Raw genomic sequence first — 67,900 nt, 5'->3', positions numbered from 1 at the left:
AAATTAACCAGCCGTTAAGGTGACATGAAAGAGTCAGCCTATGTATATCTGAGAGGTCAAATTATTGGGGAAAGTATTCTCCGAATTGGGGGTACCGATTTGTTTCAAATTTTACGGGGATATGGAGGCCCCGAAGTAGGTTCTGAAACTCATCAGATTTTATTTTTCATCAAAAATTGATTTATTTATCATGGATTAGAAACAGCATAACATGGTCCGGGCGCGTTTTCGATGTTTCACGCTTCTTGGAGGCTTAGAATAAAAAATGAAAAGTTTCAGGACCTAGCTTGAACAATTTAGAATACCGTAGAAATGGAATATTACAGAATCAGATAGGAAAATATGGAAAATACTTCCATCAACGATTGCATGAGAATTCTGACTTGTCTCGGGACTAACGCGAGCTTTTAGAACAAAAATTTAGTTCCACCTAAACGTCACAGATGGCGACATTGGCCCTAAACAGTCGTTAGAATAATGAATTTACTGGATTTCGAGTTTTACGTCGATCTCTTCATCATTACTTTACCGAAATGACATATGGAACGCTTCATTTCGTATAATTTTCAACGTAGAGTGTAAAAGACTGATATAAATATAAATGTAGATAACGTGACGCGCCAGGAAATATTACCACTTGAGTATTCAAAATGACGTCACCACCAAAAGGGGTATAGATGAATTCCAATTTATGGACGTCGATTAAATTTCTGAGCGTCTTTCATATCGTCTAAAAATGTGGTGAAACGTCCAACTAGTTGTAACCGAGGATTAGCTTTTTGATTATGGTTGGTGAAAACGAGTATAATCCACAAAGAAGGCGGCAGTCACTAATCCCTTGTTCAATCAATTTCAGGCAAATTCAAAGATAATCACCACGTCCTAGGCTCTGACCGATAGGGTCAATAGAATTCTAACAAGGAAGGTATCCCGGGTCGATCTCTCCGATTTGATTTCTTTTATAATATGTAATAGTAGACTAAAAACTAAGCGACACACATTTTTTTTATCTGCCATTAAACACTTTAAGGGGGTAAAACCACCATCCAAAGTAAGGCATGTCAAGGGGCGATTTGGAAGTCTCACCCACAAGAACATGATATTTTTTAACCACTCCACCTGGAAAAGCTTTCTCATAACGAGAAATGTTAAATATAATTTTCTCAATTAAAAAAAAAACATTAAGGGGTGGGCCACCCCGCACGGACCTTATTCAAGCAATTTCAGGCAAATTCAAAGATAATCACCACGTCCTAGGCTCTGACTGATAAGGTCGATAGGATTCTAACAAGGAAGGTATCCCGGGTCGATATCTCCGATTTGATTTCTTTTATAATATGTAATAGTAGACTAAAAACTAAGCGACACGCATTTTTTTTATCTGCCATTAAACACTTTAAGGGGGTAAAACCACCATCCAAAGTAAGTCATGTCAAGGGGCGATTTGGAAGTTTCGCCCACAAGAACATAATATTTTTTAACCACTCTACCTGGAAAAGCTTTCTTATAACGAGAAATGTTAAATATAATTTTCTCAATTAAAAAAAAAAAGAAGGGGTGAGCCACTCCTCACAGGCCTTACTTTGAATGGTGGTTTCACCCCCTTAAAGTGTTTAAGGGGATGTAAAAGTGGCATCCGAAAGCTCAATCGTTCATAAAACTTTTCTACGAACTGGATATCTCAAGTCATTTCATACTTTAAAACGTGAGTATGGAGATCCTAAGGTAGGTCCTGAAACTCGCGAAATTTCATTTTTTATATACTATTTTTAAAATACCTATAAGCAAATTTGAAAAGAATTGAAATTTCATGAGTTTCAGGACCTTCCTTATAGTCTTCCTATTAACGTTGTAAAGTTTCGAACTATTCGGTAAACCGAGTAAGGGGAAAAACTTTATTAACGAAACCTCTTCGACGCCACTTTCACGTCACCTTAATGGCAGATAAAAAGAAATACGTGTCGCTTAATTTTCAATCTACAATACCATATTACAAAAGAAATGAAATCCGGGAGATCGACTTAGGATACCTTCCTTGTTAGAATCAAACAAAAACACGTGTCGCTTAATTTTTAATCTACTCCACCGTATTACAAAAGAAATGAAATCCGGGAGATCGACTTAGGATACCTTCCTCGTTAGAATCAAACAAAAACACGTGTCGCTTAATTTTTAATCTACTACACCGTATTACAAAAGAAATGAAATCCGGGAGATCGACCTGGGATACCTTCCTTGTTAGAATCGATATACTCTTATTTTCTTGGGTCGGTTTTGTCGTCACCTCCAGGTCGGATTCCTGGAGGCAGACCCACCATCACCACCACTGCGGGATTCCGCTCAGACTGCTGGACCCAAAGCGCCGAGCGTCGTCCTGGCTGGTCACCAGGAAGCCCTCGCAGGACTCGAACCTCAGCTCCTCCAGGAACGACTCCTCGGGCTCGGCTACTACGGCCAGCACCGGGACCTGGAGGGTGTCCAGGTCGAGCGCCTCCCTGGACCTCGTGAACGCGAGGTTAACTCCAAGACCTCCTCAGACGAGGCCCAAACCGAGGCTCACCAGGCAGCTCGCCGTCCAGGAACCCGAGCCCCCCGCGTCTCCTGCGAGACTCGCCGTCCGACTCCTCGCAACTATACCCTCTGCCGCGGAGATGAGCGAGCAGCAGGACGAGGAGGCCCCCTCCGAGAAGTAGCTGGAGTCTCTCGGGGTCTCTTCCGGAGGGAATCTCAGGAGATCGGGTCCGAGAATAGTCCAGGGCGTTTCCCTGATCTCGGGGAGCCCGACCTCTTCTGGGGGAGCAGCGATAGTGGTCCCTATGACTGATACAGGCGTGGTCTAGGACTTGGACTAGAATGGGATGATCTTGGCGTAAAGTCGAGCCGTGGTTTGCTCTCTTTATCTCTTCTCCCCTTCCTTCGCCTCGATAAGGATCATGGGCGTATAGAACTCGTGGTTGCCCCGACGTAGGTTCGGACGGAATGATCTTGGCGCGGAACTCGGCCGAGCTCCTCCTCGGTCTCTATACCTCATCTTTACCCTTCCTGCGTCTTCGCACAGCCTTTGGGCGAGTTAAAAAAAATAATTCATAGAGATGAAACATTTTAAAGCGAAAACTGCCTGTGCGATGTTCTGGCAACCACGTGGAAAGCTGCCTCGACGTAGATAGGACGAAATGATCTTGGCGCGGAACTCGGCCGAGCTCCTCCTCGGTCTCTATACCTCATCTTTACCCTTCCTGCATCTTCGCACAACCTTTGGGCGAGTACTCCCCTCCAGTACTGAAATGGCAATTTACCCGAGACGAGGAATACTCGGTTTTAGTGATTTGAAAAAGTTCCTGGCACCGGGTAAATTCGCCTTTAATCGAGAATTTGTTAAATTTCATCACGTACGATTTAAAAAAAATAATTCACAGAGATGAAAAATTTTAAAGCGAAAACTGCCTGTGCGACGTTTTGGCAACCACGTGGATAGCTGCCTCGACGTAGGTAGGACGAAATGATCTTGGCGCGGAACTCAGCCGAGCTCCTCCTCGGTCTCTATACCTCATCTTTACCCTTCCTGAATCTTCGCACAACCTTTGGGCGAGTACTCTCCTAGAGTACTGGAATGGCAATTTATCCGAGACAAGGAATACTCGGTTTTAGTGACTCGTACGAGTTCCTAGCACCGGGTAAATTCGCCTTTAACCACTTCGGTACGAGGCTCACCGGCTGGCGGGTTCATATCACGGCCGTCGACTAAAGTCGACGCTCGGTTGTGCGCCTTCATCTGTGGCTGTCGACTATAGTCGACGCTCGTACCGAAGTGGTTAATCGAGAATTTGTTAAATTTCATCACGTACGATTTAAAAAAAATAATTCATAGAGATGAAAAATTTTAAAGCGAAAACTGCCTGTGCGACGTTCTAGCAACCACGTGGAAAGCTGCCTCGACGTAGGTAGGACGAAATGATCTTGGCGCGGAACTCGGCCGGGCTCCTCCTCGGTCTCTATACCTCATCTTTACCCTTCCTGCGTCTTCGCACCGCCCTTGGGCGAGTTAAAAAAGATAATTCATAGAGATGAAAAATTTTAAAGCGAAAACTGCCTGTGCGATGTTCTGGCAACCACGTGGAAAGCTGCCTCGACGTAGATAGGACGAAATGATCTTGGCGCGGAACTCGGCCGAGCTCCTCCTCGGTCTCTATACCTCATCTTTACCCTTCCTGCATCTTCGCACAACCTTTGGGCGAGTACTCCCCTCCAGTATTGGAATGGCAACTTACCCGAGACGAGGAATACTCGGTTTTAGTGATTTGAAAAAGTTCCTGGCACCGGATAAATTCGCCATTAATAGAGAATTTGTTAAATTTCATCACGTACGATTTAAAAAAAATAATTCATAGAGATGAAAAATCGTAAAGCGAAAACTGCCTGTGCGACGTTCTGGCAACCACGTGGAAAGCTGCCTCGTCGTAGGTAGGACGAAATGATCTTGATGTGGAACTCGGCCGAGCTCCTCCTCGGTCTCTATACCTCATCTTTACCCTTCCTGCGTCTTCGCACCGCCCTTGGGCGAGTTAAAAAAGATAATTCATAGCGATGAAAAATTTTAAAGAGAAAACTGCCTGTGCGACGTTCTAGCAACCACGTGGAAAGCTGCCTCGACGTAGATAGGATGAAATGATCTTGACGCGGACCTCAGCCGAGCTCCTCCTCGGTCTCTATACCTCATCTTCACCCTTCCTGCGTCTTCGCACGCGTTATAATACTCGTAGGAGACCCTCGCGAGGCTCCCACTTTTTTCTAAGCGATAAATTTCTATACATTAAGGAACTAAAAACGGCGTCCGTTGTCTAGGCCGGGTTTTTAGATGTTCGAGAAAGGGGCTTCCCTCGACCACCATTCCTCTTTCCCTCTTAGAAGCCGCAAACTTGGAAGACTTGACATTATCTTACGAAACAGAAGGAAAGAGGAAGGAGGGAAACCAAAACGCTCTCCAGCGTTAAGGGGATGTGAAAGTGGCGGGAAGAGGTCTCGTTTATGAAACTTTTCTCTGAACCGAATGCACCGTATCGTTTCAAACTTGACAATGTGAATATGGAAGCTACAAAGAAGGTCCTGAAACTCACGAAATTTCAGATTTTTTAAATTTGTTATAAAAAATGGTACTTCATGAGCGTCAAAACCTCCCTTATAGCCTCCATACTCACGTTGTAAAGTCTGAAACGATTCGAAACACCCAGTTCGGAAAAAAGCTTCATGAACGATCGACCCCTCGCATGCCACTTCCACATCCCCTTAAGGGGATGAAAACGAATGAAAGTGGCGTCAAAGAGGTCTCGATTATGAAACTTTCTTCCGAACTTAATGTACCGAATCATTTCATACATGACAATGGGAATATAGAGGGTGTAAAAATGGCCCTGAGACCCATAAAATATCAATTTTTTACTAAATTTGTTTATAGTTATGTTTCAAATTTTTTTATATAAACTGAAATTTCATGAGTGTCAGAACCTTCCTTACAGCCTCCATGTTCACGTTGTAAAGTTTGAACCGATTCGGTGCACCCAGTTCGTAGAAAAGTTTCACGAACGATTGAGCTTTCGGATGTTGCTTTCACGTCCCCTTAAGGTTGCTGCACACGTACCGATAAATCGCAGCGACTTGTAATCTGCGCAGTTAAGTCAACTTCTTTTAAAAGTTTCGCCTTCCGAATTCAATTTTACGAAATAGAAGGAAAGAGGAAGGAGGGAAACAAGATCGTTTTCCAGCGTTAAGGGGATATGAAAGTGGCGGCAACGAGGTCTCGTATATGAAACTTTTCCCTTACTTAATATGAACTTAATGTACTGAATCGTATCAAGCATGTCAATGGTAATATAGTGGTTGTAAGAAAGGTCCTGAAATCCATAAAATATCAATTTTTTACAAAATTTGTTTATAGTTATTTTTCACATCTTTATATAAAATGAAATTTCATGAGTGTTAGGACCTTCCATACAGCCTCCATGACCACGTTGTAAAGTTTGAACCGATTCGGTACACCCAGTTCGTAGAAAAGTTTCACGAACGAATGAGCTTTCGGATGTTGCTTTCACATCCCCTTAAGGTTGCTGCACACGTACCGATAAATCGCAGCGACTTGTAATATGCGCAGTTAAATCAACTTCTTTTAAAAGTTTCGCCTTCCGAATTCAATTTCTTGGAAATCATGCAAATTAATCAAAACGTTGAATTTAGAGCGCGAAATCAATATATTGTTAACGCATCCGTCTGTACAGATCAGTTTGTACAAATTTATCGCAACAACTCGTCATTGCCTGTGTGGTCGACGTTAAGGTGAAGTGAAACACGTCGAGGAACTTGATCGACGTCGGTAAAATGCATTTTTATAAATACCTACATTGCCGACGTTCGCTTTGTACTAAATGGCATCCTCCACCTGTCGTTTTCGTACAATAATTATAAAGAAATCAAAGTAAAACTAGAAATCCCCTGGATCCATGCTTTCTGGGGCCCTAATCGACTGCAGAGGAACCCCCTGCGCCATCTGTGATTTCCAGGTCAATTAAAATTTCGCTACGAGACCTCGTATTTCCATCGTTTTAGCATAGAAGCGCATAAAACACTTATTTCCTCTTCATCCCGTTCAAATGCGAATGTATCAATTACCAGAGTGTTCTAAATTGTCGTAAAATTGTCCTTACCCTTTCGTTTTTCATATCGGAACCTTCGATAATTGTATATTGATCGAAATATGAGAGCTCGACGCCATTTTGGTTCTGGTCTGGGCTAACAAGGAAACATTCCCAAGTATCCGCCCCCGATCTTATTGATTTTCATATATGTCGAAGAACACAAAAATCTAAGAGACACGTGTTTTTTTATATCTGCAATGGTCCACATTTAAGGGGTGAAACAACCCCCCAAAGTTTGGCGAAAATTCGATTTTTATAACAATTTTCGTAGAAGCAATGGAGGGATTTCGACGAAACTTGGTATAAACGTATTCCGTATAAGGACGGTGAAAACAATATTGTCCAGTAATGCTACACCCCCCCCCAAGGAGGTGAACTACCCTTCAGGCGACATTTTTTTGTAATATCTATTAAACAAACACTCCTACTTAAGTCCCACTTACGCGATGTGATTTCTCACAAAAAATGAAGAAATACGTGTTTTTTGCTTTTTACCAATAAACATTTACACATCGGTTGTAAACAATGAATGTAGGTGGTATACGGGTATATTTCGACTAGCTATATTGGATTATATCGTGACCAATTCATTGTACATAAATCTTGTGAACGTGCTTATTCCTCAAAATGTCCTTGGTTTTCATAGCATGCAATTATTTATAAATAAATTTGAATAAAAGTTTAAGAGACTAAAATAGTTTCGCAACAGATCCGATGACGCAGTCATCACCCGTTTCCAACTGGTAATACAATCTCCTTGGTGAAACGGTAAAATTGGATTTTTACTGTTTTTACGATAATAGAGTTAGCGATATTCGTAAGTAAATGCATATTATGAAAACCAACGACATGTTGAGGAATTAGCACGTTCACAAGATTTATGTACAATGATGTACAATTGGTCGCGATATAACCCAATAAAGCCACTCGTAATATACCCGTATACCACCTACATTCATTGTTTGCAACCGATGTATAAATGTTTATTGGTAAAAAGGAAGAAACACGGATTCTTCATTTTTGTGAGCAAGCACATCGCGTAAGTGGAACGTAAGTAGGAGTGCTCGTTTAATAGATATTACAAAAAAATGTCGCCTGAAGGGTAGTTCACCCCCTTGGGGGGTGTAACATTGCTGGACAATATTGTTTTCACCGTCCTTATACGGAATACGTTTATGCCAAGTTTCGTCGAAATCCCTCCACTGCTTCTACGAAAATTATTATAAAAGCTGAATTTTCGCCAAACTTTGGAGGGTTGCTTCCCCCCTTAAATGTGGACCATTGCAGATATAAAAAAGCACGTGTCTCTTAGATTTTTGTGTTCTTCCACATATATGGAAATCAATAAGATCGGGGGCGGACACTTGGGAATGTTTCCTTGTAAGTTAAGAAATTTTTTCCAAAAATCCAAATTTTGAATGTATCAGGACAATTCTTAGATGATCACGAGTCCTGTGACAAAGTTTCGGACAGTTTGGTCCAACACCCTTAAAAAAAAGTGTTGTATTCGAATCGACTGATTCGAGAGGGGTTTCACTTCACCTTAACCGTTGTCGACAATGAAATCTGCAGCGATCGAAACGATTTATCGCTGCGCGTGTAGCCACTCTTAAACGGTGAATTCTAACTCGCTGCCTGTTCGCATTTATAGAAAAGCCGCAATATCGGAAAAGCGGTGGGGCATTTCCTTTTTGTATCGTCTTTTTTACCGAGGATGCCGTTCCGCTTCCCACGCCGAGTGGGACGTTGCCAATGTACATTTACGACGCGCGGTGTTGTGTATAAACTGTACGGAGATTAAGTACAAGTATTATTATTTATACAAAGCTAATATATATTATATATATTATATATATATGATTAACTATACCGAGAGGTAGCAAAGTCGAGCCCTTGTTGATTACCAAGTTCACAAAGTAGGGTACAAATCTGTCCACAACTCTCGCCAGTCTCGGTCACGGTTTTAACGCAACGTAGAAAGTTACTGTCTTACCGAGAACACTGCCGGAATAAATTTTAATGAATTTTAAAAACATAAAGCTGGACCCCTTTTACGCCATTGTCCCCATGGGCGCGGAATTTCTGCCCACTGAGGTGAAATACGTAGCGGAACTTGATCGACGTCGGTAAAGAAGATTTTTATACATACTTACGTTGCCGACGTGGGTTTTTATATTCACAGCTGGATGGAATTATACTGGATATTGTACCAAATGGCATACTCCACCTGTCGTTTTCGTACAATAATTATAAAGAAATCGAAGTAAAACTCCAAAAATCCTCTGGATTCATGTTTTCTGGGGCCCTAATTGACTGCAGAGACCCTCTGCGCCATCTGTGATTTCCGTGTCAACTAAACTTTCACTCCGAGACCTCGCATTCCCACCTTTTTAAGGTGAAGTGAAACACGTCGAGGAACTTGATCGACGTCGATGAAGAAGATTTTTCTAAATGCCTACGTTGCCGACGTTCGTTTTCATATTGACAGCTGGGTCGAATTACATTGAATATTGTACCAAATGGCATACTCCACCTGTCGTTTTCGTACAATAATTATGAAGAAATCGAAGTAAAACCTCAGAGATCCTCTGAATTCATGCTTTCTGGGGCCCTAATTGACTGCAGAGGGACCCCGTGCGCCATCTGTGATTTTCCTGTCAACTAAATTTTCACTTCGAGACCTCGTATTATCATCGTCTTAAAATAGAAACTCATAAGGGCGCTCACCACTCCAGCGATTTTGCAGGGCCTCACGGGGACAACGATTCCGAACGTATTTCTAAACCTATCGAGCTTAACGAGTGCTCATATCGAAGATGAAATGTTGACCTGTGTTTATATGGGAGCGATTTTCGATAAGTGGTCATTATCATATAAAAAAGTGCAACGACATAATTTCAATGCCCTTTTACCTAGGAAGGAGGTGCTCGATCGAAAATCGCTCCCATATAAACACACGTCAACATTTTATCTTTAAAACGAGCACTCGTTGAGCTCGATCGGTTGAGAAATACGCTCAAAATCGTTGTCCCCGTGGAGCACCTTTTTCAGGATTTTCAAGTTTCTCGCGAGGAATTTGGGCATTCCTTAGAAACCGTTGCCGACTCTAGGCGGAGCGTCCAACTTGCGTGTGCGTGCGGCCGAGGGTCACGCACGTTTCGGCGCCTAGTCCAGAGGCGTCTAGCCGTTGTGAGAGTTGTATACGTGCAAAAAACACACACATTTTTCGCCCGTTGCTAAACACTGCCCATTATGCGTCGCGTCTCCCTCATCCGAGCGAGAAAGTACGTTTTGGTTACCTCCCACCGAATTCGATGCTAATGCCATCTAGCGGTGGAAGTCATCGTCCCCACTTTGGTGGTGAACGCCGTTAAGACACTTTTTTTACCTTTCTCCCGTTCAAATGCGAGTTTATCGACTACCAAAGTGTTCTAAATTGTCGTAACATTGCCCTGTCCCTTTCGATTCTCATATTCTGATAGGCTCTGGCCTTCGATAATTGTATATTCATCGAAATATGAGAGCTCGACGCCATTTTGGTTCTGGTCTGGGCTGAGTTAAAAAATGTAAAAAAATCCAAATTTTAAAAGTGTCAGGATAATTCCTAGGTGCTCACGAGTCACGTGTCAAAATTTCAGGCACTTATATCCAGTACCCTTTAAGAAAGTACCTTATTAGAATCGATTGATTTGAGAGAGAGTTTATTTCACCTTAATTACCATTTAGTCACGGGTACACAGGTGGCAAGGAGCGAGACGACGAAAAGAATAAAAATTGAAACGAGGGAAAAAATTCAATCACGTCGTGACTAACTGTAAATAGAAGCTGTAAGAGAAATGATCGCACTTTTGCCGGCCATTCGCCAAGCTGACATTCTAGGCCTTGAAGATCTTAGGGTGAAGTGAAACCCTCTTCAAATCAGTCGATTCGAATACAACACTTTTTTTAAGGGCATTAGACCAAACTGTCCGAAACTTTGACACATCACTCCTGATCATCTAAAAATTGTCCTGACACGTTCAAAATTTGGATTTTTTAACAAAATTTTTTAACTCCGCCCAGACCAGAACCAAAATGGAGTCGAGCTCTCATATTTCGATCGATATACAATTATCGAAGGCTCTGATATGAGAATCGAAAGGGTCAGGACAATTTTACGACAATTTAGAACACTCTGGTAATCGATAAACTCGCATTTGAACGGGATAAGGGCAAAAAAGAGTTGTATGCGCTTCTATGCCAAAACGATGGGAATACGGGGTCTCGGAGTGAAAATGTAATTGATCTGGAAATCACAGATGGCGCAGGGGGTTCCTCTGCAGTCAATTGGGGCCTCAGAAAGCTTGAATCCCGAGGATTTCTGGAGTTTTATTTCGACTTCTTGATATTTATTGTACAAAAACGACAGGTGGAGTATGCCATTTGGTACAATATTCAATGTAATTCGAAACAGCTGTCAATATAAAAACGAACGTCGGCAACGTAGGCATTTAGAAAAATCTTCTTCATCGACGTCGATCACGTTCCTCGACGTGTTTCACTTCACCTTAGCAGTTCCCTATCGCGGTAACAGTACTGGTCTCTTCGAACAGTCGACGAGGCGAAAACGAAGGAAGTCCTGCAACAGTGGACGTCATCGAGCCATCGCCATTATAGCAGGTAAGTCTATTTTCTTGAAAGAGAGAGTCACCCTCGTCATGGTTTTTCAGGGTCAAAAAAATTTCCTTTTCAACAAGATCCTCTCATAATTCATCCTGAAGAGCATTTCTCGACGCTGAACTGGAGGTGTCCTCCTATACAAGTGCGTCACAAAACTCGCACTTATTAACGTGAAGTGAAACACGTCGAGGAACTTGATCGACGTCGGTAAAGAAGATTTTTCTAAATGCCTACGTTGCCGACGTTTGCTTTTATATTGACAGTTAGATCGAATTATATTGGGTATTGTACCAAATAGCATACTCCACCTGTCGTTTTCGTACAATTATTATAAAGAAATCGAAGTAAAACTCCAGAAATCCTCTGGGTTCATGCTTTCTGGGGCCCTAATTGACTGCAGAGAGACCCCCTGCGCCATCTGTGATTTCCAGGTCAATTAAATTTTCACTCCGAGACCTCGTATTCCCATCGTTTTAGCATAGAAGCGCATACAACACTTTTTTTGCCTTTATCCCGACGAAATGCGAGTTTATCGATTACCAGAGTGTTCTAAATTGTCGTAAAATTGTCCTGACCCTTTCGATTCTCATATCAGAGCCTTCGATGATTGTATATCGATCGAAATTTGTGAGCTCGACGCCATTTTGGTTCTGGTCTGGTCTGAGTTAACAAATTTTGTTAAAAAATCCAAATTTTGAACGTGTCAGGACAATTCTTAGATGATCAGGAGTGATGTGACAAAGTTTCGGACAAAGTTTGGTCCAATACCCTTAAAAAAAAATGTATTCGAATCGACTGATTTGAGGGGGGTTTCACTTCACCTTAATAAAATTACATTTTATCGTTGCATAGGGTTGGGTAAGTATAATACGTCATGTAATATACGTCGTTATCTACGCGTATATGAACGTATAATACGTCCCTAGTTTTCTACGCGAACGCAAAGTACACTGACGGAAATGAATGCCTCCCCTGCAGGATACGGCATCGCCTGTGCAGGATGGGAGGGCATTGATGTCTCCCAGTGTACAATGGCGGACATAAATGCCTCCCCTGCAGATACGGCATCGCCTGTGCAGGATGGGAGGGCATTGATGTCTCCCAGTGTACATTACGCCCCTCTCTTTCTAACTAGAAATTAACAAATCCAATTAGAAATTTGATATTAAACAGGGTTAAGTCGAAAGAATTTGAACGCAAACACCTAATTAATTATTTCTTAACAATTTTTACGTGTTTATATATGCGCCGAAAGACGTTAACCTCTCGAATACATATACCATGCATCTGTGGAATCCGCCATATTGAAAACCTTGAAGTCTAAACAATTTTGAATATACGTGCCGAATGAATTAACACTAGATTGCCGGAACGAGCCGATTTCTCATTTACAATTTTATTACTATATATATAGAAAAACTTAAATAATTTATCTTTAAAACATATCTTGGTTTTTAATAAAATTATGAAATGTATACAAATGCTGATTCCTTCCTCTCCCCTTTCCTTAGTTCCAAAAATCCATATGTGCTATACCTATTTTGACGGATGTGAGTCAAATTGACTCATTAAATATTTTTAAAGTTGGTCGTTTTAGATACAAGTAACTTATTTCTTGTCCATAGAAATTTGTTGTAAACAATCCGATTCGATAGTTTTCACGTTCAAACTTGTCAATTTACTAGCTAGATATTTATTGCAAACGTGCACATTTAATATTGTGAAATTATTTGTTGCGTCTTTTTTTTTGAAGGCTTTTACGAAAGCTCTGATAAAAAATTCATTGTGTTATTCCATTTCGATTTATGGCATCGGAGAGAATAATGCATTTTTGGTAACATAAAAGAAAATAAATTTTGTAAATTATTTTTGATGAATTTTTGCGTTCCAAGGTAATTTCAGAATTTATGTATAAGATGTATTTACGTAAATGTAAATAAATATTTTAGTTCTAGATAAGGGTTACTATTGTGAGAAAAAATGTAAGAGATCTTAAATTGCGAAAAAAAAATGACCCAAATAAGAGGAAACCAGTCAGATATCGAATCCGATGCATCCGATACCGAACTATATGAAATAGAGAATCAAGCTAATAGGATTAAATTTTCGAGCAGGGAAGATGAAGATCTTCATCGTACAGCTCCTAGAAAAAGAAGAGCTTGTTTTCTATCCGAAAGTGAAACAAGTGCTAGTGATAGTGATCGTTACATAACTGTTGGCAGAAAAAGAGTACGATATATTCCTGATTTTAAAACCGAAAGTGAATTAGACCCTGCAGATAGATCCGATAATTAAAAAATTTCAACGCAAAGGGCTGCTGATGGGACATTATGGGAAACATTGAAAGATGGTAAAAATACTGGTAGATTTCCCGGTCATACCAAATTCAAAGACGTCTCAGGGCCAACTTCCTACTCCAAAAGAAATATTATACTTCGTACTGTAAAGAGTGCTTCCAGAATATATATGTAACAATTGTTTTGAATAAAGTTTCATTAAAATAAGATTTTATTTTCTTTTAAAAACTCAATTTTGATGTTTGAGTCAAAGTGACTCATTTCAGGCGAAATAGGTATATACCCAACATCCGGCAATCTAGTGTTCATTTTTCCTTAAGGGCGCTCACCACTGTAGCGATTTTGCAGGGCCTCACGGGGACAACGATTNGCATACTCCACCTGTCGTTTTCGTACAATAATTATAAAGAAATCGAAGTAAAACTCCAGAAATCCTCTGGATTCGTGCTTTCTGGGGCCCTAATTGAATGCAGAGAAACCCTCTGCGCCATCTGTGATGTCCACTTCGATGTAAGAACTCGTTAAGCTCGATCGGTTTAGAAATACGTTCGGAATCGTTGTCCCCGTGAGGCCCTGCAAAATCGCTGGAGTGGTGAGCGCCCTTAAAATATTTCCGTGTTTACGTATGTGCTAAAAGACGTTTATAACCTAGCAGAAGTTGTATATCCTCCAGCTGCGGCATTCTCCATATTGGAAACGTAATTCAGTGGTTTTCTACGATTTTCTCCGGTAAACTACTTTCTTACGTAATATACGTGAAAAGCCTCGAAAATTTGGGAATTACCCAACCCTGTCGTTGCACGAGCGCATATCGTAAAATTCACGTACGCAGAGAGGGACCTTGTTAATTCGTTTATTCATTCGACTTTTTACAGATTTCGCTCGAACCGCCATCTCGAGATCTCTCGGGGAAACAGGAGACGTTCGGAGTCCCTGAGGAGCCTGAGAGGACAAAAGTTGGGCCGTTCTCTCGGGGTGGAGACCCTGCAGAGTCTCGCGCCAAGTACACCCCTCGGCCTCCGGTAATAATTCCCTGCTGGAGCTTAAGGTGATGTGAAAGTGGCGTCGAAGAGGTTTTGTTTATAAAACTTTTCTCCCAACTCGGTTTACCGAATAGTTTGAAACTTTGCACAGTGAATAGGGAGACTATAAGGAAAGTCCTGAAACTCATGAAATATCAATTCTTTTCAAATTTGCTTATGGGTATTTTAAAAATAGTTTAGAATGAATGAAGTTTCGCGAGTTTCAGGACCTACCTTAGAGTCTCCATATTCACGTTTTAAAGTATGAAATAATAAAAATAAAATATTTGAGACATCCAGTTTGTAGAAAAGTTTTATGAACGATTGAGCTTTCGGATGCCGCTATCACATCACCTTAAGGGGATGTGAAAGTCATGTCATAGAGGTCTCGTTTATGATACTTTTCTCGGAATTGGGTGTACCGAATCGTATCAAACTTTACAAAATAAATGTAAAGGCTACAAGGAAGGTCTTGACACTCATGAAATTTCACGTTTTATAACAAATTTTAAAAAATACCTATGAACAAATTTGTAAAAAATTGGAATTTCATGGGTTTCGGGACCATCCTTACATCCTCTATATTCCCATTGTCAAGTTTGAAACGATTCTGTACATCCAGTTAGGAAAAAAGTTTCATAAATACTTTTGACGCCACTTCCGCATCACCTTAAGGTCACATTACCTTAAGGTGATATGAAAGGGCATGCGGTAAGTCAACAGTGTGTGCAGCTTTTCTCCGAACTGGATCCACCAAATCCTTTGAAATTTTACCACGCGATTACAAAATTCCCAAAGAAGGTCACGACTCTCATGAAATGTCAATTTTAACAACGACGTGTTTAAAATATTATTAACACGTTCGCAACCGCTGACGTGAATTCACGTCATTTTAAATTCTATTCCTGTTTTGCCGCTGACGTGAATTCACGTCATTTTGAATTCTATTCCTGTTTTGCCGCTGACGTGGATTCACGTCATTTTAAATTTTATTCCTGATTGCCGCTGACGTGAATCACGTCCATAACTAAACACGATACAAGTGTGCGGCAACCAGTTTCAGAATTTCATTATTTTCGTCGGTACTCGGTATTTGAAACGGAAAAAATTTGCCGGTCGCGAATGTGTTAAGGTGAAGTGAAACGCGTCGAGGAACTTGATCAACGTCGATAATGAAGATTTTTCTAAATGCCTATGTTGCCGACGTTCGTTTTTATATCGACAGCTGGGTCGAATTATATTGGGTATTGTACCAAATGGCATACTCCACCTGTCGTTTTCGTACAATAATTATAAAGAAATCGAAGTAAAACTCCAGAAATCCTCTGGATTCATGCTTTCTGGGGCCCTAATTGACTGCAGAGGGACCCCCTGCGCCATCTGTGATTTCCAGGTCAATTAAATTTTCACTCCGAGACCTCGTATTCCCATCGTTTTGGCATAGAAGCGCATACAACACTTTTTTTGCCCTTATCCCGTTCAAATGCGAGTTTATCGATTACCAGAGTGTTCTAAATTGTCGTAAAATTGTCCTGACCCTTTCGATTCTCATATCAGAGCCTTCGATAATTGTATATCGATCGAAATATGAGAGCTCGACGCCATTTTGGTTCTGGGCTGAGTTAAAAACTTTTGTTAAAAAATCCAAATTTTGAACGTGTCAGGACAATTCTTAGATGATCAGGAGTGATGTGTCAAAGTTTGGGACAGTCTAATGCCCTTAAAAAAAAGTGTTATATTCGAATCGACTGATTTGAAGGGGGTTTCACTTCACCTTAACGAATTCATAAAAACGTGAGATTTCACAAATGTCAGGACCTTCGTTAGAGACTTTATTTCAAACGATACGACATACGCACAATTCGAGAAAGAGTTTCATGAACGATTGATTCATCGGACGCTAGATTAATATCACCATAAGATCGAAGATGGGACTCCGGAAAAAAAGAAAAAAAAAAGAAAAAGAAAAAGGAGAGGTCTCGTCTTTTTCCTCTCTTTCTCCTCTCATTGGAAGACGTGGAGACGAAGGAGAGCCGAGAACGTCGATCGGTGCCAGGTGCCAAGAGTCCCTTCCCCTCGTGAACCCTGGTTCCTTTAATTGACATATTACGCGCGTGGACCCGCTAAAGAGAGAGAAAAAAAAACATCGAAAGAGAGTCCAGAACGAAGCAATCGTGAGTCTAGAGAGATTCGAGTCCTACGTTAACTTAACAACGGGGCGCGTTCGAGATTCATATTTTTTTTACATGGTCCTTGGACTGAAAACGCAGGGAGAGAAGGAAAAACGGAACCAGACGAAGTTAACACACGTGACGATAAATTGTTGCGATAAATCTACATAGATCTACCTATACAAATTTAGACAAACTCGATTAACGGTACGGATTACAAAACGATACGATTTATCACAACATGTAGTCATTTTAAAGGTGACTTCTCCCGCAACGATGAATCGTTACGATGAATCGTTACGATGAATCGTTACAGTAAATCGGTGTAAATCGATATGTACAGACCCAACTTACGTTATCTGTTCAGATAACATGTGAACGATATACAGGAATTGGACGCAATACATTTAACTCTGAAGAGATTACAAATCGCTACGATTTATCGCTACGCGTGTACCCAACACCTGACGACGGTGTCAGGGGTTATCGCCATCGCGGACGTCTGCTCGTGCAAAGACAACGACGATGGGCGTCGTCGCTCATCTCGTCGTCGGGTACTCGTGAATTGTCCTAACAAACTAATTTCAGGTCCGACCTGCGACTTGTCGACCCCTTGGTCGGGAAAAGGAAGAGAAACGAACTGTCTCCTTCGAGTCGAATCCGTCGAGGTTCGCACCCAGGTGCACGTAGGACGCTCTCGAGGTTCAAAATTACCCTGAGGGTACAATGATGAACATGTTTGCCTTCCCGTGGACCATGGTACCGTCATTTCTTGAACGAAAAGCGTCCATGTCCTCTCCGTCGAGGTTCGCACCCAGGTGCACGTAGGACGCTCTCGAGGTTCAAGATCATCCTGAGGGTACAACGGTGAACATGATTGCCTTCTCCGTGGTCCATGGTGCCGTCATTTTTTGAATGGAAAGCGTCCATGTCCTCTCCTTCGAGTTGAATCCGTCGAGGTTCGCACCCAGGTGCACGTAGGACGCTCTCGAGGTTCAAGATCATCCTGAGGGTACAATAGTGAACATGTTTGCCTTCCCCGTAGAACATGGTGCCGTCATTTCTTGAACGAAAAGCGTCCACGTCCTCTCCTTCGAGTCGAATCCGTCGAGGTTCGCACCCAGGTGCACGTAGAACGCTCTCGAGGTTCGAGATCATCCTGAGGGTACAATTGTGAACATGATTGCCTTCCCCGTGGTCCATGATGCCGTTATTTCTTGAATGGAAAGCATCCATGTCCGCTGGGGTACAGAGGTTCACGCGGCGTATATAGCGATGAGGAAGATCGATTTTGGTCTTGGTCTTGCAAAAAGTGCAAGATCGATTTTGCACTTTTGCAACAACGTGCAAGACCGATTCCGCGTTTCTTGCAAAAAGTGCAATGACCAATTTAAGGTGATGTGAAAGTGGCTACTAAGAGGTCTCGTTTATGAAACTTTTCTCTTAACTGGGTGTATCGAATCGTTTCAAAGTTTCCAACGTGAATAAGGAGGCTTTAAGGAAGGTCCTGACACCGGTGAAATTTCAATTGTTCGAACATTTGTTTATAGGTATTTTGTTAAATTTTTTATTAAAAATGAAATTTCATGGATGTCGGGATGTCGTTAGAGCCCCCATATTCACGTTGCAAGCACGGAGAAAACTTTTATGAACGATCGATGCCACTTTCACATCCCCTTAACACTTTTTGCAAAAAGGGAAAGATCAATTTGCATCTTTCATTCGACATCAAGCCCAAGACCGATTTTCCTCATCCCTGCGCGTATATTTACAGCTTACTTGCGAGACGTCGCGAGCGTCGTACTAACAAACTATCACACGTTACTAAGGTAAGGAGTGTCGGTCTATCTTCGGGGAGCCCTCACTGGAAGGTCGCAAAAGGGGTAACTCAACGTTTCGGTATGGAGCAGGCATCCCGAAGAATACCCAAGGTCGTGAGAATAAAATCTAAGAGTCTGAGAACTCGAGGAGCCCGGGACGAGGGCGCAATGCCGGCCGCTCCGAAACGTCAAGTCACCACGTGGTCGGCGGCGGATCACGTGACCGCTGCCACGTTGGACCACGTGACCGCTGTCACGTTGAATCACGTGACCGCTCTCACGTTGGACCACGTGACCGCACTCACGTTGGACCACGTGACCGCTGTCACGTTGGACCACGTGACCGCTGTCACGTTGGACCACGTGACCGCTCTCACGTTAGACCATGTGACCGCTCTCACGTTGGACCACGTGACCGCTGTTACGTTGGACCACGTGACCGCTGTCACGTTGGACCACGTGACGCCCCACGTGGCTCGTCGAGCGAGGGGAAGCCCTCGAAGGGACTCTCGTTAGAATTACAATTTACAGCGCCCGGACGGAGAGAAACACCTCGACGGCCGTGGCATCGGAAACGAGAGAGAGAGAAAGAGAGAAAAAAAAATAAGGAACCGAGCCACGGCCCACGTGACCTAACCTCGACTCCGCGGATGTACGAGGGCTCCAAGGGGCAAGGCATATTTAAGTACCCCGTCTTCCTCTCCGCGTCGCGTTTGAGCGCATCTCGCAAGTACGTCGCTATTAAGTAATCCAAGATGGCGGCCGGCATCACGTGAGCTTGGGCTTGTTCCTTCGGAAGGGGAAGTGGAGCTTCCGGCGGCGCCTCTTGAGCTCGTCGTTGTCCGCCGTCGAGTTAGAGTCCGTCGAGAGGGTCTCGTCGTCGACGGACATGACGGTGGGCAGGTCCCTGAGAGGCTTCTTGACGAAGCCGTGGCGCGCGGCCATCTTGTCCGCGTCCAGGGAGTTCTCCGAGAGGGAGGTCTTCGAGAGAAAAGACGAGGGGAACGGCCGGTCCTCGTGGAGGATCATGTTGGTGTCCTGACTATAGGACCGGACCATGCTGCCCTTCTCCCGGGCCGGCGGCTTCGGCGCCTCCTCCGCACCCTCGCCCACTGTGAACTGCACCACCTCCGGGGGCGTCTCCTTCCCCGTCTCGCTGCTCGACGAGTCGGGCGGCACCGAGGTCTCCTTCCACGCCAGGCCCTCCAACACACCTAGGGACATAACGGGGCCTCGCCGTGTTACTTTGCACTGCTCTCGCGGGATAGGATTATATGCCAAGGAAGACTCTAGGTTACGCGTGGGGATGGTATACCGAGGAGGACTCTAGGTAACATGAAGATACAACATATACTAGAGAGAACTCTAGGTGACATCGGTGTACGGTATATACCGAGGAGGACGCTAGGTGACACAAGGATACAATATATACTGCGGAGGACTCTAGGTGACATGAGAATACGACATATACTAAAGAGAACTCTAGGTGTCATCGGTATACGGTATATACCGAGGAGGACTCTAGGTAACTCAAGGATACAATATATACTGAAGAGGACTCTAGGTGACTTGAGCAGACAACTTGTACCAATGAGAACTCTTGGTGACATCGGTGTACAGTATATACCGAGGAGGACTCTAGGTGACACAAGGATACAATATATACTGCAGAGGACTCTAGGTGACACGAGGATACAATATATACTGCGGAGAACTCTAGGTAACATGAGGATACGATATATACTAAAGAGAACTCTAGGTGTCATCGGTATACGGTATATACCGAGGAGGACTCTAGGTAACACAAGGATACAATATATACTGAAGAGGACTCTAGGTGACTTGAGCATACATGTACCAATGAGAACTCATGGTGACATCGGTGTACGGTATATACCGAGGAGGGCTCTAGGTGATACACGGATACAATATATACTGCGGAGGACTAGGTGACACAAGAATACAATATATACTGCGTAGAACTCTAGGTGACATGAGGATACGACATATACTAAAGAGAACTCTAGGTGTCATCGGTATACGGTATATACCGAGGAAGACTCTAGGTAACACAAGGATACAATATATACTGAAGTGGACTCTAGGTGACTTGAGCATACAACATGTACCAATGAGAACTCTTGATGACATCGGTATACGGTATATACCGAGGAGGACTCTAGGTGACACTGGGATACAATATATACTGCGCAGGACTCTAGGTGCCATGAGGATGCAACATATACTAAAGAGAACTCTAGATAATACCAAGGTACAGCATATAGTGAAGAGAACTCTAGGTAACATCAATATGTGATACATACTAAGAACTCTAGATGACACCAATATACGATACATAGTGAGGGAGATTCTAGGTAACGTGAATCAATATATACTGAGAAGGATTTTGGTAATACAAGTATACATTATATACCGATGAAGACTGGGTAACATCACTGAACAGCACATATCAAAGAGAACTCTAGGTGATATGAATATACAGTACACTGAGAAGGACTCTAGGTAATATCGGTAAAGAATCCAACCATGTTAATAAAAAATATGACATTAAACGGTAACATTAATTCACATTGGTTTCCAGGTGCGGTCAGGAATAGGGGAATATAGTGAGCAGGACTATAGGCGAGAGTGCAGCCGGAGAACGTAACGTTACGTCCCCGTGTTAACCCTTTATACATTGGTCGCCATACGGATCAGTGCCCGGAATGAGTAATTGTTTTAAGTAACCGAACTTTACAATAAATTTTTTAAAGAATAATATATCACGCTATAAAGGGTTAACATTCGCAGATTTGCGAGACGGACCGAGGAACACAAGATACAGCGAGGAGACTACGGGCAAGAACGTTCTCCGATTATCCAATACGTCCCTACAAGGAATTAGATGAATCTACGAATAGATCTAGCATTAGCCGAAACGCTACTCGCACCTTAAATGTATCTTCTAAAACAGTTTATATTAGTGGTTCGTTTAAGGTGAAGTGAAACCCCCTTCAAATCAGTCGATTCGAATACAACACTTTTATTTATGGGTATTGGACCAAACTGTCCGAAACTTTGTCACATGACTCGTGGTCGTCTAAGAATTGTCCTGGCACATTCAAAATTTGGATTTTTAAAAAAACTTTTCAACTCAGCCCAGACTAGGACCAAAATGGCGTCGAGCTTTCATATTTCGATCAATATACAATTATCGAGCGCTCTGATATGAGAATCGAAAGAGTCAGGACAATTTTACGACAATTTAGAACACTCTGGTAGTCGATAAACTCATTTGAACGGGATAAAGGCCAAAAAAGTGTTTTATGCGCTTCTGTACTAGAACGATAGGAATGCGAGGTTTCGAAGGGAAAATTTAATTGGCCTGGAAATCACAGATGGCGCAGGGAGTCCCTCTGCAGTCAATTAGGGTCCAAAAAAGCATGAATCCAGAGGATTTCTGGAGTTTTACTTCGATTTCTTTATAATTATTGTAAGAAAACGACAGGTGGAGTATGCTATTTGGTACAATACCCAATATAATTCGATATAACTGTCAATATAAAAACGAACGACGGCAACGTAGGCATTTAGAAAAATCTTCTTTATCGACGTTGATCAAGTTCCTCGACATGTTTCACTTCACTTTAAGGTGAAGTGAAACCCTCTTCAAATTAGTCGATCGAATACAACACATTTTTTAAGGGTATTAGACCAACCTATCCGAAATTTTGACACATCTCTCCTGATCATCTAAGAATTGTCCTGACACATTCAAAATTTGGATTTTTTAAGAAAAATTTTTTAACTCAGCCCATACTAGAACCAAAATGGAGTCGAGCTCTCATATTTCGATTAATATACAATTATCGAAGGCTCTGATATGAGAAACGAAAGGGTCAGGACAATTTTACGACAATTTAGAACACTCTGGTAATCGATAAACTCGCATTTCACCGGGATAAAGGCAAAAAAAGTGTTGTATGCGCTTCTATGCTTTAACGATGGTAATACGAGGTTTCGTAGTGAAAATTTAATTGGCCTGGAAATCACAGATGGCGCAGGGAGTCCCTCTGCAATCAATTAGGGTCCAAGAAAGCACGAATCCAGAGGATTTCTGGAGTTTTACTTCGATTTCTTTATAATTATTGTACGAAAATGACAGGTGGAGTATGCCATTTGGTACAATACCCAATATAATTCGACCTAGCTGTCAATATAAAAACGAACGTCGGCAACGTAGGCATTTAGACAAATCTTCTTTATCGACGTCGATGAAGTTCCTCGACGTGTTTCACTTCACCTTAATAGTATAAAGATAGAAAGTATTGTAAAAGACATCGTAGATCCAGCTCCACTGTGCTCTTACAGACTCCCGTAAAGACCTTTTTGTAAACTCGAAATTGACAAGACAAAAGTACCCCCAAATTGTTATACAGGGTGTCGGGTGTTTAAAGAAAATTTTCACAAACTATTAAATAAAGGGGAGAAAACGAAGCACAGGGGATTCGGCATTCCTCGTGCAGGGCTCTTTAAAAAAAAAAATCGCTTACACTCGAGCTAGGGGAATTACAAGTCGGGTCAACGAACGCATGATTACAGGAACGTGTTATCAATTGTCCGTGATTAGCAAATTTCCTTGGGGTCGTCCAGTGGGTCTTGATAGCATGGTCAGAACTTCCGCTCTTATCATCATATCGCGGGTTTCCGAGGCGCGCATTCGTTCTCCTTGAATTTTCTTTCGATAAGTTCAAGAGAAGAAGAGGAATTCTCCCTTGCCAAGTACCGAGACGAGGAATTTTCTCTCGAGAAAGTAAAGAAAAACAGAGAAATTTTCTCTCGACAAAAAAGAGGAATTATCTCTTGACAAATCAAGAGAAAAAAAAGAAGAATTCTCCCTTGCCAAGTACTGAGACAAGAAATTTTCTCTTGAGAAAGTCAAAAGAAAAAAAAAAACATGAAATTCCCCTTCATCAAGCCAAAAGAGGGATGTTCTCTCGAGGAAGTAAAGAAAAACAGAGAAATTTTCTCTTGACAAAAAAGAGGAATTATCTCTTGACAAATCAAGAAAAAAATAAGAATTCTACCTTGCCAAATACCGAGACGAGGAATTTTCTCCTGAGAAAGTCAGAAGAAAAAAGAAAAACGTGAAATTCCCCTTCATCAAGCCAAAAGAGGAATTTTCTCTCGAGAAAGTAAAGAAAACAGAGGAATTTTCTCTTGACAAAAAAGAGGAATTATCTCTTGACAAATCAAGAAAAGAAGAGGAATTCTCCCTTGGCAAGTACCGAGAAGAGGAATTTTCTCTTAACAAAGTGAAAAACAAAAATGTTAAATTTCCCTTCATCAAGCCAAAAGAGGAATTTTCTCTCGAGAAAGTAAAGAAAACGGAGGAATTTTCTCTTGAGAAAAAAGAGGAATTATCTCTCGACAAATGTAGAAAAAAATAGGAAATCTTCTTAATCCCGTAATTGGAGGTGCAGCACGAAGGAACGTGACATAGATATGTACAAGTCCGAGACACGATGCTTCGATACATCCATCGACGCCTGTCTTAACACCCAGAGGTTTTTTAACATCAACTTAGCTGGACTTAACGCGAGGTCCTTCCTAATAATCCTGCGGCGATCGTCCACGAGGTCGAAAAGGGACGGCCCTGGGTCCCACCTAAATCGAGGTCTAAAAAAAGTGTCAATTCTCCCCCCTCGACATCGTTAATGCTTATCAGCTAATCAGCCTATCGGCGGGAAAGAGTGAGCGAAGGTGAGCAATTGTCACCACGTGGACCCGAGTGTATACGTATGCGTCCGTTCATACATGATCTATGTATACACGTGTGATATGAGCTTTCACGTGACTTTATTAATTAATTACGAGCTGGGGTTACACACAATGAGAGACGGCGAATAGCATATCGTAAGGGTTATCGTAAGTCACAGTGATCGAGTTGATTGCGGCGAGACGGGTCCTCGCGAGGGGTCTTTATTTATTTTTTTTTTATTATCACGTAATCATGATTATAAAGTGCTTTCTTTCTCCCGGGGATTCTATTTACTACCGAATAATCTCGATTACAAAGTGCTCCTTCCGTACGAGGGATTTTTTATTATTACGGGATCACGATTATAAAGTGCTTCATTCCTCGCAAGGATTTCTTCATACTATCGTATAATCGTGATTATAAGGTGCTTTCTCCCAAGGATTTCTTTTTTTTTTTATTATCGAGTAATCGCGATTATAAAATGCTCCCTTCCTCGCGAGGATTTTTATTAAAATCGCATAATCACGATTATAAATTGATTCCTCCCTCACGTGAATTTTTTTTATTATCGAGTAATCACGATTATAAATTCCTTCCTTCGCATAATCACGATTATAAATTGCTTTCTCCCTCGCGTGAATTTTTTTTATTATCGAGTAATCACGATTATAAATTCCTTCCTTCCCTCACGTGAATTTTTTTTATTATCGAGTAATCACGATTATAAATTCCTTCCTTCGCATAATCACGATTATAAATTGCTTTCTCCCTCGCGTGAATTTTTTTTATTATCGAGTAATCACGATTATAAATTCCTTCCTTCCTCGTGAGGATTTTTATTATCATCGCATAATCACGATTATAAAGTCATTCCTTCCTCGCAAGAATTTTTTTTAATTATCGAGTAATCACGATTATAAATTGCATCCTCTCTCGGGAGGATTTTATGTGTTATTGAGTAATCACGATCATAAATTGCTCTCTCCCTTGCGAGGATTTTTTGTATTATCGAGTAATCACGATTATAAAGTAATTTCTTCCTCTCAAGAATTTTTTTAATTATCGAGTAATCACGATTATAAATTGGTTTCTCTTTCGCGAGGATTTTTTGTGTTATTGAGTAATCACGATTATAAATTGCTTTCTTGCTCACGAGGATTTTTATTATCATCGCAAATCACAATTATAAAATGATTCCTTCCTCGCAAGAATTTATTCATACTATCGCATAATCGTGATTATAAGGTGCTTTCTCCCAAGGATTTCTTTTTTTTTTATTATCGAGTAATCGCGATTATAAAATGCTTCCTTCCTCGCGAGGATTTTTATTATCATCGCATAATGACGATTATAAAGTGATTCCTACCTCGCAAGAATTTTTTTAATTACCTAGTAATCACGATTATAAATTGCTTTCTTTCTCACGTGGATTTTTTATGTTATCGAGTAATCACGATTATAAAGTGCTTCCTTCCTCGCGAGGATTTTTATTATCATCGCATAATCACGATTATAAAGTGATTCCTACCTCGCAAGAATTTTTTTAATTACCTAGTAATCACGATTATAAATTGCTTTCTTTCTCACGTGGATTTTTTATGTTACCGAGTAATCACGATTATAAATTCCTTCCTTCCTCGTGAGGATTTTTATTATCATCGCATAATCACGATTATAAAGTGATTCCTACCTCGCAAGAATTTTTTTAATTATCAAGTAATCACGATTATAAATTGGTTTCTCTCTCGCGAGGATTTTTTGTGTTATCAAGTAATCACGATTATAAATTGCTTTCTTTCTCACGAGGATTTTTATCATCGCATAATCACGATTATAAAGTGATTCCCTCACGTGGACCTCTCGAGGCGTTCGTCCATCTTGAACCTACTCTAATTACTCGAGGTGTGCACTAGCGAATGTATACACATAAATTCTCTGCAATTATATCCACCAGTGCCCTCTTCGAATACCACAAATTCGTGTTCCCTGCTCGTATGAATCCTTTTTTACGGATATGGTACCGTCAAAACGCCAAACCGTCAAAGAGAAGTCATGTCCCCCAGGGTACACTGGTGAATATCGTTTCATCCATCCGCAGACAAACCAAGAAACTCGATAGAGTTTCGAGCCAAATACATTTTTGAGCGAGAAACTCACAGCGTCGTGTTTCCTTTTAGAGAGAATTCCCTTCACAGATAATCGTACGGATGATCATGAAAGTGACCTAAGTAATTTTCTTTCTTCTTCTTCTTTTTTTTTTTTTTTCTAAGAATCTAACATTACATTCTTGCAATTAACATTTTAATTTTCTTTTATCTAATCTTAATTTAAATTTTATTCCAATTTAGACTCTTTACTTGGACCACTTGGCAAGAAGTGACGAATCAACAGTGTCGGAAGATACATTGTCAACCGATGGCAAGGTTCGTTTCGTAGGGAAAATAAAACCTGTCGAACCTTCACAAATTTACCGCGAACTTATGGGAATAACCGAGTACGAGTGCCTTCTTATCATACACCTGCACCACATCCGCAGGAAAGACATTCATGTCCGCCACTGTACAATTACTTGCGCCCGCTCAATTACCTCGAGAGATTGTTAACTCATATCGCGTCACATCATTGAGAATCCTGTCGCAGAAAACCTGGCTACCTATATAGACTTATTGCCTACAAAACGTCTCTCCGCAACTTCCTCTAAGTGTCTATATACATTATCGTGTATTACATATCCACCCCGTATAGGTAAACAGTCTTAAGTCCAACTTCCTCCAATATTAGTTATTTCTTTTATCTATTCATTGATTTTGCCTCGTTGTAAAACTTAGACAAAACTTCCTGAAATGGACTCACCACCGTTCACCTCTACGGTGAAGATACACTGTCGCATATACTAATATAAATTCCCTCCTTACTAGTATACCGAGATAATAATTGTTTGCACCTCGCTGATTAATTAACTAACCCCTTTTGGATTATTCGGACGAAACTCCTGCCCTTACGTTCTACACTTCACTTTCACTTTCAGGTCTTCCTCTCTTCGTAAGGAGTATTTCAACGATCCTCCAGGAAGGAGACGGTCGAAAGGAAACGCTTTTTCAGACCCTCCGGCTTCCTCTGTTTCTTTTCTCCTTCTCTCAATTTCTATTTAATACTGTGGCGCGTATTACCGCTATTCGGGAGCATCGTTCAAGCCGGAATTTCCATCTGTCGATATGAACAATGTAAGGCACGTGTTTGATAACGCCCGAGCTGTTTATAAAATCTAAATAAAAAAATTTTCCCTTCGTAACGGTCCTGCCGTTCTATCTTACAATTTACATAACACAGATCTGCATCTTCCTCTCTTTCCTTGCTGCTAACAAGGGAAATCCTATCCTTTGATTCGACGCTGCCTTGATATCCGTTAATATTCTAATCACCCGGTCCTTATTAAAGCTTCTCGTTATCAACATGTTGTAATAATTTCGCTCTAATTGCAGCTAGGGCGTGCCACTCGACTGAGCATTAAAAGCAAACGATTTGAATCGCACTTGTCCTGGGAACGTTATCACAGCCGATGGAACATGATTACAGGCAATCGACTACCCGAGTGCCCAAAACGTGCTCCTTCTCCCACCACTGATCGATCGATGCTCAATCACTGCTGACTTCTCACAGACTTTGATGCCGAAGCATCGTCGCAGGACACTGGTACAACCGTGTGTAGACTTATCGAAGTAACAAAGGGCTCTTATGGAGTTATGGTGCAGCATGGAAGCCCTTACAACTAGACATCCGTTCCTTCGTGGAACGAATGAACTTTCCAGCAGTCGCTTATCGATGCACCCTCTGGCTTGCCGACTAACAATAAGGGAGGCCCCCCCCCACACACACACTCACACGAGAACGGTCGGTTGGATAAATACAGAGAGTCTAATCAAGGAGAGGTTACGTCGAATCACCCTTGATCGTAGCACATTAGTCCAGGCGTATTAATACTCCTCGAGTAAGGGCAAGCGGAGCCAGAGTTTTTAGTTCCAGGCAACAAGTAGAATGGAAAAAAAAAATACGGGAGAACGGAGAAACATAGGGGATAAAAAATACGAGATTCTACCCTACTCGAACGAGACATTACCCGGTATAACCATCGTCGAAAGGTTATAAAGGGCTTGTGTCGAGATCTCGGACCGAGTTCTAACATCGTGGACACAGGCCATAACTGGTTATAACGAATTACTGCGAATTACTGCGATTTACTGCGAATTATTGCGAATTACCGCACTTACTACGTGTGAAGCAGACTGCCCGACCACGTGGCTTCGACTGACAGCTGTCACCTGCGCGGCAAGCGCTGCGCGTGAAACCGGCGATAACAACCTAACATAACCTCTATCGCACTTGAATTTAACTAAATTTACCGCATGGCGAGATAACGCTTAAAGATGTCGCAGATAGTTTGCTATCCGCGTAATCGTGTCGTAAAACTCTCGAGAGCACATTTGAACGTATTCTCCAAGTTACGAAAGCACTATTACATATGTAAGACATAGAAGTATCGTATAAAGCGCGATAGACTTACTTCAATTGTGGGCAAAATAAATGGCACTGATTAAAGGAAAGAAAACTAAAAAGAACAGTCCCTTCTAAGGGCCAGAAAAACGGTTTCGAGATAACCCTGCAGTTAGGAGAGCAGAGACGCGATAACTGCGACCGAAGCGCGTTAATGGTGACTTTTTACAGCGGTGCCTATTTTATCGTCTATCTAATTGTAAGTGCGAAAGAAGCCAGCCCCGTAAAAAAACGAAGCGGTAAAAGGAGGGTGCCCAAAATCTGGCATAGAAGACGTACTCTTGTAAATATATGTCTATATACACACACATACGATAAGTCGAGCAACGATCGATCAATCCGAGTGCTCGTGGGTGTCCGTTTCCAGCTTACCTGCGGCACCGGAAGAGGATGGGGTGTAAAGTGAGCTTACATCGTCGTCTAAATCATCTTGGCTACTCATGCGTCCTGGAACGATAGAAGAACCACTCAAGTAACCTCTTAAACGTAACCGTAGTACATGCGAAAGAAATGTATGGGCTACATTTAACAACACGAAGAGCGATTTTTAATAAGCGAGCCTTAAACCGATACCTCTGAGCCCGAGGTTCCTGCCATTAGGCGCTCCTCTATATAGAATGGTCTCCAGATAATTCAATCCATTGTTGTTGATGATGTTGAACCCACAGAGGAGTTCGATCTGCTTCCAACGGTGGACTCGCTCCTGGAGTTCGGCCGTGACTTCGTTAAGCGCCGTCCTGGCCTCGACGATGCTTCTGTCGACCTCATCGATTGACTTGCCATGAGTCGACACAAAGGCACCCACTAGGCTGGACCTCTTCTTCTTTAATTTTTCACACTGTAAATTAGTAACCGCTTTCTTTGAAAGCGTTCTCTAGCTACGTGGTTGGGGTTATTCTCGGGGAGGGTGCTCGGTCTCCAGGGGTAGCGGAACTCAAATCAAATCCTTGGGTACAACTGGTCCAAGGACTTATTTTCAAATCAATGTTGCCAGGTCCTCGTATTGGAACTAATAATTTCTCCAGACGTACTGAAAGTATTTTTTTCTCTCCCTAGGTAGCGCAGCAGAGTCTCGCCGCTGTTAAGTATTTCAATTTTGTTAAATGCTGGACCAAAATAAAGGTAATCCGAAATTGAATTCGGCTACTCTTTTTCCGGTCTCGCATCCCAATGGTTATATCATCAATAAATAATAATTAACGTTCTTTAAATAGCTTATTCTCTCCCACTTTGGATTCTAAAAATCTAAATCATTAACGAGAATTTCTTCAGATTTGCATAAGAATTCCTTTCTTCGGTCTATCCTCAAATGGGTGAAAATTTCCTCAAATTTGCTTCGAAATTCCTTATTTCTACAGTCTTAAGGTGAAGTGAAACACGTCGAGGAACTTGATCAACGTCGATAAAGAAGATTTTTCTAAATGCCTACGTTGCCGACGTTCGTTTTTATATTGACAGCTGGGTCGAATTACATTGAATATTGTACCAAATGGCATACTCCACCTGTCGTTTTCGTACAATGAATATCAAGAAATCGAAGTAAAACTCCAGAAATCTACTGGATTTAAACTTTCTGGGGCCCCAATTGACTGCAGAGGGACCCCCTGCGCCATCTGTGATTTCCAGGTCAATTAAATTTTCACTCCGAGACCCCGTATTCCCATCGTTTTAGCATAGAAGCGCATACAACTCTTTTTTTGCCCTTATCCTGTTCAAACGCGAGTTTATCGATTACCAGAGTGTTCTAAATTGTCGTAAAATTGTCCTGACCCTTTCGATTCTCATATCAGAGCCTTCGATAATTGTATATTGATCGAAATATGAGAGCTCGACGCCATTTTGGTTCTGGTCTGGACTGAGTTAAAAAATTTTTTTGAAAAATCCAAATTTTGAATGTGTCAGGACAATTCTTAGATGATCAGGAGTGATGTGTCAAAGTTTCGGACAGTTTGGTCTAATACCCTTAAAAAAAAGTGTTGTATTCGAATCGACTGATTTGAAGGGTGTTTCACTTCACCTTAAAACAAAATGGGGTCAAAACCCCAGTGAAAATTTCCTCAGATTTATCTCGAAATTCCTTATTTCTTCGGTCTATCCTCAAACGGATTGAAAATTTCCTTAAATTTTGCAGAAAAATCTTCAGACCTAACAACACCGTTTCAGACATCAGGAAGGGAGAACCTACTGCTTCTCGCGCCTGCTGGAGTTGCTTCTCCGCTGAGATCTTCTTCTTCGTGTACGCCTTGTTCTCGATCTCGTGGGTGAGCTGAAGCCAATGCTGCAATCCAACCGGAGGAGACCAACAGCGATCCTCCAGTTCGCCCTCGGCGCGCTGTAGCTCCAGCTTCAACATCTACGGGATAGACAGAGCGCTGTAGACACTTATTTTACACAAATTAAGGTGAAGTGAAACACGTCGAGGAACTTGATCGACGTCGATAAAGATTTTTCTAAATGCCTACGTTGCCGACGTTCGTTTTTATATTGACAGCTGGGTTGAATTATATTGGGTATTGTACCAAATGGCATACTCCACCTGTCGTTTTCGTACAATAATTATAAAGAAATCGAAGTAAAACGCCAGAAATCCTCTGGATTCATGCTTTCTGGGGCCCTAATTGACTGCAGAGGGACCCCCTGCGCCATCTGTGATTTCCAGGTCAATTAAATTTTCACTCCGAGACCTCGTATTACCATCGTTTTAGCATAGAAGCGCATACAACACTTTTTTTGCCTTTATCCCGTTCAAATGCGAGTTTATCGATTACCAGAGTGTTCTAAATTGTCGTAAAATTGTCCTGACTCTTTCGATTCTCATGGGAGCCTTCGATATTTGTATATCGATCGAAATATGAGAGCTCGACGCCATTTTGGTTCTGGTCAGGACTGAGTTAAAAAGTTTTTTTAAAAAATCCAAATTTTGAATGTGCCAGGACAATTCTTAGATGATCAGGACTGATGTGTCAAAGTTTCGGACAGTTTGGTCTAATACCCTTAAAAAAAAGTGTTGTATTCGAAACGACTGATTTGAAGGGGGTTTCACTTCACCTTAAGATAAATACTATGCATCAACTGATAAGAATTTTTAGACTGACTTCTATCTCTGCTTTCAACTGTGAGACCTCGAGGTCCGAGTAGGAGGTGTGCAGTCCTGAGCTCTCGTCCTGTAGCCGTTTCTCCAGGTTCTGCTTCTCCGTAGCCGCACTCTCCTGCTCCATCCTGGCCCTCTCGAGTTCTTTCTACACGATAGACCATTAACTTGAATCTATTGGAAATACCGAGATACCTCTCGACATTACGTTACCAGAGAGATATGTACTGTACCTGCAGATCCTCGAGGGCAAGCTCGGCCTTGTGCAGGCTCTCCATGTCTTTCATCATCCTGTGGAGGTGTTTTTGAGAATTCTTCTTCTGTTGGTAGGCGTACCAGCAACCAATGAGGGCTCCGAACAGCAGAGTGATCAGTACGAGGTCCTTGACACTGTGGCCCGTGTCTGGCAATTTTAGAGTTCACGATCACACTCTTCCAGGGCGACAAAGATACATGTCGAACGGCTATCTTTAAGGTTACCTTTCGGAGGGCCGAACAATACCACGTCCATAGCCTTCAGGGCAATCTTCTGTTTGTGGATTGGGTCCTTGATTCCTAACACGTTGCTTAAGTAATGCATGTTGTTCACTGCCAACCTGAACACCAAAGAATGACGTTAGAGATCCTTGGGCTAACATAACCTATGTCGAGAGGTTACCTGGGGAGCGTAGCACCCGTCACCCGATGTTGTATGAATGTGGGAACATATTGGGGCAGATCGACGTTGCTGGTCAGCCATTCGGATGTTTGCTCAATGGTCCAATTGTGCACCTCGGAGCGCAGCCAGGCTTCCCACAGCTCTCGCACGCTGATGTGCATATCGTCATTGTGATGGAACGCTCGCTGTCTCCTCTCGTAGCCAGCCTCGTATTGTAATTCTTCTCGTAAGAACTGTAAAGAGAGTATCACACAGAATAAAGTCATCGGGATGTACTAAATAAAACGTGTAAAGAGAATAAAATTACATTCTCTGGTATTAAATACTATGCTTACATCATCAGACTCCGAGAGATCTATGTTTCCATTAGCATCGTCATCGAGTTGACTATGGAGTGACTTAATGGCTTCCAGTCCGAGACGATCTTGGGAGGCCATCGTGAGGCAAGCTAAGTCGTCGTTACAAGTTTCTGTACCTAGAACCGGTAAAGAGATGTTTTAACTAATGTTGATATCAATTAGCGTGAAGAAGTAACCATTTCCAATTCCTCTTATGTGAATTTTTAAGTGTGAAATGATTGGAAATGAATAGTTAAACTTATCTTATGATTTGACATTACTCGAGAGGATCCACACTCTTGTTACTTGCTCCCAGAATCATGTTATTTGTGGAATAATTACCGCCTCGAGTATCGTCTCATCATTACCAATACTATACTATATCCCTATCGAACAAAAATAGAACTCCACTTATACATAATCTTTCTGCATCTAATGGGCCAATAGCAATTCAAAGATAGTAATCTTAATGCGATTTTCTCTGGTAATATCTGCTAATTATCTTTCTTTGTTGTCACTACATGTGCATCGATTGCATCGATCGATTCACCTTTTAATTAAATTCCGATTCATCTGAACTGGTTTGCGACATCCACTTCGGTTTGCAGTTTGCTTATCGACCGTTCCGCTAGTATCGACCAAACGTATCCGGATTATACATATCCTAACTAAAGGAAACATGTCTTTATGTATCTATATGCCAATCACGATATTCACCGTACTTCATCCGCACAATATTTAGCAAGAACCATTGCACCTAAACGATCTATCCCGACTATAATCTCATCTATCGCAGAAGTTTCATACGTAACCGTACAATCAAACCGAAGGGATCCGACAAAAACAAGTACATCGCTTTTTGCTTTCAAACATAACAGTGGACGTAACTAGCGGACAAGTCGTACGGCTAGCCATATGCATAAGGAACGATATTTTAAAATCTGTATAATAAATCGTTTCAAGCCCTCGACATGCAGGGCTGGAAAGCAGAGCCTCGGAGTGGGCCAACGGGGCTTCGTATTGTCGAAAGGATGTTACCAGCCTCGTGCGCGACCGCTTGAGCCAAGCCATCGGTGAGGCTGGAGGAGAAGGCAGGAATTTTGGAGGCACCGGAGGAGCCAGACTGGAAGCCGGTGACGTCGAGGGCTCCGCCGCTGGCAAGGATCCCGCGGCAACACCAGGAGAGGAGCTGCAGGCCGATCAGCAGTGTCACGTCGGCGTTCACGGGTGCTCGCATTTTAGGTTAGCTCTCCACCTCCCCGCTGATACCTCACGCGGCCGCCGCGATGTGAGAATCGATCCTGAGAGAGCTCCTCGCGGGCCGCCCTGTCACCTTCGACGTCGACTCGCGATCGCGAGCATTCAAGGTTAACCGACTGTCGGGACACCGGGGTTAGGCGCGACGACGTAGGCTCGAGGGAGAGTGACCTCCCTTCCGCATCTACGGCGATTACGAGGGCGGCGGGTTCGCGAAGGTGCGCCGATCTAATATTGTCAGCTCCATTAAGCCAGTCGAATGAGATGCCTCCGAGGATTATTTCATATATGCCCCGATGATTTATATTAATTAAGTACACTGGGTCTCGGGAATCAGATGTTCTCTATCAAGGCCACTGGGCACGGGCTAGAAGCGCGATAGATGACAAACTCGCGCGAACTCGTGGTATTCGCGGCCTCCTTGTGGTGCACCAAATTTACCGAACTACTCGAATCCGACGAGAATGTTCTTCACTCTTTTCTTTTCCTTACGTTAAATAATTCCTTTCTTGGTTAGATTATCGATAACAAGGGTATTGGGTCGTTTGCTCGACTTGATAAGAATGTTTAGTGCGACATGTGTAAATATGTATATCAGAGAGTTGTGTGTGTATGTATGCGTCGCCAAAATTACTCATTCTCGCATCTGATTGGGTATTTCCGTTGGAGCCTGCGCAGAACGACCAATCTGTGCTAATTTATGCGCAGCTGGTAAGCAAAATTTAAGGGATGATCGGGGGTAATCAGCTGTTCGCCCAGTGTCATGTCAATTCGTGGTGATCTGAAATCTGTTAAATGTCAATTTAAACATTTCTTAAAAGAAGACGGGCTGGGAGAGTGAGTGAATTCCTAGTTTAAAAAATTCAACTATTTTAAGTCGATCGAAACCATAACTCAAAGTATTGGTAGGTTGCACACTTAACAGAATGATATAATTTTGATGTCGTCTTTTCTTTCAGTTTATGCTAAATTTTATTTTCAGGCAAAATGTCCCCTGCGTTGCTGGCAAATGAGGAACGGTGTCTCGGTGGGATGACTTTCTTTGCGCAGAGCCATCCCATAGAACTCTGCGGCAGCAATGGACTCCCTTTAACTCCAAACTCGATAACCATATATGGAAAGTCTCAGTTTTTAAATACGATTGCTCATCCTAATCTCTCGACTTACCTGGACATCATCAGAAGCAAGCATGGTAATGTCGATAAAACTTACGTTAGTAGTCCAACTTGTAAGTCCTGAATCATACATGTTTCCTGTTCTTAGAGAGAACCGTGGTAGTCGCAGAATACAGTGGTGTAACGTTGAGGAGTAAGGACGCTTTGCCATCCGAGGAAGTCGTGAGAATTGCATATCAATGTCTCCTTGGCTTACAGCATATGCACGAGTTGGGTCTCGTTCATCGACATCTGAGTCCAGACAATATTCTAATTAAAAAGGACGGAAATGTTCAGCTCTACAATTATGGTTTATATTATATGACAGACAGTGGGAGAAACGTATCGTTCCCTATCAGGTAACTTTTATTGAATTTTAATTAAGTCCTTCTTGTACTAAACGTCTACCTTGCTTGATTTTATGATTCCAGTTATCCAAAATATACTGCACCAGAAGTATTTCTTAGTACCGGAGTAAGTGGCATTAAGGTTGATTCTTGGTCATTGGGTATAATAATTGCAGAATGCCTTTTGAAGCGTCCTATATGGCCAGGTATTAAGTTGTCGCAGTGTTTGAGAAAGGTTCTGAGTCTCCTACATTCGGAAACAACCATTTTTGAACGGTTGGCCAGGGAAAATAATTGCTTTGAAACGTATCAAGTAAGTTCGCTTTCAAATGTTCATTCTAATACTTATCAACTGTGTAATATTACATAAATACAATTAATTGAAATAGGCTTTATCGCAAGACATAAAAGACTTCGTAAATGCCTGCCTTCAAATACATCCATCAAAACGTAGCACCGTGGACGAATTGCTGCAATTGCCATTATTTGAAAACTTTTTGAAGAAGGATGCAAAGGAGAAAGAAGCTAACTTATATAAACATGTCATTGTGAGGAAAATGGATGAACTCTATTATCTTTGGCAGCTAGCCGGGGGAGACATAACGATTGAATTAAAGAAACAAGGGCTCATTAGGTCAAGACCACCCATTCTGTCGATACCAAAGTAACAAGAACCGTGGAACAATGGAATTACATTTTCCTTAATCGATTCAATTAATACAATTAGTTTGAAATTTTATTGTTTAGTTTAGTAATACTGTTGGGCCAGATGTTTGGACGTCGAGACACGGCTGGTTTACTTGACCTAAGAGTAGTAAAAGTTTCTCTCGATACATTGAAGCAACGATTGTCTCACATACCATACATAGCAAATTACCCTAGATTGACAAATCAGTATGTGCACCTACATAATTAATACAAACATAGTTTAATATCCAGCGAAATGAATAGTAATTAATGCTCTTTTTCTGTAGAATGGAAGTACACCCACAAGATGACATAAATAATGCAGCTTCTAAGCTGCCTCTAATCATCCGAGAGAGAGATACCGAGTACCAATTTTACAGGATTGTTCTCTACGACAGATTATTACAGGTATTTAGATGAAACGTCAGTTTCCTTTCTCTCTTATAATTCTATAATTAGTTCTTTCTAGGTTTACCCAATTTCAAGAAAGGCAATTATAAGAGAAGCTCATAAGGATATCCCTCCACCGGTGCGAGGTGCAGTATGGGCTGCGTTGCTCGGAGTCAAGGGTGACATTCAAAGACGATACGAGATGATCGATAAGGAAACTCCAACACACACCGACAGACAGGTTCTCTTCGCACATCCTATAATACTATTACATTTGCTCTGTTTTATTACAATTATCATCGTAGATCTATTTTTACTTAGATCGAAGTCGACATCCCAAGATGTCATCAGTACAGCGAACTACTGTCATCAGGTGCTGGACACGAAAGATTACAAAGACTGCTGAAAGCCTGGGTCAGAGACAATCCACATTATGTATATTGGCAAGGTCTTGATTCGCTCACAGCTCCATTCCTTTATCTCAACTTTAATAACGAAGGTTCTAACCTACAAACCATATTAAGTCATATGTAAGGCAGCACATTCTTAATGCGCAATTTTTCAGCTCGTGCCTTCGCTTGCCTTTCGGAATTCATTCCCAAATATCTGCACAAATTCTTCCTAAAGGACAACTCTGCTGTTATTCAAGAATATTTAGGGAAATTCTCTCAAATCATTGCCTTCCACGATCCACAATTAGCCAATCATCTGAAGTCCATAAACTTCGTTCCTGAGCTATTCGCCATACCATGGTTCCTAACTATGTTTTCACGTGAGTACTCTCAATTGATACTTGTACATTACAATTACAACATACTGTAAACAATGTCAATTTGTACTCAAATTAAGGATCTACTTGACAGATGTGTTTCCGCTTCACAAGATACTCCACTTATGGGACAAGCTTCTCTTAGGAGATTCCTCGTTCCCCCTTTTCGTCGGCCTAGCAATTCTGAGGCAACTACGAGACTCTTTATTGACGTCTGGTTTCAACGAATGCATTCTACTCTTCTCTGATCTTCCCGAAATAGACATAGAACTCTGCGTCAAGGACTCCATGACGATGTATCAAAAGACTCCTGGAAGCATCGCATATCGAAAGCACCAGTTCGATCAATCCAAGGTACGAAGCTAGGATTTTCTCCGATTATACTACATTACAAATTTCATTTGATCTACCTTTTAATAACTGTTTTACAACCACGCAGGCGATCAACTGGCTGGAACACGAGCCTGGGACTGAAAAGATGCCTCGAATCAGTATCGAAGATTTTTTGCAAGTCTTGAATAGCAATCCTGACAGCGTCATTGTAGTTGACATACGTAACAACATACAGTATGTATTTTTAATTATTTAAGGTGAAGTGAAACAAGTCGAGAAACTTAATCGACGTCGGTAAAAAAATCTTCTAAATACCTACGTTGACGACGCTCATTTTTATATTGACAGCTGGGTCAAATTATATTGGGTATTGTCCTAAATGGTATACTCCACCTGTCGTTTTCGTACATTAATCATAAAGAGATCGAAGTAAAACTCCAGAAATCCTCTGGATTCATGCTTTCTGGGGCCCCAATTGACTGCAGAGGGACCCCCTGCGCCATCTGTGATTTCCAGGTTAATTAAATTTTCCCTCCGAGACCTCGTATTCCCGTCGTCTTAGCACAGAACCGCATAAAACACTTTTTTTGCCTTTATCCCGTTCAAATGCGAGTTTATCGATTACCAGAGTGTTCTAAATTGTCATAAAATTGCCTTAACTCTTTCGTTTCTCATATCGGAGCCTTCGATAATTGTAGATTGATCGAAATATGAGAGCTCGACGCCATTTTGATTCTGGTCTGGGCCAAGTTAGACTATTTTTTCCAAAAATCCAAATTTTAAATGTGTCAGGACAATTCTTACAAGGAAACATTCCCAAGTGTCCGCCCCCGATCTTATTGATTTTCATATATGTGGAAAACACAAAAATCTAAGAGATACGTGTTTTTTTTATATCTGCAATGATCCACATTTAACACGTTCCCTGCCGAAACAAATGACGAGTACGCTGTCGTAAATAGACCGTGGGGCGTATACGCCCCACGCGGCAGGGAACGTGTTAAGGGGTGAAACAACCCCCCAAAGTTTGGCGAAAATTCGATTTTTATAACAATTTTCGTAGAAGCAATATGGAGGGATTTCGACGAAACTTGGTATAAACGTATTCCGTATAAGGACAGTGAAAACACAATATTGTTCAGCAATGCTACACCCCCCCCCAAGGAGGTGAACTACCCTTCAAGCGACATTTTTTTGTAATATCTATTAAACGAGCATTCCTACTTAAGTCCCACTTACGCGATGTGATTGCTCACAAAAAATAAAGAAATACGTGTTTTTTGCTTTTTGCCAATAAACATTTATACATCGGTTGTAAACAATGAATGTAGGTGGTATACGGGTATATTTCGACTAGCTATATTGGATTATATCGTGACCAATTCATTGTACATAAATCTTGTGAACGTGCTTATTCCTCAAAATGTCCTTGGTTTTCATAGCATGCAATTATTTATAAATAAAATTGAAAAAAGTTTAAGAGACTAAAATAGTGTCGCAACAGATCCGATGACGCAGTCATCACCCGTTTCCAACTGGTAATACAATCTCCTTGGTGAAACGGTAAAATTGGATTTCTACCGTTTTTACGATAATAGAGTTAGCGATATTCGTAAATAATTGCATATTATGAAAACCGACATTTTGAGGAATTAGCACGTTCACAAGATTTATATACAATGAATTGGTCACGATATAACCCAATAAAGCTACTTGGAATATACCCGTATACCACCTACATTCATTGTTTACAACCGATGTGTAAATGTTTATTGGTAAAAAGCAAGAAACACGGATTCTTCATTTTTGTGAGCAAGCACATCGGGTAAGTGGAACGTAAGTAGGAGTGCTCGTTTATTAGATATTAGAAAAAAATGTCGCCTGAAGGGTAGTTCGCCCCCTTGGGGGGGTGTAACATTGCTGGACAATATTGTGTTTTCACCGTCCTTATACGAAATACGTTTATGCCAAGTTTCGTCGAAATCCCTCCACTGCTTCTACGAAAATTATTATAAAAACTGAATTTTCGCCAAACTTTGGGGGGTTGTTTCACCCCTTAAATGTGGACCATTGCAGATATAAAAAACACGTGTCTCTTAGATTTATGGGTTCTTCAACATATATGGAAATCAATAAGATCGGGGGCGGACACTTGGGAATGTTTCCTTGTTAGATAATCCCGAGTCATGTGTCAAAGTTTCGGACAGTTTGGTCCAATACCCTTAAAAAAAAGTATTGTATTCGAATCGACTGATTTGAAGGGGGTTTCACTTCATCTTAAATCACTTGAAACTGTGGCATAAATTTCACAGACTTTTTATGCATAGATTTGAGAGAGGTGGCGTAGCAGGAAGCATTAACATTCCATTCACGAGTGTTCAGCTATCGTACACCCACATCGAGACTCTTGGTCCGCAAGCCAAACCCCTCAAAGATAATAAAGACAAAATCGTGGTGATCGTCGGACCGCACGACCAGAACAACACCCTGGTAATGACTTTTCGATCACTCACGCAGTCCTCTCTGTAAAATAGAAATGTGCACTGATATTATTTTTCACAGTTTGCAGATTTCTTGATAAACTGCGGAGTCAGGGGTGTGTGCTCCTTACATGGAGGAATCTGCACTCTGCGATCCAACTCTCCGAGCATTCTGGTTCCTGCACCGTGAAGGAATCAGTCCCTTAACCTGTACATTCGCAAGGACTCTTTTTTAATTTTACTACGTTATATATGTATTTATATTCATAATGAACACGAGTATAATAATTACGTCTGTGTCGATCGTGTCATGTACTATAGTATTACCTACAATAATGAAATCTCCTTTGATTAATACTTTTTCTTTGGCTATCTTAAATGTAGACTTCTGCCATGTAGAGCTTGCGATAGTGTATTGACGAAGGGGAAAGATCCAACCGTTGCCTTGGCAACGTAGGGCCAAACATTTCCCTAGCATGAGAAAATGTCTGAGACGCAGAATGTTCCAAGTGAGAAGTGTCAAAGCAAATGTTAAGGTTAGAATTTAAAAATAATAACATGGCGAGTATTTCGCAGATAGATTCGTTCAAGAGATTTATTCACGACTTCGATTGTAAATTCTACAACGTGCTGTGAATCGCAGGTTGCCATATACAAGAGAAAAACCATTTCTGATTTTGACATTTTGGTTTACATTTTGGTTGATCATGGAGGTACCGCAGACCTTTCGAAGATGGGCGAAAAAGCGCCTGAAGGAGGAATTCGAAGGAGTCATCGAGGAAGGACTGGAGGCCAAAGAAGAGCCTCAGGAGATCGCTCAGCGAGTGATAAACTCAAAATACATGGCAGCACTTCTGAACTCAACAAAAGCAGCTTTCGCAGAGCACGGGGTATCAAGATCTCGCTCTGAAATGTCTTGCGAGTTCCAGCCTCAGTCTTCGGTGTCCATTGGCAGCGATCTCTCTGGAGACGACTGGTGTCCTCTGAAGAATCATACCGATCGATATAGTTACATCTTTGCCAAGATCGATTACGATAAACCAGTTCACGTGAGGCTTGCTGGGTACGAAGCGTTATTAAAGAGTGACCCGAGTGGCATAGGCAGTACCGACTTGTGGGAAGTGCTGCTGAAAACACTGCGTGATGGCATCGCAGACACCAGCCGACCCATCTTCGAGGCCAGTTTGCAGGTTAGATCGCCAAGTTTCTGCATGTATATAATATTTTCAGAATTTCCTCAAAATGTTTCCTGTTTTCTCTTCTTAGGTGCACGCGAAACTCCTAAATGGTCCACACTCCCACGAGACTTGCGCAAATCTGTTAACAGCTTTCAAAGCTCAGTACCACTCGAAGAAACTGCACGACGCCCTGCCAACTGTCACGTCTGGTATTAACTTAAAAATCTTCCAGCACGAAAAGTTGTTTCGCATCGTGCATCTGATTGTTCGTTACCAAGAGGAGATTCTGAAGACCATAAGGGGCATCGATAAGACTATCGAGGAAACAATTGATCAATTTGTGACGTTCCTAGGCTCGCAGACCAGTGTACCATTGATTTCAATCCAAACTAGGACTCTGACCCCTCTTAATATAGTTTCGGTGCTCGAGCCCCAAGCAAAGTGGAGCAGAAAGTGGATACATGGCTTGGCCACGAGGAGACCTCTCATCTCAGCACTGAACAAGTCTCCAAACCTGCTGCGACAGATGATTCTGCTTGCTCAAAGTGGACTTACAAAGCCTCCATTATCGGTATCGCTGTCTATCCAGGACGAACCATCGGAAGCGTACATCTCTGGAGACACCGTCGAAGCCATGACTTACATCCACTGCCTGACATTCCTTTCGCAGCTTTGCGGTAACGCAGCAGGTCAAGAATTACTTTCAGAGAGCCAGCTGGATGTTTCTTTCTCCCCTTCTGAATTTCTAATAGCTTCGCTGAGTTCTCTGAACCACTTGGCTTCATCGGAGACACCAAAGGGAATATACGAAGCGTGTCGAGCAGCACTGCGACACGTTTTGGATAAGCCAACGGTCCTCTTCGATAGCAGATTCTACCACGTTGCCCTCAGTCCATTAATTCGTTGCACCGAAACAGAACCAAAACTGTGGCCACACACGTTGGATGTCATGATGCACACTTTAACAACTGTCGATGGTCTCTGGTTCATAATTTCTGAGTATCGAGTAGGGTCTGCTAGTGTTGAGCAGATCACCAGCTCCCCAGCCGTTGCCATTTTGGAACATACGTCGAATTTACTTCACCAGCCTTTCTCTGTCATGGATGTCGAATGTGTCATCGGTCTCTTCAAATTCCTGGAAAACTTGTTCGAGGCATACGATGTCTTCGATGTCTTGCAAGAGTCGTTGAAACGTCACTTTTTCCCTGCTGTGACGTATCTGTATAATAAAATGAACAAGTACTGTATCAAGAATGAGACTAAGATGCAGAGTCTTCATAGGTATAATTTATTAAATTTATACAGAATCTTTTAACACTACCCAGTACACTCAGGATTTATTTACAGTGCAACAAGGAGAATATTACTGAAGATAAGCTCCATCCCTATTGGCCTGTACATGTTATCCACTGAACCACTAGTGTTCGAAGAACTGATCCGAAGCTCCATCGTACCGTTAAGATCCTCCTGGAGTTCTAATGACATTATTGGCTTCGTGGCCTCCGCTGCATTCTTCAAAACAGGGTTCCAAGTACTCTCCGATCTGGCACCGCAGGCCATGTCGACACTACTGACCGATCTGCGTACAATTCTGGAAGATCCTCATCAGTTCTACGATCCATGGAATGATCCTCACGTCATGAAGTTCCTACATATAGTTAGTTTGCTCTCCCTCAACACTAAATGTAAGTATTTACATGATTTGAAATGGTTTAAAACACTAAACCTACCACCGGTGGGTAAAATGACAGGTTTAAATGGTATTTGTAATGGGGATATAAATCGTCGGTAGGTTTAGTGTTAAAGCTAGAAATTAATTCTGTCGATTGGCAAGAATCCTGTCGTATCCTAACCTCTCTTTGTAAAATGCTTATCTGGCAGGTTTCATGGCATTTCTTGTGAACTCTGGGGACAGCGATGAGACCGAGTATCCCAAAGATTTGTTCCAGCTTTTGCAACATTCTCTGGATTTTGACTCGACTTATCATTACCTGGCTCTTCGAACCCTGAACGAAGTCATTTGGAACTTGGACATTCACATCTACTTGGAAAATATGCTCGATTTTCAGGTAATACAATTGTTCCCTCGTTTATTTTGGGTTATATTTGAATTATAACTTTATTTAAATAATTTATACCTTCCAGAGTGAACTATTAACTCTTCAGAAGAATTGTACTTGGGAGACCGAAGAGGATGGTAACATAAAGCTTGGCTTTGTCATCGATGAATGCAGTTCTTTGCGTCACGAAATTCTCCTGCGCTCTTACTACGTTAGAAACCTGCACGATGAGTGTACGAAGAATCAGGAGCAGTATGAATTGTTTTCACAGTTTCCTCCGTCACAGAAATGCTTAGAAACATTAGACGATGCCGAAGCAGCATCTTCTTCGGAGCTTGATTTAATTCTTCAGAAAAGTAAGCCTGGCTTACGTGACAGTGGTTGGATATCGGAAGTCAGGAAAGCACATAAGAACTCATTGGGTCCAGTAAAGGTAATTTATTTGGAATTCATTAAGCATACGTCTGTTTCATTTTACTCTCCATCCTAGAATTCAACACTGATTGGGTTGCTGGATCAGATACAGAATGTCATCCCTACATCGGAGTGGGTAGACGACTATAAGTGGCCAGACATCGACGACTGCGAAAAGGATTTTTTCTTTCCTGAAGAATTACACGGCATTGACTTGGCTTTGCATTATGCAGAGCTAAATGGAACTCTGGAAAACACACCACAGGCGAAGAAGGAATTGAAAGTATTCATAAGAAGTGCCCACAGTTTTATAAAATACGAAGCACCGAAGAAATTCGAGAGCTTCGACTGGTTCCTAGCGACGATCTTCATGATCTGCACTGGAAACATGGAAAAGTACGTAATTCCTTGTTTAAATTGAAATGCCTCAGCTGGTTGCGAGTCCACTTTCCATCGCAGATTCTCTTTGATGAGTTCTCCTAACCTAGATTCGAAAGAAACGTCAGATAAGGAAAACTATCCGTCTGAGGATCTGGAGGTCAAGGATGACTCGAGCTAACCAGAGTCTCATCATCGGCTAAGCCTCAGGTTGAAAACTTAGTCGTCATAGTCAGTAACGAGTGATAACTCGATTGATCGGACTGATTTCTTCATCATTGACCGAGTCGATGAGAGATTATTGCGACTTTAAATAAAGTATTAATCCTAATATTTCTAGATGCAAAGTATTCGTGACACGACTCATTCGATGCCCATCGGCAGTCTTTGTATGGCAAGCACTGGGTCGAACAGTGGACCAAAAGAATGTCGCAGAGGCTAGCACTCGGTTTGTCTTGATACACCTTTTGAGAAGCATCGTAAGCACCGAGTTCCCTGCTGTTAGACACAACTTAAAGGTACAGCAAAAAGTACTTAAAAAGTGATAGTACCAGAGATAGTACGAGATACTAATCAAAATTGCGACATTTCACAGAATGATTTAGGATTGGACTGGTGGATGGTCTGCGACAGGCTATTGTCACAATGCTTCTGGGGAGTACTGTCCTGGACAGAGATCCTACACTTTCTTAGCATTTGTATATTATATCCATCGGATTACGTACTCTATTATTGCGCTTCCCTACTTCACCACTGCCAGCGTACCATGTTACAAAATACCACAGATGGTCAGATGTGGCCGGAACATATGGTAAGCTTATAGCCACCATCGTAACACAAAGTTAATAACTAACGAAGAGCTGAATTTAATACTTGGAAATATGTATGAAATCTCTATAATAGAATCTCGAGGAGTACCACTGTCACGAACAAATCCTTTTCATGGATCGTTTGTGTAAAAGGCATAGGAATAAAGTCTTGCCAATTCTATCCCAACGACATTTGGACGTTTCGGAGTAACGAATGATAATTTATGGATCACTGGGAGCAGTTATGATAATGGTTTATCAATGAAATTGGTCCCGATAACAAACTTTGGGTAAGAAAGTAAAACCAAATCATTGAAATACCTCCCTTCTACTTTTCAATATACGAAGTTATCACCATTTCTTTATTCTAGGCAATCGCAGGGCACGGAAAAAGAAACACCAGTTCCCACAGCCAATCGCCAGTGCTTCGGCATCATTTATGTTCAATAAAAAATTGGAACAGAAGGAATACATTTAACAGATCACTCTATATGTACACGTATGTAGAAAAGAGGTGTTGCTGGGAATCATAGTAACGTGATCTGCGAGTGTTCTATAATACATCGGTGCGTTGTATTCATAATCCATTGAGTCTATTACTTAAAGACATACCTGTTTTCCTTGGCAACTGTCACTCGCCTCCTGCTCCGACTCGTTGACACTGTTTCTACCTTTTGCCTTTATTTTGTTACACTTCACATGTGCCCACCCTCTGATACTCATCGCAAACCCAAGCTGCACCGAACAACACTCGCACTGTTAACCGTGACGTCTGTACACCGTGGCCTGGGTACAGTACGTCATTTGTACTACTTTATATTTCCTACGACTCGTCGAATGCTGTTTAGGATTCCCACGAGTTATCGTGGAGCCTGGCAATTACCCGACTGACAGTTGGAATATTTACAAAATAGTCATCCAGTGATATCGATGCCCACACTTTGACACCATGGCTGCTTTCAATCATCGTGGATGGTGAACAACTTCGCCACATCATTCAGATCGTCGTATTGTGCTCCTCTAGCAAGAACCTGGGATTAAAGTAAACGTTAAACATGGAACCAACGCTTTACATGATTTCTGACAGTCATCGATCATTTTGACACACCTGTCGAGCAATAGACATTCGGTTGAAAATATTCCATAGAACGATGCCTACGACGATGTCATTCTTTAGATAGAAGACCACTCCCTTTCCAAAGTCCTTCACTTTCATTTCTTTCTCCGGATCCTTGTCGGTATCACACTTTTCCTGGAAAGCCTCGGGGATTTCTTGGGTCATCAGCTCCGCTTTCAACTTTGGCTGACTTTTCCCTGATGCAACATCCTAAGTTATAAAGCGAAACATTAATATTGGTTTTTATCTATTGATGTTCAGCTTGCAATATTAATATGTTGTAAACTGAACACCAATTGACAATAAAATTGGACATCGGTGAGGATTACATAAAACAGATTCACTATGTAAAAAGACATTGGACTAACCTCTTCGCTTTTAGACCTGAGGGACTCATCGGAGGCACTAACCGCAGCAAGTGGTGTGTCTACATCCGTTGCTTTTGCAAACACTCCGACTGTCGGCAGCGAAGAGTCCACTATTCCTATGGCTTCATAGCCAACCTCTGGTCCAAGATCCGACCAAAACATGGACTGATGAATATAAGGCTTTCCTATTAAAGAAAAAAAAAAAAAAAGAGGAATATCAGATTATAACTGCATATATTTATTAATTCTTAAGAAATCTCTAGAGACCGATGCCTGAACCCACTTACTGGCGCCTGTCATGTTTTCACCAGCGAGTCTGCCGGATATGACAGCGTGATCGTGATGTTCTACTCTTCTTCTGCCAAGTCTGACATCGTAGAAGCATGCTGCATCCCCTGCTATCCAAAGATCACTTCTCGCTTCTAATTCTGCATTGACGAGGAAACCTCCGACATCAGGATCGACTTCTAGATCGGAGGGGCCTGCCAACTGTGTATTGGCCTCGGCACCAACTGCCACTATGACCTGGTCAGCTTGGATCTGTCAAGTCCAGAATATAAGTTAAAACCAGACATCAGATTCCGATCCTCACCTTGTATTTTTAAATATACATACAGCATTTTGACTTGTCAAGAAGAGAGTTAGCTTTCCGTTCTTCAACTCGAGATCTTCGACTTCGGAGTTGGGTATACACTGAACACCTTCTGCGACCACCCTCTTCGTAGTCCACTCACTTAGATACTCCGGCAGAACTTGAGCCATAATGAACTTCTCTTTGTACACTTGATACACTCTCTTGTTTTCTCTATCTACATCGAACAAGTGTTTTATTAATTAACGTTGAACGATCTGTTGAGTGCAAGAATTTCCTTAGATCGACATAAATGGAGTTGTACCTACAATTTCGAGCGAGGGAACACGCAAGTTCAGACCCCAAAAATCCGCCGCCAATGATGACAATATTCTTCACATGCGGATCGTGAATGTTATTTTCCAACTCCAGGAAGTCATCCGTTGTTCTGAATGGTATAACTCTTTTTTTCACGTCATCCTCTGCAGTTTCGAAAATAGGAAGGTTCTTCGGCGTAGCTCCTGCGAAGATTGATCTTGTTGGATTGCTAATAAGTTGTTATAACGGAAGATAAATGGAAATAAACCTGTCGCTAAGAGACACTTCTCATAATGAATCTCGTAACCGTTCTCCAACACAGCGACTTTTTTTTCTACATCGATTTTTTTTACTTTCCATCCTCTGGCCACGGCAACGCCACCCTTTTCAGACTCCGCGATATCTGGGACGTTTGCATAGAATTCCGGAGGTTCATAAAACAAACTGTCGAAGCAAAAGTATCGATTAGAATATTAGGCAAAACCTGTTTTACATTGATACACCTTATTTTTAAATGCGATTATTTAGAAGTGTTCATCACCTTCTTTGAGTGCCATTCCATTGTTTAAAATTTAATTGTGCAGTTATACTTCTGTCCGTGTTATACCAAAGTTCTTTCGACAAGGGTGGCCGCATGTACGGAAGATCACCTTCCTCCGTTATCACTAAAACCTAACAGATGTTTGATTTAATAAAATAGATAAAAGCGATCTAATTCCTCTTCTAAACATTTAAAATATAGAAATATACCTTGGCTTTTGGATCCCTAGTTTTAATAGACCTAAATGCAGAAAATGCTGCCGTTCCTCCACCAACTAACAAATACGGGATGTTCTTTGGTATGTCTTGAGAATTATCTGGGACTTTTACCGTTTGCCTTCCACGCCATGTTTTATCTTTCTCCTCTGCGAACATAAAAATATAAATAAACACACGACAATGTTTAACTTGAGAAAAGATCTACCCAAATAAACTTACCTTTTTTTGGAGCCTCTTTGACTACCTTATCATCGGATAGTTTCAAGCGAGATAACTACAAACAATCTCTTCTTTAGGTTTGCCTATACCTTAGTATACACTCGTAACATGTTTAATAAATCATACCGTAAATGCAGTTGCTCCAGCCACAAAAACTGCAGCTAGAACTTTAGCCCAGTATCGTAACTGTTTCCTTTGTTCCTCTCCCAGTAGAGGTTCTCTACATGGAGGTATACCACCCTGTCCACCAGGATTACATTCTTCATAACACGACGGTGGACATAACCCATCGGGACGGACTTCACAGACAGGCCGACTAATTTTAGGTGGAGTTGGAGTGGCTTTTGAATTTTGATACGTAGACCCAGGAAGACATTCCTCTACTTTGACCGTGGTGCCGGGTGGTCTGTACGGCTTCTTGTCTTTCGCATCGTCACTGTATAATAAACTATTGAAACTAATGAAACCTAAAACATAAAGTTTCCACTGGTATAGCACATGAGCAGGCAGTAGCATTTATAGGTTATGTAAAATCAAGCGAATTTCAATTGCATGTCTGTACCTTGGTAAGAGATTATTGTAATTAAAACACGTAGGAAATTAATGAAGAGGAGTTAAAAACTCGTAAAATGGAGTACATAACGCATTAAAGGTTCGATCTTACGAGCACTCATGGCTAATAAATATCGGCAACCGAGGCGTTCCCGAGAGCCGATTCTCGTGTAGAAATAATTATTATTTTACGATTCTACTCACCGGCGCATTGCGGGGGTCGATGGAGACAAACAGTTTGTCCGTGCCTTGAAATTTTAGTGAGTTGTCCGATAACTTTCCCGCAACTTAACATTTTTGACGGGCCGTCCTGGCCTTACGCAATATGGCGGTCGTGCGCGTGCCGGGTCCTGTTGCGCGCGCACGCTCGATTTCAGAGCTATCGAAGTGGACCAATCGAATCGATTACTCGATTGCTCCGCCAATGACGTCGTCTCTTGACTTCTCGAATGAACACCCGACCAAACGAGAGGCAGATGTGTTCAAATCCATTAATGAAAGTTAACGCAATTCATATGTAAGACTTAGAAGAAATTAAAACAATCTCACGAACATAGGTATTTAATAACTTTCGAAGAATCTATTTCAAACACATGACAAAATCCTATAAAATTAATAACTATTCATGTATCCGACAGCTCCTGCCGTGTTGCAAGGCTTGATCAGAAAATATAAATCTCGTATCCTTTGACCGCCGGCATGCGTCTGAACTGTAAAATAAAGAAGTGAGATTAAAATACATAAATCTCAACAAAGAGCATCAAGGAGGATATCTGAAATGTAAATCTCTATAAAGGAATTCATTTGCTCCGCACAATTAGGAGAGTAAGGAAGAAGAAGCCTCCTCCGATGATTAAATGCCTCGTATTCTTCTTGTTGTCTTCGTCATACTTCTGTTGCCAAGAGATTTCAGGAAGTGGCACAGTGTCCATCAAACAAGGTCCCGGTGGGACGATTTGACGAGTCGAAGGCTGAGTCGTATCGCAACTGCATTCTAAAGTACTCAGCACTCTCTTAGGCTTCAATTTTCGTACGAATTGCGCTACAATAGACAACATACATTCACCTTATATATTCCCAGTAGTCTCGTAATAATTAATAAAGAAACGATAACTCATAGATTACATCATAATATAATATAAGTCATCGTCTCATCAAACCATGTTACCAGGAATGACGAGCCTATGATTCAGGATTCCTGTTTGATGCAGATACGTCGCCGTGCGAAACATTTTAAGCAGTCATTCTAAGCGTTCCAGCGATCTCCAAAATCTTCGGTGCTTCCGTCACATGAAAAAGTCAATTCCTTATTAGGGAGAAACAAAAAAAGGACGAAAATCGCGATGACCTTCAGGTGAATCCAAGGCAGACGAACATGAATCATTCCTTATCGCGAACACCTAACCTAAATAACGCCGCAAGCCTACAAGCTCATAATATCCTCGAATAAATTCCTCCTTTAATTGACCTCCTTATTATTTTACTTATTATGTTCACATACATTTGAAGGTTATATGAATCGATGCTTGAACCAGTTTGAATGCGCGCCATCATGGCGCCATCTTTCCCTAGGTCACGTGACCAAGTTTCTATGATCCCATTGGCCGGTACGTTTTGAGGTTACGCTCTTCCTTGTCTATTTCACGGCATCGGAAAAGGACAGATCGATTTATTTGATGGTAAATTAATTTCGGAATACAGTGGAATACGGTTGGGTGCACATCTCCTCTGCGGTTCTCATTCTGTAGTGCTCGATTTGCCCGGCGCGTGGTGTAGTGTGTCGGTGATAAACACGAATGATAACAGTACCTGCGCTTGTGACGATTACGACCAACTACGACGACTCGTTCAGACTCGCTCTAGCTTGCTGCAGAGAGGTGCGACATACCTTTGTTCGTGCGATCACCTGTAAATTTGAAGTGCATTGCGGTCTCCGAGGAGCGCAAACCAACCTCAAACATTCCCGTCGACTTCTGAACAAGGTAATCCCCGCTGGCAAGTCTCGGACGAAGTCTAAGAAAGCCGGAGTTTGCTGTCAATTTTTCACCGTTATATGAGCCCCAGGAAAGGAGAAAAATGATTCACTTTCTGTACACATGTATGTATGTACGTTTTGAGAATTAAGTTCTGCTAATTTTTAGACTTCTCGGCGGAACGAGAGTGTTAGAAGTTCGGATATATACAAGTGTAGCGGAGAGGGTAAGGCGCAGGGAGGTAGAGGCTTGTTTGCAAACAAATCGATGTGAACTTAACTTATGTTTCGATGAGCAGTCCTTTTAGGAAAGTGGAAGGTATTTCCCAGACTGTGGGACATCTGAATTGTTCATATGAAAACTGTTTTATAATTCTTTGTCGTAAGCGTGCCTGCAAATAGAAAGAATTTTCCCTAGTTTGGCTAAAACGTGCAGGGGTGTGTATATATATATATATATATATATATATGCAGATATATATATATATATACATATGCAGATATATATATATATATATGCACAAGTGAATCAGAAACAGGTTGCCAAAAATGGAGTACCACATTACTGATTTGGTAGGGACACCTTCGGCAGAAGTTCCGTCTTCATAGAATGCCCTTAGTGATTTCAAGATGTGGGAGTTCTTTTTATAGACCAAGTTCGACCTCGTTTCCTGCACCGTTGTGGGCAGTCAGCTGCAGGTTGATCCTTGCCCGTCCGTTTTCAGTCCTGCGTGGATGGATTATAAAGTGCTTATTAAGAATTGCGTCCTTTGTAATCCTGAACATTTAGTTTACTTAATAGAAATTTTTCCATTGTCCAGTTACGGCACTGAAAGTCTAAAACAGTGAAAACATTTATTTATGATATATGATAATCCAATCCTACTAATTACTTCTTGTTTCCACCGGACAGATATGGATAATGAAGATGAACAGAATTCAACAGCCAACAAAGCTAGTCCTTCGGTAAACAGGGAAAATCACTCGGATAATGAACACAACGATGAGAACATAAAGAGGTAAGTTGTCTCAATCGGAATCATAAATTTGTACCTTTTATTTCATTTCTATTGAAGAAGAATAAATTGATTTTCCGATTTTATCTATGTTCTTAGGCAGCGAACGGAAAGTGCAAGTTTTGAAGGAATACCGTCAACTCCCCCAAAATTCCTATCTCTCGAGGAGATAACCAGAGCTGCAAGAGGGATGACGAACATGGCCCTAGCCCACGAAATAGTTCTGGATAAGAACTTCAAGCTGCAACAATTGGACACCAGGACCTCGGTTCTTCAGAAACAAGTGAAGGAAATAATGCACCAAGCCTTTTGGGATATTCTGGCGGAACAATTAGCAGAAACTCCTCCTAATTACAGCCAAGCGTTAATCCTGCTGAAGGATATTATCGATGTAATAGCTCGCTCCATTAATTAGAGCGTTACCTTTCTTACAGATTCATACCATAATTTTCTATAAACGTATTCTTTCAACTTGTTCGTTACAGTCTTTGGACGAATTGGTGCTGCCACATCACAAGAAAATTCGTCAGAATATGAAGGAAGTCCTGGACGTAAAATTGATTAAGCAGCAAGCAGAGCAGGGCACTCTGGATTTCCACAGTTACGCAAACTTTGTGATCTCGATTATGAGCAAAGTGTGTGCTCCGGTGAGGGACGAGAAATTGTTGGAACTGAAACGAAAGACCAATGTAATCGACACGTTTAAAGGCATCATGGAGGCTCTACAACTTATGCGAATGGACCTGGCGAATTTCACTATAACCCTGATGAGGCCTAGCATAGTAGCGTCCAGTATCGAATACGAGAGAGACAAATTCAAGGAGTTTCTGGCTCTGCAGACCGATGGACTACATCTTACTCGGAAGTGGTTGCTGAAGCATCTGGACCCTGAGAAAATAGCTTCGGTCTCTGCCTCGGATGTCAATGCCATCAAGCAGATCACTCATTGCCTTTTAGCGGAGGCTTACTTGGATCTGCTCGAGTGGGACTTCACTCCTGATGCAGAGGTATTGCTTAACATCTATCGTTACTTATTCACTTATTAACAAAGAGTTAATCTGGTATTTAATCGTGCTGAAGAATCCTTTCTGTTTAGACTCTCATGTTGGATCAAGGTAGACTCATGGAACTACGAGACAAAACCTGCAGGGCATGCATCATTGGCTCGATCCTCCTATTGTGTGCTCCTGTGCTCAGCGTGACAAGCTTCAAAAAATCGTTGAAGGAGCATGTGGCTATCTTGTTGGAGCCGGTGCATTCTAATAGGTAAGTAGCCGATAGAAAAGTGAGAAAATGTGCTTCTATCTATTTTACAGGCAGTATTGTATAATTTTTGATACCATTTATGACACAATTAACCTGTAGGGTCGAATGTCGTTTTTAAAGATCCTATCGTCTGATTGCAGAGATCTAGAAACGGTTATGCAGAACGTCGTATTACAGGTAAAGTCTGACATCAAGACGATGGTGCCTGCCGAATACAAGACTCCCGAACTGTTGGAAAATTTGGAAACTCTGATCGAGGGCCAGATGTTGGATCTGAAAGACCCAAATCACAAGCTGCGCCGTATACTCAGTGAGTATAACATCGGCAGATGAATCAGAATTATCAAACTGTATATTTACCTGTAATGTGAAACCTCTAATTTTGCTGGAATTGATAGGTAGGCTTTTACCTTTCGGTATGTAATCAAAGGGTTTGTAGGCATGGCTATAGAAAATGTCCCGTTATTAGAATTAGCATTAAATATGGTTCGCTGGTACGGTGGTATTTCCTTACAGGACCAACTGCAAGTAAAGTTAGGTTAGAAAGTTTGATACTTCAATTTTTGTTTGCGTCATTAAATATGGTTCGCTGGTACGGTGGTATTTCCTTACAGGACCAATTGCACGTAAAGTTAGGTTAGAAAGTTTGATACTTCAATTTTTGTTTGTGAAAAGGGATTGTACGGTGGATATTAGATAATTTTCTTACCTAAGAGAATTATATCATTTTTCAGGCTCCAGGATCAGACAGTTCTTGCAGAAAATCATTCTCTCTCAGTCGGCAGCTCCACAAGAGATACCTACAGGGCTATCGGCAATGCAGGAGGAACTTGCTGCAATTGCTGCGCAATTTCTCATACTGGTGTCGCACAATCGCAGTGTGTTCGATGAGTACTATCAAGAGATTGTAGCCAACGCTATTGCCAATGGAGATACCGGTCCATCCAATGCAGACGTTGCCTAAAATAAGAAAGTTTAAAACTTTCGAGATTTTGTAAGAATGCTATTATTCACAAACTAGGATTTGTCGCGAGTGACGGCGCAAACAATAATGTGCATAATAATTTGACAGTACTCGGTGCTGCCATGAAATCAGTACTACGCACACTGACCAACTCTCGAGCTAGTACAAAAGACCGTACCGAAACTCTTGGTATCCTTCAAAGACAATAGTTTGACGCTATGAATTTCCACAGCAGTGTAAAAAAAAAAAGGAGCCTCAAAGAGTGAATATACATGGTGACTGCGATGTTCTCAATTAATAAGGAAGCAAGAAATAATATTTTCCCTGCTCGATGTGCAACCTTCCTGTGAAGTTGAACACTGCGGAAAGTAACTACGGGACCCTACCATGAAAACAGAACAGTACAGCTGATCGACACAAGTTACACAAAATGATCTCTTCGTAAACTACATGAAGCTTCATCGATTCCCCTCGTGAGACTTCCGGAACGTTTCAATCATGGGGTTCAGAAATACGTGCGACTAGTGTTCCGGACCTTCATTTTTACATTTTATGTATTTTCTTTTTTATAGACTTGGTTTTTTTCTAGAGTAGCTGAGTATTGTACGAGCTTAGTTACAATAATGAGAGAGTAAAAGCAGATGAATGGCGTACACGTGAGGATAAAAAGAAGGAATCGGTAAAAGGGCACTTGCTATTACTTAAAGAGAAGTGCCATTTTTTTAAATCAATGCTGTAGCGATGTGTGCAGGATCATTGATTAAAATAACAGCAGTAAGTGATTGTGAAAGTTTTAATTTTGCTGTGAATTGCAGCTTGTATACTATTGCAGGAAAAACTGTCAATTCAATGAGGTATTGGTGAGATAAACATATTTATGGTGCATCACATCGATTGAAAAATAATATCGAGTGGATGAGATCAAGTAACGTTTGAGACCAATAGAATGTTGCATTGTCAAGAATAATTGGCGATTGGTAACTGAATAACTGTTTGTAAGATAAATTAAGTAGAAAGTGCAAGAAGCGTAAGCAGGAATTAATTCTAGATCGGCCTGTCCTCATTGGCCCATGAAATGAAATGAAATGAAATGAAATCGATTCGAAGAGTATACCGCTTTCTAACAAGGAATTCTCTTAACGTGTAAATGCAAATAACCAGAATGATGTATTGCGATGTTTGTACCTCCTAGGAACGGATACAATAAATAATAAACAACAGAAAAGTACAATTTCATTATCTTCCCCTTTTCCAAGTTAACAAATGCATTCGATACAAATCGCAGAATTAGCAGAAAATCCATCGCAATTAACGCTACTCGTAATTATGTACACAAGATATATCGAGTTACAAATGTCCCAGTTTCCAAGTTAACAAAGGCATTCTATGCAAATCGCATAATTAGCAGAAAATCCATCGCAATTAACGCTACTCGTAATTATGTACAGAAAAAAATATCGCGTTACAAGGTGCCAAAGCAGTTTAAATAATTTATTCCTAAAAGTTAAGCGCATCCAAAACTTTGACGTGCATGTCAAAGCGTTCTATGTGCTGCTTCTTTAAAAAACTCCTAAAGCCTGAAACAATGATAAAAATGTAATGTAATCATTCATTCGATCGATGAAAGAGAAAAGAAAATAAATAAACAGGAGAAAAGGTATAACCCTTGAATAGATGTCCTAGATTTTCGTTCGCAGGGAATAAGATCTCCAGCGTGTCTATGAGCTCCTGAAAGTTTCCATCCTTCGTGTAGCTCTGAATAATCTTCGCGAACATCTTGTACTTGTCCTCCGATAAAACTCGCTTGACCTGAAATAAAATTTCTCTGTAATGCATTAAGGCGAAGTGAAACACGTCGAGGAACTTGATCAACGTCGATAAAGAAGATTTTTCTAAATGCCTACGTTGCCGACGTTCGTTTTTATATTGACAGTTATATCGAATTATATTGGGCATTGTACCAAATAGCATACTCCACCTGTCGTTTTCGTACAATAATTATAAAAAAATCGAAGTAAAACTCCAGAAATCCTCTGGATTCATGCTTTCTGGGGCCCTAATTGACTGCAGAGGAACCCCCTGCGCCATCTGTGATTTCCAGGTCAATTAAATTTTCACTTCGAGACCTCGTATTCCCATCGTTTTAGCATAGAAGCGCATACAACACTTTTTTTGCCTTTATCCCGTTCAAATGCGAGTTTATCGATTACCAGAATGTTATAAATTGTCATAAAATTGTCCTGATCTTTTCATTTCGCATATCAGAGCCTTTGATAATTCTATATCGATCGAAATATGAGAGCTCGACGCCGTTTTGGTTCTAGTCTGGGCTGAGTTAAAAAATTTTTCTTAAAAAATCAAAATTTTGAATGTGTCAGGACAATTCTTAGATGATCAAGAGTGATGTGTCAAAATTTCGGACAGTTTGGTCTAATACCCTTAAAAAAAAGTGTTGTATTCGAAACGACTGATTTGAAGAGGGTTTCACTTCACCTTAAGGTGAGGCCCTACTTGACTGTAGAAGGACCTCGTGCGCCATCTGTGATTTCCAGGTCAATTAAATTTTCACTCCGAGACCTCGTATTCCCATCTGTTCTGCGACACTAAACCAACTCGCGATTGTCAGTCAATCCCCGAGGGTCGTAAATCCTCGGGCTGGGGAAGACGGGCTCGAATAGTGTTTTGCTGAAGAGGGTATTAACCGCCAGCAGCTGGTTTCGCGTATTGAATGAAATATTTCGGATTTTAGTGACACAACAAACTGTATTTCCTTTACAGACAAGGGAAGATGCGTGAATTTACGGTGGTGGTTAGTTGACTCGGCAACTGGTCTTCGCGTTTGCGTTGACTCGGCAACGAAATGGTTAAGTTCTCAGTTGGCTCGGCAACTGGACCCTTTGTACGTTGACTCGGCAACGTTTTTGATATCCGAAGTTGTCTCGGCAACTTTCGGTTGGTTGACTCGGCAACGTTTTAAGAGACCCGAAGTTGTCTCGGCAACTTTCTGAGAGAATCTACGTTGACTCGGCAACGTTTTAAGAGAATCGAAGTTGTCTCGGCAACTTTCTGATGGTATCTACGTTGACTCGGCAACGCTTTACTGGACTCGATGTTGACTCGGCAACGGTCTGTAGGAATCTGATTTTTACCAAAAATCTTAAAAAATATCCGAATGCATAGTCCTCCCTCCAACTCGGTGGAGGGAGGAAGTCGGACCTTGAGTCGAGCATTCTCATTGGCAGAGAGAAATTCCCGAAGGGTTTCCGCCCTCGAAGGCACCCGCGAAGCGGCCGGCACGTAGGCCGCGGGTTCGCGGAAAAAACCCTCGAGTGGCGTCTGGTCGCCAGAAGCGGGCTTCGGAATTTTTAGAAAGTTAAAAAATCTGTTCGCCAGACGTCATCTCGGACCTTCGGCGAAAATCCTCGAAAGGAGACCCTTTGAGAATGCTCGGACTCGTAAGTTTTATTGCCCCCCTTTCGAGGGTAGCTCGGGTCCTTCGGTACGCGTGGGAAGGACCTCGAGTTTCCGTGGGCCTTGACTCGAGCGATTATAAAAGATTAAATTTATACTACTAATTAGCGCGGATGGGCTATCGACGCTCCACCATCGTTTTAGCATAGAAGCGCATACAACACTTTTTTTGCCTTTATCCCGTTCAAATGCGAGTTTATCGATTACCAGAATGTTCTAAATTGTCATAAAATTGTCCTGATCCTTTCATTTCGAATATCAGAACCTTTGATAATTCTATATCGATCGAAATATGAGAGCTCGACGCAGTTTTGGTTCTGGTCTGGGCTGAGTTAAAAAATTTGTATAAAAAATCCAAATTTTGAACGTGTCAGGACAATTCTTAGATGATCAGGAGTGAGGTGTCAAAGTTTCGGACAATTTGGTCCAATACCCTTAAAAAAAAGTATTGTATTCGAATCGACTGATTTGAAGGGGGTTTCACTTCACCTTAACCCTAATCATTCGTAGATGCATATTCGCGCTACGTACGTTCTTCAAGTACTCCTTGCCCATTTCTCTTTTCTCGTCGATAGATTTCGTCTCGATAAGAGGTTTATCTTCGCTGCCTTCCGGGGTCGTTTTACTCTTCGGCTGAGCACTGGTCGAAGGCTCGGATAAATTGGCGTTGAATTCGACCGGTAGGACTTTTAGTTTCCTCTTCTTCGTGGCTGGCTCCTTCACGTCGGCGGACAACTCGCAGCGTGTCCAGCTGCCTTTCAGTTGGCACTCGCTAAAATTAATTTCCGACTTCGACGAGGTCTCCAGCATCTCGAAGAAGTCCTTCTTAGATTCCTTCCCCGGCTTGGCTTGCGACAAGTCACCCACGTAGTCCTGGATGTTGTAACTTTCGGATTTACTCGCAGGAGCCCTTGGAGAAACAGGGATATTTCCTGAAGACCGAGTCGTCGTCGCGTTGAATCTTGCTGGTACTGCTGGCAACGAGTAATCCTCCCTGTTGTACTTGACTTTGTTCATCGTTGGCTGCGGCAACTAAAAAAAAATTATTTCCATAGATGAAAATGATTTTTGCATCTGCGACACATCATCAGACTCGTTTGTAATGCAACGTCCCGGTGAACACTGTTATATAACTGTTGGGTAAATTTGTTAGTTTGAAGTTACGTAACTGTTAGGTTATTATATTGTAACAAATGTTATGTTATTTGTTAGTTTTAAGCTACGTAACTGTTAGATTTGGTGTTCAGTGGGACGTATCAGTTAATTCACTTGTAATGCATCGTAAGGTAGGTTCTGAAACTCGCAAAGCTTCATTTTTTATAAACTATTTTTAAAATGCCTATAAATAAATTGGAAAAGAACTGAAATTTCATGAGTTTCAGGACCTCCCTTATAGTCTTCCTATTCACGTTGTGAAGTTTCAAACTATTCGGTAAACCGAGTTGGGAGAAAAGTTTTATAAACGAAACCTCTTCGACGTCACTTTCACAACACCTTAAAACTAACAAATAACATAACGTTTGTTACAATGGAATAACCTAACAGTTATGTAACATGGAGCTAACAGGTTACATAACATTTCTTACTATCATATCTATATAAATGTAGCATAACTTTGTTACTCTCGTCTTATACTATGTTACTGTTCTGATATTACTGTGTATATGCAGCACATATTCGTAACAAAACAGAACTACACTGGTGCTGTCATTTATTTTATTAAATAATCGTTATCGTCATTGTTCGCTAGTCAAATAAAATCCTAATTGTCTTTAAGTAAAATCACATAGTTTATCATTACATAATTGCATTGAAAGTCCGATGTATCATTTAATATCTAACTATTGTCAAGTACCAAAAAATAATTAAAAATAAAAAATTATATAATTTTGAATAAAATTGCGTGATCTTTTTTATTAAATGCATGAAAAAATAATATTATTTTAAGGTAACTGAAATTATAACATTAATATAACGTGTTACCTTACCGAGTGGGAAATAATAACTAACATCTAACTTCCATGTTACTTTTATGCTACGTAACATGTTACTTTTATGCTACGTAACATGTTAGTTTCGAAAACGTAACATTTACCCAACAGTTATATAACAGTGATCACTGGGTAGTTCCATTTTCTTTTTAAATACCACGAATTACGTAACTAACAGTATTCTCGGCATATCTGAAGAACTCCCTCAGCTCTTTCGTGACCACTCCGAAGTTTGTGAATTTCTTCAAGTGTGGCCTCAGCCAAGCCGATAGCTGTTTCTGAAAGTTTGGATTTTCAAATCGACAATCGCATAGAATGATAGCTCCGTAATCATCTTGGTGGCGAATGACACGACCGATGGCCTGGTTAACAGCTCGAGATGCTTCCAGCTGATACCATTGTTGGCCTGTCAAGCACTGGAAAAGAAATCAATGTCTATAAATCCTCATAATTTTAATTAACAAGTACTGCGTCGGGCCAGTCACCTCTCGGTCCTTGGTTCTGATCTCTTCCAAGTATTTCTGCTTCAAGACAACTCTGGGATCTTTTAGAGGAGGAAATGGAAGACCGGTAATCAGTACAGCTCTACCATTAGCGTTGGCAAAATCTAATCCTTCGCTGACTTTCCCTCGACACACTGCCATGAAAATTGCTCCCTTGCCGGAAGGATCTTGAATCTTTTCATAATACTCGTTCATGATGTTTAGGAAACTTTCCTTGGATTGAGGTTCCACATATATTGGCTGGAAATATTTATACAATGTTAGAAACAGGAAATAAGTGGTACACACAGGTGTCTTACGTACCTTACGGCTAGCTATTTTTGTCCATAGGCCAGAATTCTGCCATTCATCTTTGCACTTCTTCATTATTGGATAAGATGGAAAGAACACCAGCATACCATGGGGAACCAGGAAGCTGAAATTGTATACGGTCCTTCCAAGAGATGCGATGTATTTTGGATCATTTCTGTACAGGCGACGATGAAGTTTGTAAATGTTACTTGCCATGTATTTTAATTTAAGAAAATATTAGGGCATAATTATACGCTTGGAGATACCTCGTGTTAAACGAAGAGTTAAGAGGATGGCCATCGGGCCCTTGACTGAGTACTCCGACACACACTTGACGTCCCGTTATGATGTGAGGATTCTCAAGTTGCACATCTATTGGAATACCCATCTCTGATATAAATGGCTTCAATGGTGATAGCGTACCACTGGTTAGAATCACCGAGCGAATACCTTGTTCTGCTAATTGCTGCATTCTTAGAACCAGACACGATTTCACTTTTGAATGAATATCATTGAACACTTAAAATTTAAAACAGAATAATAAACGTAATTAACAATTACCCAAAACCGGGACTAAAACACCAGTAACAGATGAGTTTTCCTTCACTGGTTTTCACGATTTTCTTGGACTCCCAACTATCAGTTTTCTGATTTTTCTTCGCATCTTCAGGCTGAATGTAAACCTTGTAACACCTCTTAACGTCCTCTCGGTGTTTTAGTGCACCTTTTCCACTATTGAAGACGATTCTTAGGAGATCGCTGAATTTTTGAAGTCCGGTTCCTCTCCTTGAGAATGGAGAAGTACCGGTTGCTGACAAGTAGACAATAATTTTGTCTAACTTGTCTATCACAAGTTGCTCTTTGCCATGCGTCAGCTGGAAAACAATGAAGTTATTACTTTGCTTTATCCGTTTGTAAAATAATTCTTCTTTACCTCTATTTTCTCAAGGAGCTCGAAGATGTAACCACCTGGCATGACATCCCCTTCCTCACGTTTTTGAATTTTAATCTCATCTACAGCTTTTTCTAATTCTAAAAACATAGTCTTCAAGATACATAAATCTTCTGCAGTGAAATCTTTTTGGACGGAATTGGATCCCTCGGATGAAAAATCAATTTCTTGTTCTAATTCATTCGCCATCGATCTCATCACAGCTGTTATTTCATCAATACATAAAGCTATATCTGTGCTGCTTATCTGTAATGATTGACCTTTTACATTATTCTAATGATAAAACAAAAATTTTCAACAATAGGGGTAACGCAAAATAAATACAATATATTACTTGTAAAGATGCAGCTTCCTCGCATGTCTTCTCAATATTGTGCGCTTCATCTAAGAGCACCACATTATTTAACAACTCTATTCCTTGTGTTTTCCTTGTCTTGGGATCTAATAAATAATTATAAGGCATGAAGGTGATGTCAGCAGACTGTTTCAATTCCTTTGATAAAAAGTAAGGGCAGCACTTCACTTTTTGACTTGCCTTTACCAAGTCTTCTATATCGAGAATATCTTGTCGAAATATAGGATCGTCTTTTCTGTATAAATATAAACAAACTTGACACAGGGAATTAAATGTACAATCATGTTACATTCAAATATACATCTCGTTAAATACCTATGATCGACGTTATTATAGTACATGCACGTTCTAGCTTTTACTTTTGCTTGGCACATTTGAATTTTCATAAACGAATTTTGCTCCTTAGAGACTTCTGGATGAATGCAAAGCTGGTCCCTTGATCCCAGCACCGCTACCTTAACATGTTTGTAAGATGTTCTCTTTAATTCCTGCATAGCTTGTGAAAGTTGAGAATGTGTCCTAGAGGCGTAAATAATCTTCGGCATCGTCCAGCCAAAGTTTGTAGATATATTAGGCGTCCCCGCTGCCTTGTCAAGTTTGTTATTCAATTGATTAAAGAAGCTTCCTCCAAATTCCTCATTTTGAAGAGCTCCTGCCTGCACTTGAGCTTGCATCTGCGCCTTTTTGATCAGGAGCCAACTCAGCGAGGAGCACAGTAAACACAACGTCTTTCCAGTACCTGTAAATCATTGTCGAATAACTTGTTTTAACACAACTCGTAAATTATAACTAATCATATTTAAGAATATACCTGTAGGAGACTCCAACACACCGTGTTTACTATTTTGTAAACATTCTATCACTTTTGCCATATACTCCTCCTGAACAGAGTACGGTTTAAAGGGAAAGGTAACAATAACTCCATTGATTGTTATATCCGGCATATTGACAGGCACCAGTTTAACAGTGAAATCGAACAAAAAGCTCCTTATTTGACAATTAAACAGAATTTATTCTGCTGGAACAGCAACATTGACCCTGCTTTGCTTCGCCCCAAAATTCGCGCCAAAACGCGACCTAACCTATTTCCTCGGTACATTCGCCGGCTGGCTGGACGTTTAAAGAGACATCTTTTGAGGTTATTTTCACAAAATGTATGTAGTAAATGTCCAAAAAACATTTTTGTCAAACCAATCAGGGCATGTTCATTTGAAACATTTTAAACATTGCAGGTTATGCTGTCAAGTGTTAAGGTTAGGCTGTAATCAGCTGGCTGGTGGACGATTGCATTGGTTGGGCGGATGCTCTTGCCGAGAACTCGTCACGCAAGGTTAGCTTTTACCGATTTTTACTCATTCTTATACCCATAATTTTATAGAAAATTTATTCAATCATAGTGGAACAGTTTTGAAAGGCAAAACAATAGGAGAGAAATGTCACACCTAGTTCAAGGGAATGTATTTTATGCTTGGCATTTACCATATCGTTGGTCATTGTCCTCAAAAAAGAATGAAAGTATTTCAAGGCTTCAAAGCCGTGAACTCTAGTGTCAATGAAATAATTACGGAAAACAAGGTTACATTTTACCACTTTACAGTCAAATTATATAGCTGGAATCTTGGTAACATTAGATATCGAGAAAGTAGAATGTAAAGAATAAGAATGGAAAGGAATGGGCTATTATGTATTAAAAACTAAAGTTTAGGGTGTGTTTGATGGTGAAAGAGATAAATTTTAATATATAATTTATCATCTCATCTAATCGAGTTTCAAAACATGTATAAAGGTGCTCCATTTTCAAGTTCCTTTGATAAGAGTTCATTGGCTTCCTGTTTATCACCTTCGCACAAGTCGAAGCTATATCTTTTCAGACCTAAAGAGGAAAAGAATTCTACCAGATTGCAACTCCTCATTTCTTTCTGCACATAATAGCGTAATTGTCTTTACTGTTTCGGGTCATTTGTTTAAACGCTAGTGCATAGATTTCAGCCATTTTATAAGATATAAGTAGGTAAGTTTAGAATTATCAAGTGACACAATTGGTTTTATATTAAGACGTATTGATAAACCGCTGACAATCTTAGTGATTCTACCATTCCAGTGTGAGACGATCCAATAAATCTCACTGTTAGCAAAGCTTGTTCTTTAGTTTATAATAAATAATTATTGTAATATTTTACAGGTGCAGTAAAAGCTTCTCAAGATGCGACTAGTGATCTGTGATACCGTGGACTTCGTAGCGGAATGGTCTGCCAAGTATGTAATGAAAAGGATCAATAATTTTCAACCAAATGAAAATAAATACTTCGTCCTCGGACTGCCTACTGGTAATCCCACCATTATTTCCTGTACATTAGATCTGAAAAGTATTGAACATGTATTAAATTATTTCCATTACTTCTTTAGGAGGGACACCGTACGGAATGTATGTGAAACTTATAGAGTACTACAAGGCTGGAAAAATTTCATTCAAATATGTTAAGACATTCAATATGGATGAATACGTGGATCTACCAAGAGATCATCCAGAGTCATATCATTATTACATGTACAATAATTTTTTTAAGCACATAGACATCGATCCTAAAAACGTTCACATTCTTGATGGCAATGCACCAGACCTGGAAAAAGAATGCAATGAATTTGAGCAGCAAATTAAAGATGCTGGTGGGATAGAATTATTCATTGGAGGTAAATGACAATTTCTGAATTATTAAGAAATATGAATTTATATCTCTACCCTGAGAATAATAATTATATGTTTGTCTTTAATAAGGTATCGGTCCTGACGGACACATAGCCTTTAATGAACCAGGATCGTCATTGGTTTCTCGTACGAGAGTCAAGGCCCTAGCTCAGGATACTTTGGAAGCAAATGCCAGATTCTTTGGGAATGATATAAATAAAGTGCCAAAACAAGCACTGACAGTTGGGGTGGGAACTGTAATGGATTCGAAGGAAGTGATGATACTTATTACTGGATCTCATAAAGCATTTGCACTTTATAAAGCCATCGAAGAGGGAGTCAATCACATGTGGACCGTGTCAGCTTTCCAGCAACATCCACGTACACTAATCATTTGTGACGAAGATGCTACACTGGAGCTTCGGGTGAAGACGGTGAAGTACTTCAAGGTATTGATTTTTAATAATCCTCATCATGACTTTATCAATTCTTTCAAGATATTAATCAATTAACTTATTGACTATTTTGTCCTCTTTGTACTTGTATTACATTTTTGTTGTACTCTCTAGGCTCTCAGTACTGTACACCAGAAATTGATCGAGGAAGACAGAAGTGCACTTCCACGTCAAACCCAGTCTGAGACCGAGTCTTAAAACAGTAAGTACTCCCAATCCCTAAACATAATCCTACATAAATAAAGTATAATTATTCAATCCCCTTTATTTTCCAGAATCTATGAAACGGAAGAGAATTGCCCGAAGGAACGAGCCTACAACTTTATTAACACGGATTTCCTAGAAGTGTAACTCGAATTTCATTTATATAAACCTTCGTGATATTCCTCATAACAGGGCACGATATTTTTATATTTTTAACACGTGTACGTGAGAATAAATATATCTATATACACATACACGTTTCTTCGTCACCTGCTCGATTAAATGAATTTAAGATGATACAAAAGGTACTGGGAAATTTAATCGAGGTCGATAAATTAAAATTTATCAATACCCTTTTTAATGGGAATGCCATTCCGAATACTTAAGGTGAAGTGAAACACGTCGAGGAACTTGATCGACGTCGATAAAGAAGATTTTTCTAAATGCCTACGTTGTCGACGTTCGTTTTTATATTGACAGCTGTATCGAATTATATTGGTTATTGTACCAGATAGCATACTCCACCTGTCGTTTTCATACAATAATTATAAAGAAATTGAAGTAAACCTCCAGAAATCCTCTGGATTCATGCTTTCTGGGGCCCCAATTGACTGCAGAGGGACCCCCTGCGCCATCTGTGATTTCCACGTCAATTAAATTTTCACTACGAGACCTCGTATTCCCATCGTTTTAGCATAGAAGCGCATACAACTCTTTTTTTGCCCTTATCCTGTTCAAATGAGAGTTTATTGATTACCAGAGTGTTATTAATTGTCATAAAATTGTCTCGACCCTTTCGTTTCTCATATCGGAGCCTTCGATAATTGTATATCGATCGAAATATGAGAGCTCGACTCCATTTTGGTTCTAGTCTAGGCTGAGTTAACAAATTTTTCTTAAAAAATCCAAATTTTGAATGTGTCAGGACAATTCTTAGATGATCAGGCGTGACGTGTCAAAGTTTCGGACAGTTTGGTCCAATACCCTTAAATAAAAGTGTTGTATTTGAATCGACTGATTTGAAGGGGGTTCCACTTCACCTTAAGGTGTCGAGGAACGTCGAGGAACTTGATCGACGTCGATAAAGATGATTTTTTTAAATGCCTACGTTGTCGACGTCCGTTTTTATATCGACAGCTGTGTCGAATTACATTGAATATTGTACCAAATGGCATACTCCACCTGTCGTTTTCGTACAATAATTATAAAGAAAGCGAAGTAAAACNAGTACGATATTAGATTATGTACATATCATTCGCTCCATTCCGAAGAAAGCGAAGTAAAACGCTAGAAATCTTCTGGATTCGTGCTTACTGTGGCCCTAATTGACTGCAGAAGGACCCCCTGCGCCATCTGTGATTTCCAGGTCAATTAAGTTTTCACTCCGAGACCTCGTATTCCCACCGTTTTAGCATAGAAGCGCATACAACATTTTTTTTGCCCTTATCCCGTTCAAATGCGAGTTTATCGATTACCAGAGTGTTATTAATTGTCATAAAATTGTCTCGACCCTTTCGTTTCTCATATCAGAGCCTTCGATAATTGTATATTAATCGAAATATGAGTGCTCGACTCCATTTTGGTTCTAGTCTGGGCTGAGTTAACAAATTTTTCTTAAAAAATCCAAATTGTGAATGTGTCAGGACAATTCTTAGATGATCAGGCGTGAGGTGTCAAAGTTTCGGACAGTTTGGTCCAATACCCTTAAATAAAAGTGTTGTATTCGAATCGACTGATTTGAAGGGGGTTTCACTTCACCTTAACAAATCGACACCGTATTTCACCGTTCTCTGAGGAGATGGTCCAAGGCCGCCGAATGGGAATTCGCTTGCTGATCGTTTACGATGACGTTGCTCATTTCGAAGGTCGGCCCTGAGAAAAGACGTTTATTAGATTCAAAGCAAACAATATCGTCACCGCATAACGAGGGTTTAAAGTGATCTGAAAGTGACATCTGAAGGATCGATCGTGAAACTTTTCTCCTAACTGGGTGCACCGAATCGTTCCAACCTTTACTACCCAGTGAACACTGTTATATAACTGTTGGGTAAATGTTACGTTTTCGAAACTAACATGTTGTGTGACATAAAAGTAACATGGACGTTAGGTATTAGTTATTATTTCCCACTCGGCAATGTAACATGTTATGTAACGCGTTATATTAATGTTATAATTTCAGTCACCTTAAAATAATATTAATTTTTCATTCCTTAATGAAAAAGATCACGCAATTTTATTCAAAATTATATAATTTATTATTTTTAATTATTTCTTGGTACTTGACAATAGTTAGATATTAAATGACAAATCAGACTTTCAATGAAATTATGTAATGATAAACTATCTGATTTTACTTAAAGACAATTAGGATTTTATTCGACTAGCGAACAATGACTATAATACATAAATGTTAAGTTACTGCATTGTAACAAATGTCATGTAACTAATTAGCTCTATGTTACGTAACAGTTAGGTTATTACATTGTAACAAACGTTATGTTATTTGTTAGTTTTAAGTTACGTAACTGTTAGGTTATTACATTGTAACAAACGTTATGTT

At 40.9% G+C, this 67,900-nt stretch overlaps 9 protein-coding genes across 20 annotated transcripts; 4 read left to right on the top strand and 5 right to left on the bottom strand.

The window, feature by feature from the left end:
- Positions 1-16,483: 16,483 nt before the first annotated feature.
- On the bottom strand, positions 16,484-18,105 carry LOC105696044. Its single transcript, XM_023432779.1, has 2 exons — positions 17,650-18,105; positions 16,484-17,511 (listed from the first exon to the last, which is right to left on the bottom strand). Exons 1-2 carry the CDS (start codon positions 18,069-18,071, stop codon positions 17,406-17,408), a joined length of 528 nt encoding a protein of 175 aa, XP_023288547.1. The 5' UTR covers positions 18,072-18,105; the 3' UTR covers positions 16,484-17,405.
- Positions 18,106-18,442: 337 nt separating this feature from the next.
- LOC105696043 (stromal interaction molecule homolog) lies at positions 18,443-34,887 on the bottom strand. 4 transcript variants are annotated; one of them, XR_001103676.2, is made up of 11 exons: positions 34,093-34,884; positions 33,052-33,191; positions 32,717-32,949; positions 32,539-32,654; positions 32,292-32,461; positions 32,063-32,206; positions 31,153-31,320; positions 29,541-29,805; positions 29,340-29,414; positions 26,022-27,623; positions 25,256-25,967 (listed from the first exon to the last, which is right to left on the bottom strand). XR_001103676.2 is itself a non-coding variant. In XM_012418187.2 (10 exons), the coding sequence occupies exons 1-10, from the start codon at positions 34,289-34,291 to the stop codon at positions 19,424-19,426; spliced, it is 1,941 nt and encodes a 646-aa protein (XP_012273610.1). In that variant the 5' UTR covers positions 34,292-34,887; the 3' UTR covers positions 18,443-19,423. The 4 variants fall into 4 exon arrangements, 3 of the variants coding, with proteins under 3 accessions (XP_012273610.1, XP_012273609.1, XP_012273611.1); XM_012418187.2 differs by lacking the exons at positions 25,256-25,967; positions 26,022-27,623 and adding an exon at positions 18,443-19,869 and having other exon boundaries at positions 29,541-29,790; positions 34,093-34,887; XM_012418186.2 differs by lacking the exons at positions 25,256-25,967; positions 26,022-27,623 and adding an exon at positions 18,443-19,869 and having other exon boundaries at positions 34,093-34,886.
- Positions 34,888-35,041: 154 nt separating this feature from the next.
- On the top strand, positions 35,042-38,299 carry LOC105696057 (TBC domain-containing protein kinase-like protein). Its single transcript, XM_023432781.1, has 12 exons — positions 35,042-35,216; positions 35,294-35,503; positions 35,575-35,824; positions 35,897-36,125; positions 36,202-36,476; positions 36,560-36,706; positions 36,787-36,907; positions 36,969-37,130; positions 37,211-37,388; positions 37,455-37,661; positions 37,753-38,012; positions 38,098-38,299. The coding sequence occupies exons 2-12, from the start codon at positions 35,299-35,301 to the stop codon at positions 38,245-38,247; spliced, it is 2,184 nt and encodes a 727-aa protein (XP_023288549.1). The 5' UTR covers positions 35,042-35,216; positions 35,294-35,298; the 3' UTR covers positions 38,248-38,299.
- A 2,393-nt stretch (positions 38,300-40,692) lies between these two features.
- On the top strand, positions 40,693-45,794 carry LOC105696055 (protein broad-minded). 4 transcript variants are annotated; one of them, XM_012418210.2, is made up of 11 exons: positions 40,693-41,007; positions 41,185-41,661; positions 41,738-42,930; positions 42,997-43,334; positions 43,531-43,718; positions 43,795-44,142; positions 44,200-44,519; positions 44,842-45,019; positions 45,097-45,312; positions 45,405-45,600; positions 45,682-45,794. In XM_012418210.2, exons 1-10 carry the CDS (start codon positions 40,948-40,950, stop codon positions 45,519-45,521), a joined length of 3,435 nt encoding a protein of 1,144 aa, XP_012273633.1. In that variant the 5' UTR covers positions 40,693-40,947; the 3' UTR covers positions 45,522-45,600; positions 45,682-45,794. The 4 variants fall into 4 exon arrangements, with proteins under 4 accessions (XP_012273633.1, XP_012273631.1, XP_012273635.1 ...); XM_012418208.2 differs by having other exon boundaries at positions 41,115-41,661; XM_012418212.2 differs by lacking the exons at positions 45,097-45,312; positions 45,405-45,600; positions 45,682-45,794 and adding an exon at positions 44,612-44,711 and having other exon boundaries at positions 41,115-41,661; positions 44,842-44,920.
- Positions 45,714-49,549, bottom strand: LOC105696056 (apoptosis-inducing factor 1, mitochondrial). Its single transcript, XM_012418213.1, has 12 exons — positions 49,419-49,549; positions 48,789-49,129; positions 48,663-48,717; positions 48,435-48,589; positions 48,226-48,356; positions 47,953-48,128; positions 47,696-47,887; positions 47,411-47,604; positions 47,083-47,335; positions 46,796-46,980; positions 46,419-46,637; positions 45,714-46,341 (listed from the first exon to the last, which is right to left on the bottom strand). The coding sequence occupies exons 1-12, from the start codon at positions 49,507-49,509 to the stop codon at positions 46,270-46,272; spliced, it is 2,064 nt and encodes a 687-aa protein (XP_012273636.1). The 5' UTR covers positions 49,510-49,549; the 3' UTR covers positions 45,714-46,269.
- Positions 49,550-49,867: 318 nt separating this feature from the next.
- LOC105696051 lies at positions 49,868-50,597 on the bottom strand. Its single transcript, XM_012418200.1, has 3 exons — positions 50,383-50,597; positions 50,030-50,256; positions 49,868-49,924 (listed from the first exon to the last, which is right to left on the bottom strand). The coding sequence occupies exons 1-3, from the start codon at positions 50,444-50,446 to the stop codon at positions 49,877-49,879; spliced, it is 339 nt and encodes a 112-aa protein (XP_012273623.1). The 5' UTR covers positions 50,447-50,597; the 3' UTR covers positions 49,868-49,876.
- A 209-nt stretch (positions 50,598-50,806) lies between these two features.
- Positions 50,807-55,652, top strand: LOC105696049 (T-complex protein 11-like protein 1). Of its 4 annotated transcripts, none has more exons than XR_001103677.2 (8): positions 51,212-51,312; positions 52,100-52,205; positions 52,302-52,593; positions 52,688-53,209; positions 53,299-53,468; positions 53,609-53,778; positions 54,203-55,206; positions 55,265-55,652. XR_001103677.2 is itself a non-coding variant. In XM_012418195.2 (8 exons), exons 1-7 carry the CDS (start codon positions 51,291-51,293, stop codon positions 54,430-54,432), a joined length of 1,512 nt encoding a protein of 503 aa, XP_012273618.1. In that variant the 5' UTR covers positions 51,212-51,290; the 3' UTR covers positions 54,433-54,462; positions 54,541-55,652. The 4 variants fall into 4 exon arrangements, 3 of the variants coding, with proteins under 3 accessions (XP_012273619.1, XP_012273618.1, XP_012273617.1); XM_012418195.2 differs by having other exon boundaries at positions 54,203-54,462; positions 54,541-55,652; XM_012418196.2 differs by lacking the exon at positions 51,212-51,312 and adding an exon at positions 50,807-51,196 and having other exon boundaries at positions 54,203-55,652.
- A 72-nt stretch (positions 55,653-55,724) lies between these two features.
- On the bottom strand, positions 55,725-63,073 carry LOC105696048 (regulator of telomere elongation helicase 1 homolog). 2 transcript variants are annotated; one of them, XM_012418193.2, is made up of 12 exons: positions 62,807-63,073; positions 62,311-62,734; positions 61,975-62,230; positions 61,623-61,886; positions 61,250-61,563; positions 60,955-61,161; positions 60,701-60,863; positions 60,380-60,637; positions 60,071-60,310; positions 58,435-58,935; positions 56,097-56,241; positions 55,725-56,009 (listed from the first exon to the last, which is right to left on the bottom strand). In XM_012418193.2, the coding sequence occupies exons 1-12, from the start codon at positions 62,937-62,939 to the stop codon at positions 55,930-55,932; spliced, it is 2,985 nt and encodes a 994-aa protein (XP_012273616.1). In that variant the 5' UTR covers positions 62,940-63,073; the 3' UTR covers positions 55,725-55,929. The 2 variants fall into 2 exon arrangements, with proteins under 2 accessions (XP_012273616.1, XP_023288548.1); XM_023432780.1 differs by having other exon boundaries at positions 60,380-60,863; positions 62,807-63,065.
- On the top strand, positions 63,069-65,592 carry LOC105696050 (glucosamine-6-phosphate isomerase). 2 transcript variants are annotated; one of them, XM_012418199.2, is made up of 7 exons: positions 63,069-63,149; positions 63,228-63,325; positions 64,178-64,322; positions 64,402-64,686; positions 64,772-65,130; positions 65,251-65,338; positions 65,412-65,592. In XM_012418199.2, the coding sequence occupies exons 3-6, from the start codon at positions 64,199-64,201 to the stop codon at positions 65,332-65,334; spliced, it is 852 nt and encodes a 283-aa protein (XP_012273622.1). In that variant the 5' UTR covers positions 63,069-63,149; positions 63,228-63,325; positions 64,178-64,198; the 3' UTR covers positions 65,335-65,338; positions 65,412-65,592. The 2 variants fall into 2 exon arrangements, with proteins under 2 accessions (XP_012273622.1, XP_012273621.1); XM_012418198.2 differs by lacking the exons at positions 63,069-63,149; positions 63,228-63,325 and adding an exon at positions 63,393-64,006.
- The last annotated feature ends 2,308 nt before the right edge of the window (positions 65,593-67,900 follow it).

This window comes from Orussus abietinus, unplaced genomic scaffold, assembly GCF_000612105.2.
Source record: "Orussus abietinus isolate OABI.00-Male unplaced genomic scaffold, Oabi_2.0 scaffold272, whole genome shotgun sequence".
NCBI lineage: Eukaryota > Metazoa > Arthropoda > Insecta > Hymenoptera > Orussidae > Orussus > Orussus abietinus.
The sequence above is the reverse complement of the archived record's forward strand: the minus strand, read 5'-3'. Positions and strand labels throughout refer to the sequence as shown.

Bases quoted from the DNA above. Each gene is read 5' to 3' on its own strand.
- LOC105696051 (XM_012418200.1), bottom strand. From the start codon at position 50,446: ATGTTTCGCACGGCGACGTATCTGCATCAAACAGGAATCCTGAATCAT. The intron at 50,257-50,382 runs GTAACATGGTTT...TGTCTATTGTAG, and splicing joins TCATAGGCTCGTCATTCCTG to CGCAATTCGTACGAAAATTG. The intron at 49,925-50,029 runs GTGCGGAGCAAA...TTTATTTTACAG, and splicing joins TCTTCCTTACTCTCCTAATT to TTCAGACGCATGCCGGCGGT.
- LOC105696057 (XM_023432781.1), top strand. From the start codon at position 35,299: ATGTCCCCTGCGTTGCTGGCAAATGAGGAACGGTGTCTCGGTGGGATG. The intron at 35,504-35,574 runs GTAATGTCGATA...TCCTGTTCTTAG, and splicing joins CATCATCAGAAGCAAGCATG to AGAGAACCGTGGTAGTCGCA. The intron at 36,707-36,786 runs GTATGTGCACCT...CTTTTTCTGTAG, and splicing joins TACCCTAGATTGACAAATCA to AATGGAAGTACACCCACAAG.
- LOC105696056 (XM_012418213.1), bottom strand. From the start codon at position 49,509: ATGTTAAGTTGCGGGAAAGTTATCGGACAACTCACTAAAATTTCAAGG. The intron at 48,357-48,434 runs GTATATTTCTAT...AACATCTGTTAG, and splicing joins CTAGGGATCCAAAAGCCAAG to GTTTTAGTGATAACGGAGGA. The intron at 46,638-46,795 runs GTTAGTCCAATG...TTTATAACTTAG, and splicing joins TCAGGTCTAAAAGCGAAGAG to GATGTTGCATCAGGGAAAAG.
- LOC105696043 (XM_012418186.2), bottom strand. From the start codon at position 34,291: ATGCGAGCACCCGTGAACGCCGACGTGACACTGCTGATCGGCCTGCAG. The intron at 32,950-33,051 runs GTAAGCATAGTA...CTCTCTTTACAG, and splicing joins ATCTCTCGGAGTCTGATGAT to TTCTTACGAGAAGAATTACA. The intron at 29,806-31,152 runs GTAGGTTCTCCC...ACTAATTTACAG, and splicing joins TCCAGCAGGCGCGAGAAGCA to TGTGAAAAATTAAAGAAGAA.
- LOC105696050 (XM_012418199.2), top strand. From the start codon at position 64,199: ATGCGACTAGTGATCTGTGATACCGTGGACTTCGTAGCGGAATGGTCT. The intron at 64,323-64,401 runs GTAATCCCACCA...TTACTTCTTTAG, and splicing joins CGTCCTCGGACTGCCTACTG to GAGGGACACCGTACGGAATG. The intron at 65,131-65,250 runs GTATTGATTTTT...TGTACTCTCTAG, and splicing joins AGACGGTGAAGTACTTCAAG to GCTCTCAGTACTGTACACCA.
- LOC105696049 (XM_012418195.2), top strand. From the start codon at position 51,291: ATGATTCACTTTCTGTACACAT. The intron at 51,313-52,099 runs GTATGTATGTAC...TCCACCGGACAG, and splicing joins GATTCACTTTCTGTACACAT to ATATGGATAATGAAGATGAA. The intron at 52,206-52,301 runs GTAAGTTGTCTC...CTATGTTCTTAG, and splicing joins AACGATGAGAACATAAAGAG to GCAGCGAACGGAAAGTGCAA.
- LOC105696055 (XM_012418208.2), top strand. The intron at 44,143-44,199 runs GTAATTTATTTG...TCTCCATCCTAG, and splicing joins ACTCATTGGGTCCAGTAAAG to AATTCAACACTGATTGGGTT. The intron at 45,313-45,404 runs GTAAGCTTATAG...TCTCTATAATAG, and splicing joins AGATGTGGCCGGAACATATG to AATCTCGAGGAGTACCACTG.
- LOC105696048 (XM_023432780.1), bottom strand. From the start codon at position 62,939: ATGCCGGATATAACAATCAATGGAGTTATTGTTACCTTTCCCTTTAAA. The intron at 61,887-61,974 runs GTAATATATTGT...CAATCATTACAG, and splicing joins AGGAAGCTGCATCTTTACAA to ATAAGCAGCACAGATATAGC. The intron at 60,311-60,379 runs GTGACTGGCCCG...TTTCTTTTCCAG, and splicing joins TCAGAACCAAGGACCGAGAG to TGCTTGACAGGCCAACAATG.
- LOC105696044 (XM_023432779.1), bottom strand. From the start codon at position 18,071: ATGGATGCTTTCCATTCAAGAAATAACGGCATCATGGACCACGGGGAA. The intron at 17,512-17,649 runs GTGCGAACCTCG...ACGTGCACCTGG, and splicing joins AGCGTCCTACGTGCACCTGG to GTGCGAACCTCGACGGATTC.